At 39.2% G+C, this 72,089-nt stretch overlaps 3 protein-coding genes across 6 annotated transcripts in view; 1 reads left to right on the forward strand and 2 right to left on the reverse strand.

Moving 5' to 3' along the window:
- Positions 1 to 9,874: 9,874 nt before the first annotated feature.
- Positions 9,875 to 32,845, forward strand: rab3gap2 (RAB3 GTPase activating protein subunit 2 (non-catalytic)). Of its 3 annotated transcripts, none has more exons than XM_042500236.1 (35): positions 9,875 to 10,259; positions 12,186 to 12,274; positions 12,458 to 12,575; positions 12,676 to 12,757; positions 13,030 to 13,077; positions 13,195 to 13,270; positions 13,435 to 13,536; positions 15,243 to 15,342; positions 15,848 to 15,946; positions 16,582 to 16,730; positions 17,560 to 17,639; positions 19,298 to 19,390; positions 19,516 to 19,655; positions 20,326 to 20,521; positions 20,737 to 20,880; positions 22,317 to 22,399; positions 22,507 to 22,571; positions 22,678 to 22,768; positions 22,911 to 23,032; positions 23,218 to 23,431; positions 23,693 to 23,790; positions 24,274 to 24,382; positions 24,474 to 24,634; positions 25,924 to 26,098; positions 26,243 to 26,419; positions 26,589 to 26,695; positions 26,978 to 27,044; positions 27,721 to 27,791; positions 28,267 to 28,302; positions 28,969 to 29,097; positions 29,722 to 29,937; positions 30,045 to 30,134; positions 30,244 to 30,468; positions 30,627 to 30,791; positions 32,000 to 32,845. In XM_042500236.1, exons 1-35 carry the CDS (start codon positions 10,151 to 10,153, stop codon positions 32,150 to 32,152), a joined length of 4,179 nt encoding a protein of 1,392 aa, XP_042356170.1. In that variant the 5' UTR covers positions 9,875 to 10,150; the 3' UTR covers positions 32,153 to 32,845. The 3 variants fall into 3 exon arrangements, with proteins under 3 accessions (XP_042356170.1, XP_042356171.1, XP_042356173.1); XM_042500237.1 differs by having other exon boundaries at positions 23,221 to 23,431; XM_042500239.1 differs by having other exon boundaries at positions 28,969 to 29,043; positions 32,000 to 32,844.
- Positions 32,846 to 33,001: 156 nt separating this feature from the next.
- On the reverse strand, positions 33,002 to 52,765 carry iars2 (isoleucyl-tRNA synthetase 2, mitochondrial). 2 transcript variants are annotated; one of them, XM_042500240.1, is made up of 23 exons: positions 52,376 to 52,765; positions 51,828 to 51,950; positions 50,797 to 50,950; positions 50,571 to 50,719; positions 50,424 to 50,473; positions 50,199 to 50,305; positions 49,878 to 49,965; positions 48,545 to 48,660; positions 48,274 to 48,443; positions 47,963 to 48,053; positions 47,686 to 47,837; positions 47,331 to 47,491; positions 46,850 to 46,952; positions 46,515 to 46,608; positions 44,517 to 44,597; positions 43,606 to 43,714; positions 36,255 to 36,357; positions 36,023 to 36,145; positions 35,693 to 35,931; positions 35,435 to 35,580; positions 35,141 to 35,331; positions 34,348 to 34,492; positions 33,002 to 33,795 (listed from the first exon to the last, which is right to left on the reverse strand). In XM_042500240.1, the coding sequence occupies exons 1-23, from the start codon at positions 52,640 to 52,642 to the stop codon at positions 33,650 to 33,652; spliced, it is 3,108 nt and encodes a 1,035-aa protein (XP_042356174.1). In that variant the 5' UTR covers positions 52,643 to 52,765; the 3' UTR covers positions 33,002 to 33,649. The 2 variants fall into 2 exon arrangements, with proteins under 2 accessions (XP_042356174.1, XP_042356175.1); XM_042500241.1 differs by lacking the exon at positions 44,517 to 44,597.
- Positions 52,766 to 69,105: 16,340 nt separating this feature from the next.
- qrsl1 (glutaminyl-tRNA amidotransferase subunit QRSL1) overlaps positions 69,106 to 72,089 on the reverse strand; it is a 7,214-nt gene continuing 4,230 nt past the window's right edge. The window contains exons 8-11 of the mRNA XM_042500347.1: positions 71,364 to 71,556; positions 70,525 to 70,642; positions 70,098 to 70,303; positions 69,106 to 69,623 (exon numbers count right to left, since the gene is read on the reverse strand). Coding sequence (XP_042356281.1) covers positions 69,406 to 69,623; positions 70,098 to 70,303; positions 70,525 to 70,642; positions 71,364 to 71,556 — 735 coding nt within the window. The 3' untranslated portion in view covers positions 69,106 to 69,405. The remainder of the gene's footprint in view (positions 69,624 to 70,097; positions 70,304 to 70,524; positions 70,643 to 71,363; positions 71,557 to 72,089) is intronic.

Consider the following 72,089-nt stretch of genomic DNA (forward strand, 5'->3'; position numbering starts at 1 on the left):
ATTAAAGGGGCAATCTGATGATTTTACACACAAGGTCACATAAAGTCTTGATCATACTGACGTACAGATGCAGATAGCTGCAAACTTGCATGTGGACTGCAGATTGCGCTTATACATACTACAGTTTTACACATGTACAATAGAAAACATGCTCAAGATTCAATACTTTACTGCCATATCAACATGGTTGACTGGATTTTTTCTTGGAGTTCACCTTAAGACAAAGACAGAAAAATATAGTAAAATGACTTGAGCACACAATACATGAAGCAACATAAAAACAGGTACTATCCATACTCCATAAAATACTAAAGGCATAAAACAAATGTGTAAAATGAGATCCAGCATATGAGAGCACCATAAAGAATACAACACCTTTAGGGAACTTGCCAGCACATCAACTGACCCATCAGGTAAAGTCCTGCAAGAGCACTCAAAACATGTGCCCTATTGCACACTTATTTAACCCTTGGAAACCTGAGCAAATCAACTTAATTTCTTTCAAAAACATGGAAAGAAGGCAATGAGAAACTTGACAAAACAATGATCCCAAAATTTGTAACAAGTAAATTTGTAAGACAATTACCTGAAAATTAGCCCTAAAAAAGGAAAGTCAAAAACAAACAAGGAAATGATCTCAAAAAGTGCTAAAAATGTAAAAGTAATAATGATAATAATAATAATAATAATAATCAATGTCTAAGGAATATATATATATATATATATATATATATATATATATATAATGATATAGTATATGATAAATACAGTTTCTGGACATTTCCCTATTTCCTTTTGGATAATTTTCAAATGTTTTTCTCTCTCCTTTTTCATTTCTTTTTCAGTTTATTTTCTTGTCACCTTGTGCCACCTTGTTTTTGAACAGAATTAAACCTTTTTGCTCAGGTTTTAAGGATTTAAATATTATTATGAAGGCATCTGAATCCAGCATAAGAAAAACTCATGTCCATCCAGGTTTCAGAGGGTTGACCTGCTGAGTTTGTTGTCATGCTATTATATTTTAGAATACCCTGGGCTTATTTATGTTTATTGAAGTAAACATAAGCTACCTGAGCTTTAACAGGTGCTGCAGACCATGAAAACAAGGGGTTCAGCATCTGTTAAAGCTCTCTCCTATTACAAATATTTGTTTGTTGTTTTATGCATATTCATACACACAGATTTGCTCCCATTTTACTCAGTATTGAACATGTTATTACTTTAGGTTAGGGGATTTCAGGCAAAAGTGGTTGTACCTTTTATTAACTTTCATATTTCTTTTTTTATCCACATACATATATTTGTTTCTGAAGGTGCTGTCATTGGGGCTGGTCTACATCCTGGAGACAGGCCCACAGAGAGCCCATGTCATCCACTTCAAGAGGCAAGGCAAGAGAGGGAAACAGATCTATAGATAGATACAGCAGATATGTATGGGAGAGAAGAGGAAACTAGTGATCATAGTTGTCTGTTAGTCACCTCAGAACCAAAAACAGAGATTTTTATGGAAAAAAACCCCAAAAACAAATACATTTTAACTGTATTTACACTCCTCTAATTCTAATAATTTCTAATTAAGAAAGGTTGGCAGTTGCCCAAACAGAGACCAAGAAGAACCCTTTTGAACATATTTTACTCACTTTGCAGTTATTGTGTTAAGTTGCTAAAGGCTGATAAAAGCAGAAAAGTGTGAATATAGTTCAGTAAAATCAATGCGTAATAGTTCCCACAGTGTTGCTGTATTCAGCACAGCAGAGGAAGGTTCAGGTAAAGCCAGCTTTGTGCTGAAATAACTTTATAGTGGAGAAATTGGTGAAATGATGAAATCTGTGAAATTTCTGCCCTGTGCTTTTTTCCATTGCATTGTTTTTCCATTGTTTTTGGCTCCACTGAAGTGACAGGAGAGGAAAAGAGAGGGAAATAAAAAAAAAGACAGCACTGTAGATGCTTCCCATTCATCTGGTATTAAGACTTCATGGCAGAGAAACTAAGTAACTCAAACAAAGTTTACTTTACATGATTTCTAACTATAACATATTTTTAAAACAAGCACAATTACCTATCAGGGTATGCAATGTCTAAAAAGATAAAGATTCAGTTCCTGAGAAGATGTGAATTTAATTTTATAGAAGTAATTTTATTGGTTTTACAATATCTCCTTTAAACAGGTTTTTGATTTTTCATCTTGCAAAGTGGTGGTTCAGCTTAAGATCTGCTGGTGATGCTGCTAAATATTCACCTAATCATTGAATCTCGCAAAGATATAAACTTGAAATTGTTTTCCATATAGTTTGGAGTGTGCACTTTGCATCGGTTTTCAGATATTTTGTAGCATATCACACACACTGCAGACTCTTACAAGTTCCTTTCTTTCTGTTTCTTTGCTATATTGCCATAGCAACCTGACACAGGACGTGGGCTGGTTACAGAAGATTCTTTGGGTTGTGACCAGAATTCCTAGAACAAAGTTTAAAAATGAAATTGCATTCATCCTTGATCCTGCTACATCTTGAAGGATGAGTTGATCAAAATCAGCAGCTATATGAAGATTCTATCCCGTTGCTTGAGCATGTTGCTGCTGATGGCATTATTCAATTCCTGCAGTGCATTGTTGTCATTTAGATTTTAATATGTAGTCTTGGATTGTGTTGCACAGTCAGTCCTGTAGTACTGAACTTAGTCAGTACTACTCACAGTAATAGCATTAGAGTAATGTATGTAGTTTTATTACCTGAACATGCCAGATTATTTGCGAAAAGTCACAGATTACATATCATCACTATTTGATCTTGAACCCTTTGAAACCTGGATTGACATTCAGGTGCCTTTCACAAGAGATTAAACGTTTGAACCTTGGGCAAATTGGTGCGACTTCTCACAAAAACATGGGAATATAGCCTCTTTGGTGAGTTTTTATGTATTTGTTTTTCTTTTTTTCAGATATTTTAAAAAAAATAATAATTTCAGGTCATTTTCTTGTACTTTTTACTCCTTTCAAACAAATTGTTGGGTCATTTCTTTTGTCATTGCTCATTGCCTTCTTCAAATATTTTGAAAGAAATCATGACTGCTTTGACAGGCGCTCAGGTTTCAAAGGGTTGCTAAGAGTGACAGGAGATCATCATTATTTGGAGATCATCACAGCTATGAATATGGCGCCAGAATAAAACATAGTACATTTAGATTGCAAGGGAACCATAATAAAAACACATGCACAACAGGTGTAATGTGACACAGGCATACAGTCCTCACTCAGTGTCAACACATTCTTGTGCAAAATCTGCACGGTGCATTAACTTTTTATCATGGTGACACCTGGCATTGCTCATTATGCACACAAAATTCAAGGTCATTCTGTCACCAAGTGAGCTGCACTCCAAAAGGAACAGGAAGCTGACAGGCAAACCTAGTCATAATAACAACCCTGAAGTACAAATAACGAGTAATATCCTGCACAAGCAGAGAATTTCTGCACATTATCTGTGCATGTTAGGGTATCAGTTAATTATTGGAATGCAGGTGAATTTTAATAAGCATGGAGCAAGGCTGTTGACATATCTGCCAAAAAGGCATGAGATTAGCATGTGAAGATCAGTCAGTTGTTATTGGCACAGGCTAAAAATTAACACCAATGCCTAAATGGATTCAGCAGAATAAGCTTTCCTGGTTCCACCCCTAGTGACACATTTACCTCCTTGGACATTAATGTTTACATGCGTTTAGAAAAATATTAAATTGGACAACGACATTGTAATATTTTTATAACTTTCTGAAATAACAATATTGTTTTTGTGTCTTGGTATGATGACATGTGACACACTGATCTACAATGGAAACATCTTTCATTGCATTTTCACCATCAACATTTGATCGGACTGGGTGGCGTTAAAGAACCTTCGCCCTCATAAACGTTAACTGATGATGGTGGTTAGTGAACCAAACTGAAGAGACGGCTCACTGTGAAAATGTGCTGAGCCTGGTGGAAACCAGAATGTCTCCTGTTACTGTGGGATTCCAGGCATGACAGACAGCAGCCCTCGATTATGTCTTTATGTTCCTCACTCTGAAGTGTGATCCAGTATGTATAGATAAACTGCTGTGGATGTTAGGGCCACTGATGTTGAATTATCCCAATGCTAATAGGTATTTTGGGGGCACCTTTGTGCTTTTACAGAGATGACAAGGGAGAGAGATGCAGCAAAGTTCCTCACATCCTTACATCAGTTATGTTGCCCGTTATGATCAGATTAACCTACAGAGAATTATCTGCTTTCAGCTGATTATTCAGCTGTCTGGCCAAAGCTTTATGGTTTTAACTTTCATGTTCAGCCACAGTAGGCAGTTCTTTAAAATCTCTGCAAACCCACTGTACACTCCCTGCTTAGCACCTAACAGCAGACTTACACAGTTAACTTATGAACATAATAGAACATTTAGCAGCAAAAGTGCCAGATATTACCCTCAGGAGTTGGTAGAGACCAAAGACAGAGCTAAAAGAGAGTGAATATTGGACTTACATTTGTTAGGTGGCCACGAACACATCACACACAAATAAATGATAACGTAACTGCTGGATGTGTAATCAAGCATGTGTATCATCTTAAATGGTGATCTTGCGTCAATACTGTGATCAACACTTGCCTCTGCCGCCCCCAAGTGGCTAAAAATGATCAGTTATTGCAGGTTTGAAAATTTTCAAGTTTTGGCCTTCAACCTCGAAGTTTAACACTCAAATGAGCTCCACCTCCACCTGTTTCTATGTGTCGGTTTTGGGGTTTTTTTGTAACCTCTGCAAAAAAAACCTGAGTGGAAGTACCAAAAATGTGAAAAAAGAAATCTTTAAATATCCAAAAAGAAAAAAAAAACTGGCGAGACTGGCGCTCGTTTAATTGAGTCATGTCATTGCGATTACATTATTAGCCTGACTAGAGACTTGGTGCCATATGATGGCTTTTCTCTTTGAACCAACTTCAAATATTTGCATAACATTGTGGAAAATTCTGTCAGTTTTCTGAAAATGTGCTGAAACTTTGTGCTGCGTTTGGATTGAGACCCAATCTATGTTGCTGTGGTTTGATCAGATTAGATTGACAGTAGCCTTGCAACAGAAGCAAGCAATCCACCAACCATTAACAGATTTAGATTTAAATATTGTTAAACCCTAAAGGATTCATTGGAGTTGGTGACATCACCAACAGAGCCCCACCCACTTTAGATTGGTAAGAAGTGCACAGACTAAAACACAAGAAATATTTCAGTTTAAACAGTCTATTACAACTATTTGAACTAAGGCAGCTTAATTCTTTGCTCGTGCACATGACTCATAGAGGCTGATTGAGAAAATATGTCTTTAACCATGTTGGACAGCCAAATATTCTCTTCCTAATATAATATTCCTTTGGATGGTCATAGTAATTTTTTACACATCAAGAAGTAAAGCTGCATTAAGTTGGTCAATTTAAAAAATCACCACACTGTGGACTTTGAAGCACATTTTTTATTATGTTTATTTGGCAAGTATCAGTTCCACCACCAACAGACAGTGCTACACATGCACCATATGCCAGACGTCACAGGGCGAGTGTGGACAAGGCGGCCTGTAGGGCCAATAATCAAAAACACATCACCAATTGTGATTTGGCCTAAGCAAAGTGAAAACTGGCATTTTGTCTCAATCTCTCTTTGTTGAGACAGAACTGAAAGGGATGATTCAGAGCAAGTGTTGTCTGATAGCTAAAAATAAGGGAGCAACAGTATCTGTACTTGTTTCATAGCTGTGAACGCCTGTTGTTCAAATTTTGCAATAAATTCAGGTGAAGCAGGATCAGAGAGTCTTCTGTTTTCAGCTTTATGCCATTTTTCCATGTCAGCAGTGATGTTTTAGGGTTGCTGTGTTTTTTCAAAATGAGATTAAATGAGTACAAGAGATCAAGAGACAGTGGTGCATCTGGGATTTGTATGCCTTCTTTGTTGACTTCTACTTCACTGACAGGATCTCGAAAGTTGTATCAAAACCACTCTAAATGTTGAAAACATCACAATCATCCTGTAAATGAGCCACATGGTTTTTTTTAGAACACCAGGAGGCTTCCGCTTCAGAGGTCAGAGAACAGATTTTATTTGTCATAAACCAGTTCCCATATGACTGTTTGAACCTTTGGAAGCATATTAGTGCAGTTACTGTCTTAACTGTCTTAAAGGTGAAGTATTAAAGATTTAGGGAGATTTAGTGGCACCCAACGGTGAATTGCAGATAACAACTAGCTAAAACTTCCCCCGATTAGTGTTGCCGATGGTCTTTATCATTGGGTCCGTTGGTTTTGAGAGGAACAGGCCTCTGCTGATAATTCGGCTTCTGGAGAAAACCTCCTGAACACCTGCATCTCAAGTTATTGGAGAAAAAAGGTGAGCAAACATAAGCATGTGTTGGACGAGCTGCCTGTAGCAACATGCATAACAGTGTCAGAAATACGTGATTTGTAACATTAAATTGTTTGTTTTTTTTCAGTGTTTTTACCATTATAAATCAACAGGACAGTTTGTTCTTGAGAAGAGGAGACCCCTGTGGAAAATGCGGCTCCCAATAAGTACCTCATAAACATCTGGATCAGAAAAAGGTGAGCATACAATAAGTTATTAGAGAAAAGGGGTTATAACACAACAGCATTTGGTGGATGAGCTGCCCATTTTTGAGATGCCATACAGCATTGGAGAATCACTTATCTGTAACATGAAACTGCTTTATTCTGTGTTTTTAGCAGTTCTAGTCACCTGGCCCACTCATTTTGAGGAGGAAGAGACCCCATTGGATAATGCGGCTCACGATAAAAACCTCTTAAACAACAAAAACTTAAGGACTTCTAGCTGAGAGAAGTTTTTACTTGTTGCAGTCTGCAATTCACCACTAAATAAATCTTACACACTTAGCTTTTAAAGCTGTTCATAAGGTTATATAGAAGTTTGTTTCCATATAAAATACATTTGAAACATCTGGATATGCTTGTTTCCACATAAAAATAAAAATAAATGCTATTATGTAAGATGCATATTATAAAAGTGGATATCAGCAAAAGTGAAACTATATTCATGCAACTTTTCAGTTTCAGAGAAACATAATATGGAGTCAGGGGAAGTTCCCTTTAGACATTTATTGAGTTGCAGTTATGAACATATAATCCCAGCAGCTCTGCTAACTCTCCACTATTTGTATCAAATAATAGGATATATTAACAATGTGTACATGTACATGAAAATGAGCCCTTGGTGCGACGAGCTGCTGAAATTTTACACAGATATGTTGAATGGCGTAACACAGTCAGCCACCATGCGCCAAAGTAAACCCATTATCTTGCCATATTATACTCAAAGCTACTTTGAGTCTATTTAAATCACTCAAACGTCTGATCTCTTCTATAAGTTTGTGACAAGACGCCTAATGTTGCCCTCCCACTGACCTGTAGGATTTCAGACTGTGTGGGTGTGTGTCTCTGCACTTTTCATTTGGGGAGTACGATTATGCAAGGAGCCTTGAAACCAGCCAGCGTACCGGCCTCTGTCTTTCACACTGTGCTACTTCCTTTAGAGTTTGTGTTTCCCAGATGTAGAGTGTACTTGTGAAGAGATCACAGCGAGGCAGCGTTCATGACTGGTATGCAAACACACTCAAGAGTCAGAACATTTACCAACCAGACCACTTCAATTTAGGTCATTATTGTGTCTTACATGTCAATAAAAGAAAATCTTCTTAATTTATTTAATTGTATGTTCACCATATTCATCTCTCGATGCTTAGGTTTTCTGAATCAATCAATGCCATCTCTCATTGTGTGTCAACAACACATCTATCCTGGGACAGAGTGATGCCAGCTCACTTCCTTGTCAACAAAGGAAGAGGGGGAACCAGATGGAGAGTTGTTTCTGTGGACTTTAAAACAGCCCACGCAACAACAGCTCAATAAGCAATGGCACAGGACCTCTCTGACACCCAATTGTTTCCTGAGTTTCTGTGTCCGGCCTTCCGGACCGGAAATTTTTGGGCACCCCCAGAGGTGAGTTTGTATTTGTGTGTTTATGTGTGCATGCGCTGTACCATGAGTTTGTGTGTGTTTTGGTTGTGAGAGCAAGGTGGGATTCTAAGTGAGGATGCAGGAAGTACATTGGAAACATGCCCATTGCTTTTTAAAGAGCGTAAGAAAGGATGGGAAAGAAGGACACTCAGCAGCATGGAACAATGCCACTAACAGATGGTCATGTTGACCACAGGCATAACAGTATGTTCACAGAGGGGAGAAAGTTGTACCCTTGACCTCTGACCCTACAAAACTCCACCAATATGCTACTCTATGCAGAAATCTTTCTTAGGGGTGGCCAGATGGGGGCCAGTGAAAAACTTGTGGTGGCACACCAAATCCAAAAGACATAACTGCATTTTAAGAATTCTGTCATGCTGCTATACTATGTAGGCTTCTTGAAAACTATGTCAATATGGAGAGTTAAGGAATTGCATTCTGAGATGCTTTGGTTTCTTATTTTACAGTTAATATTACTAATTATCTGTTTTGCATAGACTGTTTATAAAGATGGATAATGTGTCCCCACTTACCACCCTATGGTTAAGGGAAGCCAAAATATTCTGGATATGGCCGCTGCCATCTTGCGCTGGTGACATCATTCAGAGCCAGAATCTCCAATTATTTTTGCCAGTAGGAGTCAATCAGGGGGGCAGGCCAGCATTTGTATCAGGGTAGCCATGACCACACCTGGCCCCCTTTGGAGGCAACACTGATTCTATGTGGCTACAGAGTCCAGCAGTCACACACTAATTTGAAACAACCGAATGTTTTGGCCTTAGGAACATTCACAGTGAACCGTGAACCTTTAACTTCATAAAGTAAAGTACGGCAATAAATCACCAGCAGTATGTAGGGCAACACCAAAGTGTAAATGGGCTATGACCTTTTTACTGTGGCCACTTAACAAGTCAGTAAGATCACTTGAAGAAAAACAAAACAAATCTTCCCTCTTGTGTTCGCAACACTTGCATTTCTTTTTTTTCTTTTTCTTCTTTTGTAGTGGAGTATATTGTTCTGTTATTGCTGTGGATAATTGGCCTAAATTGGTAGGCTATTACATTAAGAATCGTACTTACAATATAATAGGAATAAAATATTCAGCTACTGCCTCTATAACTTTGGTGGTAGTTGCCAGTTGTTGTTTTTTTTTTTGCTTGTTTGTTTTTTTTCAGTAGGGTAATTTTTGTGTATTGAGTGCATGAAATCAATCGCTCTGTTGTTTTAAAAAAAAAGTTTGATGTCATCCTACTTTATCATATTTTAATACATGAATGAGCCCATGCAGTATCCCCCAAATACAGAATAGCCCAGAGTAGCTGCATGAATGCAACAGTGTACATCACTGAGTTTGATGTTTAACTTGGCAACACAGATGAAAAAGCCTACTGTATGGCTTTGAAAAACTGCCCAAACTACAATGGAAAAATTTGCTAAATGTTCTAGTACAAGTACAGAAAACTAAAGCTGAGCACTGATGGAAAAGAAATATGAGAGAGCTGGGAAAGAGAAGAGGCCCAAGATCAAGCAAGCCGCGTGAAAAAAGTTCCTTTACTGCCCTCTGGTGAAAACAACATACCAATACACTTTTTTTCAAACGCTGATAATCCAAAATGTAATTTCTATATTTATTGTAAGACAGCGCCGTTATTATAACAAATTGTTGTATTAGTCATTTGTAAACAAAAAAAATTTTAAAAAAAAATGTATAAAATTGCATTTTCCTGTCTGTCATTTTCCCGCTTTTATTTTGAAATTTTGAACTCAGCTGTGACCCGGAAGTACTTCAGTGTTATTATGCTAACGATGTGTCATCAACACAACTGGACCAGGGTGGAAACTGCAAATTTTCGGAAATATAAGACAACCAGACTCGTGCTAGTGTTGCTTTAGGGGCCAGTTTAGGACAAAAAAAGCCGCATTTTCTTTGTGAACAGGCTGTCATAAAGTAAATACGACAGCAAGACTTGCAAACGGACTCGAACTGCTGAGCTACGGTGATCCTCCACAACTGGATTGTTAGCAATCAAGCTAACTGGCTGATTGCCTGGCTGTTCGGGTCCTGACGGGACGGGAGAGAGATGTCCTGCAGCTTGTTGGAGTTTTGTCGGCTCCAAGAGCTCAAAACTGTCCGGGACTACTTGTTCCAGGACCGGAAAACTGAGCCAGTGGAGGAGAAGAATCAAACAGGTAGCGAGGCTAGCATGCAGCATTTAAATGTTGACCCAGGTGACAACAGTCCAGCTAGCTAACTCTGGAACTAGCTAGTCGTAACACTTATGCACAAAATTGTGGCTAAAGGTTGCAAGCGGGAACTATTTATAGGTTACAGTTGAGGGAGATTTAGTGAAGTGAAGGGCTCTAAGTACCTGACTTCTTAATGCATAGCAAGTTCTTTTCGTCCAAGTCTGTTTTTTTAAACGCAGAACAAAATAAACAGACGAAAATGCATCCTACAAATATTCCATTAATAACAATAAGGGACCGTTTTTAAGTTGTGTGAGGGGATAAGGTGGTGCAAAATAAGGGGGCACGTCTAATATTTTTTTAAGTACCGGGGAGGGCCCTATGTTTTTATTAAATATTGATAATAATAATACTAAAAATAATGTTGCATTTTATTTACAGGCTCTTTTCTAAGCACTCAAGGACACCTTACAAGACACTGTTGAAAACAGGCAGCACTGCATCCATAGATCATAAGGTCAAACAATGTTTGATAAACAACAAAAAGTTAATAAAATTACTTGATTTGGTGTTGTTTTGTCTCCAATACCTACATTTGTTGTGACTATTTATAAAAAGAAAGAAAATTATTTATGGTGGATGGAGGGTAATGCATTCCCCTTAGTCACTCAGTGAGGCTCGAGGAAAAAACTTTGGACTTCTGGGCAGAGTCATGAAAAAAAAAACCCTCACACCCGAGCCACCCTCTCCTCTGATAAATAAAGAATAGTCCCAAATGGTTTGACTTTAATAATAAAGGCAAATAATTTGACGTCAAGGCTTTGAATGATGGATAGAGCCTCTGCAGTACCACAGGAGCACTGAAAGGGGAGGAGGAGAAATCTTTCTGCCCTCTGTGCTATGAGTCATCCCACTTGAGACACCTGAACACACCACCGCAGGACGCTCAACAGAGGAGAGCAGATATTCACACAATGTGCACAAAGAAAGGGCACTTATACTTATGCTCCATTTTAAGGCTTATTTTCTTGTTGATGTGTTAATACAGAACGTATCATCAACTTAGTCTTGATGCGCAATGACATCGACCCCCGGACACACACTGACTGCACCAAGGCTTAATGCATTATAAATGTCCGTGGCAACAGGATTTAATCTTGGATACTGCTGCTTGTTTGGTCACTTTGTCTTCCACCCACTCTTTAATGTTATTAGGTTATTTCCCTCTTCCACAATACAAAAGTAACGCAATGCTCAAGTCTTAATACAATATTATTGTGATTTTAAACATTTATCAATATGCATCTATACATCTCATTTCAGTAATTTTTATTGTAGCAAAATGTATCTAGTGGACTGAAAACAAATTGATTTATTATTATTATTCTAGTGGGATACCAACATTTTTTTTTCTATACTGATAGTTTTTCTTTTTTTTTTTAAGATTTCTTTTTTTGTCTTTTTTTGATGGGACAGATGAATACAGACATGAAATGAGGGAGGAGGGATGCTCTAGCAAAGTAGCTACCACCGCCCCAATATTAATACTTAATTTAAAAAAGAGTCCATGCATCCCTGTTTCAGTACAATATAACCATGGAAAAATATTTAGATACTAAGTTGTATCGATTTTGTTCCTCACTCCCATTGTCCTCCTTCATATTGTTTTTTTCTGGTTTTTTAGCTTGACATTAGCATGTCTGTGTTAGGTTAATATTTTTAGTTGTTAGCATTAACACTTCATGAACAACTGCTGTGACTTTAGCCTGTCATTTTATACCCCTATAACCTTTAAATGTGTCACTTTTCTTGGGACTGCTATGTGTTAGTTACCTGAAATGTGAACAACCTGTCAGCAGGTGCTTGGTCTTATTAAAAATCAGCAAGATGTCACAAATTAACTCCTATTAATTTGATTTTCCCTAACAGAAAATGAGCTCTCCTGGGACACCTCTGACTGGGACTCGGCATGGGACAGTGGCGAGAACAATGAGGAGGGAGCTGCGTCTGCCACAACGGTTTGTCCTTTTGTGTTTTGTTCTTGTCATTTCGCTAAATAAATTACACGAAACAAAAGCTGCAAACAACTTTGTTCAGTATGTTAAACTGATCTGAGTTGTTGTCTGGGATCATCACTCACATCATTTGCAGATTCAAAGGAAAGCTCTCTCCTCCCTCTGACTTTCCTCTTTGTCCCGCAGGTGGAAGAGGAGACCACAGGGCAGTGTGCACCCTGGCTGCAGGACTGTGTGGTGTCCCTGTCACCCTGCTCTGACCTGTTGGTAGTGGCCCGAGAGCAGAAGGCTGTCTTTCTCTCAGGTAAGATATTCAAACACTCATGCACATACACACACACCCACTCACATCTAAGTACACAGAGGAGTTAAACATTCCTGTTCATATGCATTGATTCTTGCAGCTAAGTGGCGTACAGATGACAGCGGCAGAGAGGAGATGACCCTGGCTGTGTCTTGGACTGGAACCCTCAGCACTGACGAAGGGTAAGAGTCAAATTAGATTAAATGTAGAAGGAGAGAGAGTGATATAAGATAACAAAACAGAAGAAACTTACAGGCAGAAAAATAAACTTCAGGGTGATAAGGAAACTACACGGGATAAAGAAGGGTCACATTAAAAAAGGTATAGTTGCTTGGCAGTGGGGAAACGAATGAAACATGAGCTAATGTATAAATGCTTCATGTAAGGTTTTTGAGAGAAAGAGAGTTTTACAGTGAACAAAAAATCTGCTTTTTGTATGTTTTCTTCACTACAGAGAGTGTGTCAGCAGCTCTATCTGTATACCACTGGCAAGCCAGAAGAGGTAATAATTCCTTATGCCCAAACCAGAGGAGATGTTTGCGGAAATACAAAATGCCTCTGTGTATGTCTGTAGCTGATATATCAATGTGTGTGTGTGTGTGTGTGTGTGTGTGTGTAGGAGCTCCACAGGGCGGCCCGATTGGACCTGTGTAGTTGTTGGTTTCACTTCTGGCTATGTCCGCTTCTACACCGAGGTACCTCACCAATCTCATCCTCTTTTCATGCACTACAGTGCTTTTGTAGCCTGCATGTTGATTAACATTTTCATATAATCAGCAGAAAAATGAAACCTTTTAACCCAGCCTATAAATAGTCATGAATGCCAGTATTAAATTTTACACCGATTGTTTCTTGCCAGAACGGCGTTCTCCTCCTGGCCCAACTGCTGCATGAGGACCCTGTTCTGAGGCTCAAGTGTCGCACATATGAGATCCCTCGCCATCCTGGAGTCACTGAGCAGGTAATTCACACACTCAACCCTCCTGTCAGAACTGTGTTTGAACGTTATGACTAAATTCAAAGGAATAGTTTCACGTTTTGGAAAACAGGTACCTACCTGCAGTAGGGTTGGGCAAGATCTACCATATTGGCATATAATGATGTCCACAGTGAAACATTGTAATGGATGATGGTATCATTGGATATTGATTTTTTTGTAAACATGAAATATTCTCTAGTAAATGTGCAGGGCAAGACATGGTGAAACAATTTTTAATGACAATACAAGAATCTGTGTAGATGTGTGACAAGCACTTTGGTTAATATTTGGGAGGTGTAGTAGCCTGACTCCTACCTTTTTAACAGTTTTGGAGAGTTTGCTTTATAGGTGTGTGTCAGTCCTCATTTACTAAGGCAGGCGCAAACCAGTTTGATTTGAAAATAATTTTTATGCTGTATGCGCTAAGTTAAACATGCTTTCATGAGGTGGTAAATAGTGTAATTAAATAACCTGTTTTTCCTTTGGTAAATCAGGCACAAGAAGCTATTATAACAACTAAAATTAACCCATTCTTCATATTTGTGCTCTGTTGCTGACAGTCCTTAAAAATACATATTTACCAGATGTTAGATGCAAAATGTTTGCACCATGGTGTCCTCTTTCAGTTTCACTTGCAAATTCTGTGCACTGTTGGTGAATCACAATTGATAATTTGTAATTTAAATAAGTGCAATGCATACCAGCCGGCCGCAAACTGGCATCCTGGTGTTGGTGTCCACAGTAAATTCTGACACTAATACCCACAGCTACTTACTGTACTGACACTGTACCGGTCTGCTCTGGTTGCCTAGCAACAGGCACATAGCCCCCCATGAAATGTGTCATGTCTTTCTTTGTGTTCTTTACTGATTAAATAATTAGTAAACTTTAGAGGTGCTCTTAGGCTGTTAGGTCAATGTTGTTATGTTTGAACAGAATGAATCTAGCTGTTTTCCCTCTGCTCCCTTTCCTTGTTAGAAGGTAAGCTAACCACCAGCTGGTTACAGCCTAATGCTTATCAAACAGACACAACAGTGGTATATTGATTTGATTTGATTGCTTTATTGTTAGAAAATTTTCAAAAATGTGTTTTGTGTCCCAGGATGTGTACCGTTTTACATAAATACATATAAATACAAAACATTGTTAAACAATACTACAGACTCTATATACCACATCAAACATTACCAAAAGTGGATGCAGTGCAACAAATGAGTCATTCCCTCTTACATTTAGTATTTGACGCAGTTACACTGAGGTGCCTGAGAATCCAAATTCTGATTTTGTAGGTTTAAAATCTCAGGAACAAATTAGTTATTTGGCCTGTTCAGTCAAGACTGTGAGATTCAAAATCTTTGTTGTTGAAAGTTGATTTTCTTCAAATAAATTGTGAGAGATATTACCAAAAATATTTCCAACCATAGACAACATTCTTCTTAGCTCATGTGTTTGACCCACAGTCTCTGTGCAGATGCGTAGTAGCATTGTCAGTTCTAATGTAAATCTCTGATTCCTTTAACTGTATGATTAAGTGCGGGTATTAATACTTGAACTATACATTTTTGTGATCACAATAACTTTGATTTAAACTTAAGTTTCACCTGCTAGCTTTGCCTGAGCTTTTGACAGTATCACACCATGTTATCTGACAGCAAATGCGTAATTATTGATTTTATATCCTGCAACAGCATGAAGAGTTAAGTATCCTGTACCCTGCTGCTCTGGTCACCATCGATGGCTTCAGCCTCTTCCAGTCTCTGCGTGCCTGCAGGAACCAGGTGGCAAGAGGTACTTGGGAGCATGTCTGTAATTATGAGTATGGGTTTGCTTTTAACTGGGAGTATTCACAGTATGTGCATATGGTAGTGTGTTTATATTATTGGATGAGTCATGGTGTTCTAGTGTAAAATTTTAGGTATGAAATAAAGTGTTAAAAGTATTTTGCAGTGTGTTAACTAGAGGTATGTTCTTCACTTGCTGGCTGTGTGGATAGTGTTTGCCACAAGGCATTCAGGTACTAAGGAGACATCCACACAACTATCACTGCACCGCTGCCATACGTGCTTCCTTATAACTCAGTCTCTAGAGGGTTAGCAGCCAAGCTTCTGCAGGGTTTCTCTGGGCATCTACAGTAGTAGTGCTGGGTGTGTGTGTGAATGTGCTTTGAGGTCTAAATTAATTATTGTCACTATGAAAGCACAGTGAATGCAAGGCCTGCTTGCTAGCTATAGATGATGAAATCTCTTGCTCATTATGTTGGTATCCAAATGATCAACTTCGCTTTTCCATCCAGCGGCAGCAGCAGGTAGTGAAGTGATCCAGCCTCCTCCCCTGGCCTATAAGAAGTGGGGTCTGCAGGACATGGACACAATTGTGGACCACAGTAGTGTCGGTAAGAGACTATTTTTACTTCCTTTAAGGAGGTTATGTGTCCAGTTGGCTTTGTTCTGATTTTTATTAAACTTGGGTGAAGGGTGAAGCATGGGCAAAGGAAGATCCTGTTGAATTTTGAAATGGATACAAATCATTTTTCACTCTGTTAACATTGCAAGACAGGGCATTTGGCCTTGGTGGAGTTCTGTGCTCTCTAATTGCCCTTCAGTTATAAAGAGTAATTGATTTCTGTTTATACCAGTGGTGTATTGCCTTATAAAGGACTGATTGGCGTTTGTGTCTTACCCATCTTCTGATTAACTTCTGCCTCAAAGGGTTAAAGTGACTAGAGTGGATGCTGAATTTGTATTAAAGCATTTTATGACTCACTGACAAAAATCTCACAATAATTTTACAACTAAAACTTTGGGAAGTGTCAAATAAAATGGCCTTTGCACTATGTGTTCTATTTATGCATTATAATAAATATAAAGTAAAAGCAGTAGACTCATATGCTGTGAAGACTTTTATTTTAAAAAGTCAAATGAATGATTGACAGGAAACAACTGAATTCACTGCTCTGATACTTATCATTTGTCTTTTCCCACATCTCTGTTCATCCCTGTCTACTCTCCATCTCTCTTACTGTTATAGGCATTATGACGCTGTGTGTGTTTGACCAGATGAAGAATGCATCCATCCTGGGGGGGTTTAATGCTTCAGTCAAGGGCAGCCCCCCCGCCATGAGCCAGTATGTCACTGTGGGAGGCGGGCCTTACACAGGCTTCTACTATGCTGTAGAGGTGAGTGAGGGAAAGATGAAACAAGCAGGCTGTTTATTTCCCAATAAGAATTACTGTACACATTAACTGTATAGGTAATAAATATTAACTATCATGTACCTACACAAATGGTGCAAATGACTTACAAGTGTCATTTACTACCAACTCACCTAAACCTCTCAGCTCATGTCGTGGAGTTTCTTGAAAAAAGTCATGTGAAACCTTCTGTTATGGAGTTCATGGACCTTGCAAAATCCTGTTGCTCAGCTTCAGATACTTTTTAGTCATGATTTTTTTTTTCTCAGAAAGAAGTTTCAAGCAAATTTAAGTAATCCACTTTGGGAAAATATTCTGTCAAAATAATTTAAAAGGAGGGGTTTTCCACTCCAAGGCTATGTTTATCAAGATCTGTGGCACTCTGGATATGTCATAGTACTATATTGTAGTAACAAATACAAAACTTGGTTGCACGAAAGTAGTAAATAATAAGGAGATTTTAATTACTGTAAAAAAATTCAGCAACAACTTTTTATGTGAATTCATGTTGCAAAAAAGCAATATTTGAGGCTCGGAATAGACGTACAGAGGATCCCAAAAATGCTCATTTCTAGCCATGAGGGCCTAACTTCAAAAGCCAAAGCATTTGCAGCAGAACTGCGTAGGATTTTGCAAGGTCCTGTGTACTTTTCACATATTTTTATTTTTCAAGAAAATCCATGACATGAAGTGGGAGATCTGGGTGAACTGGTTTAGAATCACCCTCAAGGGATAGTGCAAGACGTTAGAATCAACCAAAGAATGAATTTTCAGAGAGTAAATTGAGTTTTTTGTTGTCTCTTTCTGTCTGTAGGGAAGCTCCCAGCCTCTGCTCTCTCACGTGGCTCTGGCTGTGGCCAGTAAACTCACTTCAGCCCTCTTCAATGCTGCCAGGTGTGTGTGTGTGTGTGTGTGTGTGTGTTTGTGTTCCTTCCATGTGTGTATAAGCAAGATAACATGCATTAACAAAGATTTTCCAAATATAATTTTACTTGTATAGCACACAGAAACACACAGCAATTAGTCAAAGTAATCAGTATACAATGAAACAAGTGAATGAGTAATAAAACCAAAGGAGCATGATGAAACTAACAACCACATTTATTTTTTTTTTTTTTAATGAATTGCTTAAAAGAAAAATAGCGTGGTTCAGAAGGTAAAAAAATAACTTTGTCATACTTGCTGAAACTGTCACTGTATCCTGACAGTAGTACATGAGATGAATAATCTGAGAAAAATCAGGCTCCTCCTAGTGCTCCCAATGGCATTTGCAAAAATTTCACTGCGCCTGAACAAAAAAAAAAACAACCTAATCTTAGCCAGGAGGAGTCTCTCTCTGCTCGTGCTTTCTCCACCTCCAAACAGCTGCTTTTGTTTACTTTAGAGCTCTGGTCCACTGCCCAAACCCCAGTGGGCCCGACCTGAGACAGCAGGGCAATTTCTCACTATTCCATCAGGCTTGAATTGAGTCAGGTTCTTGCCAATTTAACATTTATTTGCTTATATGTTGTTTTTTAAAAAATATTTTGAACTGTCTCATGCTTAAAAGGCACTCTGGCAGGAGTTTTAATGGACTGAATTAAGAGGGAAGAGAGGAAAGGTGAAGGAACAGTGGAGCATGTGGAGAACGGGTAGAAAGAGAGAGTGTGCATGTGTGCATGTGAGATGTGCATGTATTAATATTAAAAAATATTAGTTTTATAGTTCCTAAAATGCAATATAATAAGGGTCTATTTCATCTACAATTTCTGGTTTTTAATGAGGCTTGGGCCCAAATCTGATGCCGTGGGTCAGGCTCGGGTCAGGCTTGGATAGAAACTGTGCGGGTTCATTCAGGGTTGGGCCTGATTGTTTGGGCCCAGTCAATTTACTTTGATCTCAGGCTCAGTTCAACTCTTTCTTTTTGACTTGCTTTTCAATGTCTGTCTTGTTTTGTTAGTTTATCTCTGCCGTGTACGCTGTTGTTGGCATTGCAGCGTGTGCATAAGCAGTGACTCCTCCTGGCTATGATTTGTTGTTTTTTTGTTCAGATATGGTGGATTCTTGCAAATACCGTTAGGGAGCATAAAGAGGAGCCAAAAGAACCTGGTACTTTCACAGATTATCTGTCTCATGTATAACTGTTGGGGAAAAAGGGACGATTCAGTGAATCTGATAAATAGTTGTTTTTTTCCTACTGTAGCTTTAATACCAGTCGCATACGCACTTGAAGACTAAATGCAGCACTGTCAAAAACCCTCTACTGCTGCAACAGCACGAAGCAACTCAATCAATACTTTAAATTCTATCCTGTTCTCTGCTCAATGCATGCATAACATATACAGGGGGGCTGTGTTTGCTTTTATCCTCCCCAGAGTCTCCTTTCACTCTCTACCTAGTGTATCTCAAGTGTATCTTGCCAGGAGCCTCTTCTCCTTTATTACTTTTTCTTTTACTCTTGTCTCCCTGAATCCTTTCTCTTTTCTTTTACATGGAGTTATCTTCTTATTTGTTGTTGCTAGCTTTTTCTGCATCATCATTTCATCACTCTCTCTTGTCGTTTTTTATCTCAGTGGATGGTTAGGTTGGAACAAGAACAAGAATGAAGAGGAGGCTCTTCAGAAACAGAAGCCCAAAGTGGAAGCTGCAACGCCCATGGGGATCAGGTAACTCATGATATTTTAACACTAATGCAGCAATGCCCTGTCGTGGCCTCATCAATAATGGTAATATAAAGCTTGGTAATCTGCTTCTGTCTTCCTTCCTCTTAAATCTGACCTCTTCTGGCCAGATTTGGTCTGCCAGACTCTCGTCGCCATGGGGAGTCCATCTGTCTCTCTCCCTGCAACACGCTGGCTGGAGTGACAGATGACTTTGGTCGAGTCACACTGCTGGACTTGGCCAGGGGCATTGCCATTCGCATGTGGAAAGGTGAGGAGAATAGTAGAAACAATAGACAAAGGACTAAGAAGTGAATATAGAGGATTTGTGAAGGGATTTTTGTAAAGCATAGAATAAAAGGGATTTATTAAGTAACAGGGTTTCTGCGGATCCTTTAAAAGTCTTTAAAGATTTCGAATTCATTAACCTAAAAATAATGCCTTAATTGGCATTGAAATTGCTTAAATGTATCTTTCAAAAATCTTAAAAATGCTTAGACATTGGAGGTGGGATTCATTCTTTTTTTTTCTGACATTGCATTTAAAAAAGCCCCAAATAATTGGATAACATTCAAAAAGACCCAAGCATCATGTTTTATGTCACAATAAATATTTGAAAAAGAAAATAAAACTCTCCGCAAGTAATTAATGTTAGTACATGTTTTTTTCCATCAATGTTAGCTACTGTAAAATTTATCTTAAATTTCATTCTAAGTGGCATATAAAAAGTGTTAAAGCACTTAAATCCTGCTTGCCTTAAGCTGTAAGAACCCTAAAGGAAGTCTCACAAAGCATTGAACCCTTACATGCTGTTTTTGTCAGACATTAAAAGCCTCTATTTCTTACTAAAAATCAGGAATGATGCCAGGTCATCCAGCTTCAAAGTTAAGTTTGTCCCTGTAATGTAAATATGACTAATGATTAATTCAACTGAACTGCAGGTTACAGAGATGCTCAGCTGGGTTGGCTGCAGGTTCCAGAGGAGCGAGGTGATCGGGAGTTCTCTCCCTCCGCCTCCCTCCCCAGACGCCATGCTCTGTTCCTGGTCATCTACGCCCCCCGCAGGGGAATCCTGGAGGTGTGGGCAATGCAGCAAGGGCCTCGAGTTGGAGCCTTCACTGTGGGAAAACACTGCAGGTATGAACAATGCACTCTAAAAATGAAGGTGTTTACTTTTTCGTACAGATAGCATCGAAAGCATCACAAACAAAGCAGCACCTGTAATTTCTTATATATAGCATACCACAAAAGCAGATACTGGACACTGGGACACTCAAAGATAGACAAACTGGGGAAGAGCACATAAAATAAAATACATTAAGAATATTGTCTGGTGTGTTTGTCACTTCCAGGTTGCTTTATGCTGGCTACCGTCTGATGGGGGTGAACAGTGTGACCAGTCAGGGCTGGCAGCTCCACACACAGCAGGTGTGTCTTCTGGACCCCATCACCGGAGCGCTGAGGACAGTGAACATCCCCTTCCACCTGGCCCTCAGGTTGGTAAACACATACATTAACCTAAGAGATACTGTAGATCAACTGTTTGCCATGCAGGCATTTTTAAAGGAAAAGTCCAGCGCTGCTGAAACACACTAATTAGCACGTTATACTGTATCTCAATTGTTTTAAAGGAGGTTTTCAGATTATAAAGCCCCTTTCAAACATGTATTCTATCCCTGATATCTTCAGGAACATGTCTTGCATGGGGTCATGTGCAGGGATCCATATTCAGAGAATTCTGAACCACCAATTTCCCACCTCAATGCCTAATAACATTTCAGAGAAAATGCTGCTGCTGCTGATTTGCAGGAACAAGCATGTAAAAGGTTACGACTATCTTACAGAAGGTGCTTTCATGTGGAGCGAGTGAAACCAATCACAAGACTCCTCTGATGACAAATTTGAATCAGCGACTTGTTTCCAGTCTAGCATTCACGTCAATGCTTTCAAGGGTGAAAATTATCATTTGTCTTGCAAACTTGCTGAATAATTAATCACACTACAGCTCCTCGCCTGCAGTGTTCCAGAAAATAATGGAAGACGTCCTCTAACATGCACATGTATCCAGCCTTGCCCCCCCATCTTTTTCTTCTTCTGTTGGATTACTACCTACAGCTGGACTCAACCTATTCCAGCATTATGGCACAAGATGAACATTTTCTTGATTGGACTGTATGTGTGAATAATGAAAATCACTCATAGCGCCAGAAAGGTTATCTCAGTAATTTACCTGGAAATAAGTGTGAATGAAGTTTCTCAATCAGCAGCAAAACCTAATTCCAACACTCTCAAAATGTCAAACTAATTCTTAACACTTCGTGAAGTGTCTCTTGTAGGATTGCCTGCAAGAGGTGGGGTGGGGATACTTTTTATTTGAAAACTCAGATTTGCTCATGAACTATTTAGTCCCTGTATGTGGGAAGTAGCAGTTCTAGCAGGTACACATTTATATGGTGTACCTCAGCTATGTACACATACTACTTAAGAATTTTATGGCATATGAAATTTCATTATTGCACTTTTGCAGCCACAACCTCAAAAGTCTTTGTTCAGTTTTTCTTTATTAACAAGGTGATTTTATTAAGCCACACATACATTCACATATTACACACAAGAAAATAATTTTATATGCAGTTAGAGTTTCAAAGTGAGTTAGGAAAGGCTGCCAAGCGTCAAAGAATTTCCATATTGACCCCTTTATAGTATTTCGAAACTTCACTAGTTTTGACATAGTACATGATCTCTCTCACCCAGTGTCCAAAAGGGTGGCAGTGGTTCTTTCTATTTTGCATTTTTGAAAATAAAACATCTCTATTTTTGTAAAAAAAAAAAAAAAATTACCATCAAGCATTCTGTAGGCTGTTAAAGACAAACTTTTAATGAGGGCTTCCACCAATCCATCCATCATCTTTCTCTGTCTTCTCCATTTCAGTGACAAGAAGAGTGAGCGAGCCAAAGACATGCACCTGTTAAAAAGACTGACTGCTTTACTGAGGAGCAGAGAGGTGGAGCCTGGTAAGAGACACAAGAGTGAGAGCTGAATGGAGATATAGATGTACGTGTGTCCGATGAGAAGAGTCTGAATCTTTGCTTCCATGTATTCAGTCATCTTTTCTTTTCAGATATTTTGGAGACCGAAGCCAAAGGTGTGCTGCTGGATATCAAACACCCTGCCATTAAGAAGCAGGTATAAACAAAATGCAGTACGGATGTCCTCACACACTAACAGAGACTACACTTCTCTCTGTTGTAACAGTCAAAAGTCTAACTACAGTCTTTACGCTTCCTTTTAGGCTTTGGAGTCTCTGCTGTCAAATAAGAACGCCCCCGTCTCATGTCTCACTAACATCACATGCGCCTTATATGACACTCTGAAGCAGCAAGGTAAAGTATCAGTTTATGAGTAGGAAAAAAAATATTCAGATTTTTTCTGAAGTTCTGTAACTGTAAATTGTTTTGTGCATATCATATGTATGGCATTGTTTTTCTCTTTAATTCTTAACTCTCTTTTATTTCTGTATTTCAGACCCAGAGGAAATAGATGCAGCATTACTCCACCTCTGCTCTTCACAGATGAAGCTGCTTCAGCTCTACATGGACATCCAGCAACTCCACTCTGCTGCAGACACAGAAGCTTGTTTTAAAAATGTGAGAGGGCAAGCATGCATAAACAAACCAAAAGCTTGCTTAAAAAAAAAAAATTAAAACTGTAATGCTACATAAATTAAACTAGGCAACTTTAAGGTTTGCAGCAAAGCTACCAAATAGGGTAATATTTTTGCATGTGGTAATTACACATAACTATATGACAAACACTTGAATTATCTCCTCAGCAGGACTCTCTAGAAGGCATAGAGGATGAGTTGTCCCGTGTCGGTCCGACCTTGCAACGCTACGCCCATTTCACCTCGAAACCCAGTGTTTCCTTTGCACAGGACTCACCTGACTCCCCTTTTCCTGCCCAAGCCTTTCTCTCCCAGATGGAGTGCACCGAAGACGAGGAGTTGAGGGTAATCCGCGGGTCTGAAGCAGAATGGAATCAGCTAGGTATGGCAACATATGTGAACACAGTTACCTCAATAAATAATGTTCAAAAAATTACACAAGCACGCTATGTAAACATTTTGTTCATCATAGTATGACAGTGTCAAATTAATTGGTACTTAAGTATAAAGAGTATACTTATTAAAAGAGTATTTGTCTTAAACTAGACTAAACTACTGCTGCGTTTTTCCATATGTGATATACACAGATGTTAATGACATCACACAGATCCAGACTGAGGATTTTGCTCTTGTTCTTTTACAGGGAACTTTATGTTTTGGGGGTGTCTGTCTGGAAAGAGCCCACTCCATAAAGTGTGTGACACACTGCAGCAAGCTGGCATCAGTCCACAGCAGCTACTGGTAAGATGGAGAAAAAGACTGGTGGAGTGGGTTGTGCTGACTTTTAGCTCAGCTCTGAGATTTTTGCTAGTGGAGACATGACTGAGATAAAGAAGGAAGTAAAACAGCTGGCAAATTGTGACAAATAAGTGGACAAATGTGATGATATGTAGTTTTGTTATTTCATATTAAAAAAGTTCATGGTTTTTGGAACGGATATGTTACCCCATAGCCCTCCAAAACAGCTTCCTCCAGCCTTTTTTTGGTGTCATCTCTTTGGCCTGGCCATGTACCAGAGTCTTTGCACACAGTACGAAACCTGCCCTTATGTATGCCAATATGTGACTTGACATAAGGGTAAGAGCAAATTTGGGTGGTCAAGAGTGTTTGCTGCATCTGGAGTTGACTCTTCTATTTTCTCTCACCAGAAAATTTAGAGAAAATATAAAAGAGAAATTTAAGAGAATGTTGCCACATGAGCCCCCTTGTTTCTCTTTCTTTCAGTCTCTGTTGCTAAGTGTTTGGTTGCAAAGAGAAAAGGAGGTGCTACAGAAACCAGAAGAAACTGTTAGAAATTTACACACACTACTCATGGCTCTCAGCAACATGAAAGGTATGAGCCGACTTCTTTGCGTACGTTCTGTTAACCAATGAAAGTCCATGTAAAAAAAAAAAAATGAATAACCACCTCTTCCTCTCTTTAGGTGCAGTTGAGGAGTCATGGGACACCCAGTCGATCTCTCCCTGGTGGCAGCAAGTTCGCTGTACCTGCATTCAGTCCCACAATGCTGCCGCTGCTCTGCTGGCTGCTTTTGTCGCTCACCGTGCTGCAAAGGCGAGCATCACAAGCCGGGCTGACAGCAAGGTAGGGAGGTATCATAAACACAAATGCACTTATCAGGCAGCGTTATAAAGAATTAAATTATGGCAAGCAAAGAACCATTTAGTCGAAGCGTTGACTTTGAAGCAAAAGGTGTTTTGCATGTTTTTTTTTTTTTTTAGCATGACATTGATACTCTACCACATCTTAACCGACAATTGAAGCTGGTTTCCAGAGCTGGCCCCAAGGCTGACTGCTGGTTTCATGTTTCAAAGACATACAGTAATTATAGTAGTTTAACCCAAAAGAGGAGAATATACTTCAAAGTTATTTAGTACTACAGCACTATAAATTGTAATATTAATTTAATTTTTTTTTTATATAGCACCTTTAAAAAGGTTCACAAAGTCATTGTTACGTTCCCTTTAAGCAAAGGGACAATAACACGACAACCAAGAAAGATGAACCACAGTAGAAGTGGAAATTAAGGTAGTTTATTGGTGACCAAACAAAAGGTTTCTCAACAATGTGAGAGAGGATGGGACCAGGTGGTTGTGCCAAAGAAAAGAACTGAATAGAACAAAACGGGGCCTAACTAAACCACCATCAACAAACAACAAACAACGAAAAACAAAACCTAACTCCCTTCTCTAAAGAACAGCTTTCACGAACAAAAAACGGGGTAGCAACAACCACATAACCTAGTGTGTCTAAACAGATTTCCTACGTGTGTAAAAAAATGTAAAGGGTACCCCCAAGTCCACAACCTCTCATCACATACCTTTCACCAATTGCAAAAACACAGTTCTAGTCACAGGTCACAAAAACACACAGCCAGCTCAGGCACAGAACAAAAAGGGAACAAACGAGAGACTAGCACTCTGTGGGAGATCCATTTTGAAAACCATGCTGACGGATGATTGGCCAGGTCGGAGTGGAGGGGACCAATGAGCGTCCTGCCCCTCTGCACAGGTGGTAATCAACTGGACTGCACGAGTGGAAACACTCAGGTCATTAGCACCTGAAATAACATAAGGGAGGAGGGAGAAAACGGGAGAAAAACACACACTGCACTGTGCCCCTGTCTGGCACGTAACAGTCATATAAAATAATACAAAGAAACAGATCAGAAACAACAACAGAAGCAATAAAACCCCAAATAAAAGAAAATGAAACAAATTAAAAAGGTTAAATAAATAAAAAGACCACATCACTTAAAAGCAAGTCTATAAAAATGGGTTTTTATGTACTTGTACTATTATGTACTATAGCTAGACCTAATAATAACCACTAAAACCACAATCACTGACGGATTTCACGTCTGTGTGTGACAGTTGCAGTCGGAGTGGGAGGCGGTATCCCTGGAGCTGGAGCAGTGGGCGGTGTGTGTTCGCCAGCTCGAGGATGTGCTGGTGCTGCAGACTCTGCTGCTGGTGCCTCCTCCTCAGGGAGCAGCAGGGGGCACTCCTGCACAGTGCTCCATCAAAACGCTGTTGGAGGGAGGCACAGGTACGCTGTGAAAAAAAATATCCTCAGGGATATAAATAAAGACAGATAGACAAGCTTTCATTCATCGTATGTATTCTGGTTGTGGCTACATAAAACAGATTGTCTTGTATTTTTATTGACATCTTCTCACGTGTATGTGTAAAGGTGGCATTGCAGACAGCGTCTCAAAGTGGATGTTCAGGCACAGCTTGGCCCCGGAGCGACTGAAGGAAATTCTCCTAAAGAGAGAAGACAAGGAGGCAGATGAAAAAGAGCAGACGGCCGGAGAGGGAGATAAAGGGCAGGAGGAGAAGAGCCAAGAGGACACAGATAGGACAGCAGGTCAGGACAAGGACTGGACAATATATGATCAAAATGTTGGCCTTTAACATACATGAATGTGGTTATTTATTATATATCAGCTCTCTTATCTCTCTCCAACGTACACACTGGGATCTGTTTATACCCTCAAATCATATCCAAGTCAAACTCTGTCCCCTGTGTTTTCCAGAGCTGTTGGTGGCAGTGTGCCAGCGGTTCCCACACTCCCTTTCACCTGACCTGCTCTTCGCCCACTGCTGCTGGGAGTATGTGGTGCAGTGGAACAAAGACCCCGAGGTGTATATTCACACTTACATACACATATGTTTCTGTGTTTATGATAAATATAGCCTTTTTAACCTATTTTAATCTTAATTCTGTTTTTGCTAATTTTTCTTAGTTTGGGAACAACCCCTCCTCTGTTAGCTTTCAGCTCATTTGGTTTACATTATAACTTCTTGCAGCGACAAGCCAGTTTCACCATATGGGATGGTTTTCATAATTCCCAGGAGTATGGATTATAAAAAACCCATCACTTTTGCTCTTAAATCTGGACTCACACCGGCTTCTCTCCCCTAGGAGGGCCGATACTTGTGGTGGGCTGTGGAACATCTAAAGCTGGTCTCCAGCCCTCATATCCAACTAGGTGAGGGGCTCTTTTTGACATGCTTGCATGTATTCTATTACAATATTATTTATAATTTGCTTAATAATGTTTTTATTAAAATTGGGTTAAAAAGTGTAATTGTCTTCAGGTTTGCCCTAAAATAACAGCTCAAATGTGTCCTCAGACAGAAAGCACTACAGTGGAAACTGTCTATAATGATCATGGTTACAGTGTTCAGGCGCTTAAATGCTGTTAAAATAATTTGGTTATAATAATAAAGTTGTCTGCTCCCGGGGTTCATTTAAGGTTATTTCATACATTATATATGGGGAAAAAAATTGAACTACAGTAAATCTATTTTTTTATTTTACTCAAGGTAAACTTGGCGTTTCTCACGTTATCTTTGTGTCGTCTACTTTAATATCAAGAGACAATCATGGCTGTTAGTGATGGAGAAAGAAAAGTAATGCGCACAGAGGAAGCACCTGTGGTTAAAGCCGCCCTCATCAAGTGGATTCATAATGTCCGGTCACATAAAGCTCCTCATTACTGCTTTTTCATAAGTAAACAAATGTTAATTGAATAGTCCATAAAAAGTTTATAGTTATTACCTGCTTATAGTGATCAATTTAAACCAGATTACTGGAAGTGATGTCAACATCCCCACTTTGTAAATCAGCGCCTTCTAAAAATGACCTCCTCTCTTCCTTTACAGGGATTTCGGCAATGATGTGGAGCACGTTCGTTGTCAAGCGTTTCTCAGCAGCGGCCTTCCTCGTGGAGAAGGTAGAGTCACGAATGCAACAGTAAACAGTGTTTAAAGACAAACCACATATGTTGTGCCTACTTACTGCACCCAAGACAGGACTTTAACAAGAGGATAAAGATTTTAATGGAGCAATGCGTTTCGCTTTCAGCTTCATCAGGCTCATACTGAGCACAGAAAGACAAACAGCACTCTAAGGATTTACATATATAATTGGAAAGCAAAAATACATACTATATATATATATACACTGTTTCAATGGCAAAAATACCATTATACCATATAAAATATGGGAAAAACCTCATAAAGTCCAATTCATTCAAATAGAAAGACAAAGTCAAGTCAACATCACTTCTGCAAGAAAGATAATTACAGCACATCATATCAGAAGTAAGGTAATCTCTGAGTAAACAGTGTGTGTTTGTGGAACAGTATTGTTCAATCTGTAAGGAAGTATAGAGGTTGTGAATAAATAAAAAAAACTTCTTTTTCTAGGTGGGGAAAGCACCCAAAGATCGCTTATGTCGACGGGTGAGTGCGTATTTCAGCACAACTTCTAAAACATCATACTAATACTAATATCATACTTTAACCCTTTGAAAATTGCTTGACATCATTTTTTTTGTGCTGGGTTCAGATGCCTTTCACAAGTGTTTAAATCTTTGTAAATTGATTTGATTTCTTTGGAAAACATGGGGGAAAAAGGCTGTCAACTTGGCTAAAAATGTCCTGCAAATTGCAAGAAATTAGTAGCTTGAGAATTTTTTTTTAAAGTTGATTTAACTCTGTTTATAATTATCATAATTCTACATTAAAGTTATGTTACTGAATTGTTATTGTTATTTAAGCACTTTTCTCAGGGCATTTCTCAGGTTTTTTTGTTTTAACTTTACTTTTCTGGGGCTGATTTTTATTTCCCTGCTCTTTTTTTCTTATATTCATTTTAATTTTTTTGTACTTTTTTCACTAATTTTGTGCTATTTTTGTGGGTCAGTTCCTCCTAAGTTGTTTGTCTTCTTTCCATGTTTTTGAAAAAAAAAATCAACCCTATTCACTCAGTTTTCAAAGGATTAAAATATATAATGCCAGTTTTATCATGATATGTTTTGTCATACCTAATTTATGAATAGATCATTTCAGATGTTAAGTGTTGCAACATAATCTGCATATATTAAGGGTGTATGTTTATGTGTGCAGGATGTGGGGATGGGAGACAAAGCGGTGACGTCTTTCCTGGGCTGCTGTGTGCAGCTGCTGCAGATCCTCATGGAGGTGACTGGAGTATTGGTTAAAAATCAGAGCCCTTTGTCTTTTATTGATTATTATGTAAGTAAAGAGATTCCAGAAAAAAAGCATGGAGGAGCTTAATACTGCCACTACTAACATTTATATTCCATATTCATTTGATTTATTAGCTGGCTAGCTCACTGCTTGCAAGATGCATTTGTGTCTGATATGTATTCTCCACAAAATAACTCTATCGCTCTGATAAAAGTCTAGAATATACGAAGAGGCAAATCTTGTTTTTTTTTTTTCAAAAGGTCACCTGTTAGATATAATGCATCCTTCACTGAAAAGTCTTCTCAGTTTTTCTGCACTGGAGGTATCACATTTTCACATCACAACCGGGTACATTGCATTCCAGCCCGTGATTGGCTTGACTAGTCATGATGTCAAAAATGCTGCTCGTATGTACACGTGAAACTGAGAAACCAGGTGATCACATTCATGCTCTTCAGCAGATGAATGTAAAAAAAAACCCAAAATACACAGTAAAGCAGAGAAAAGCAAAACACATTTTTGAGCGGGGGGGTTTGTGCATGTTTTATTTTTGCACTTCTGCACTTTTTTTAAGCTGCGAGTTGCATTCATAATGCAAATGAAGCATCTAATCTTTACAAGGACACAAACCTCTCTCCTCACCGTCTCCTCTGTTGCCTTTTCACTCAGGCGGACTCCGCAGTGGAGGAGGTTCCCGCTCCGGAGCTGTCTGTGGAGGAGGTGTGGTGCGGGGCGGAGGGCCCTGCATCTCTAGCCGAGCTCGCCCTGGAGCAGAGAGGCGTCCACTACCCCCTGGTGCAACACCACTGCCTGTTAGCCTCCCTGCTACATGCTGCTATGACCTTCAGTCTGAGGGTCAAACCACTCAGCCTGTTTGACAGCAAGGTGCGGAGACGGACCGACGCACAGAAACTGACAAAATTGACAAAAACTAAGCACTGCGGTCTTGATTTATTTGTGCATCAACGTGTTTGTCTGTGTGTGTTGTTCAGGGTAAGAATGCTTTCTTTAGAGATCTGACGACCATCCAGTTGATGCCCAGTGGAGACATGGACCCCAGCCTGGTCTCGCTACGACAAGAGGTCAGAGGCAGATTTGCATCTAGATGTCAATAGAAAATAAAAAGCTCTTGAAACAAATGCTTCGTCATCTTACCCTAATCCCCCTCACTCTTAATACCCATCGTCTCAGTTCCTCCTCCGGGTGCTGACCGCCTGGGTGCAAGCCATAGACGATCCTTCCAGCTCAGCCTCCGACACCAGCGCCGCCCCTCAATCCTCTACTGGCCCCAAGGCTGACTGGTGGCCCTCGCTGTGTCTGGAGCTGGGCTCCCTGCTGCAGGTCAACCCCGACATCCTGAGACGGCACCTCGTCTGCGAGCTCTACAACCAAGGCCTGGACCTGCGGGCTGAAGAGGCAAGGAAGAATGTGGTGTTCTAGTAGCGCTAAAGCTAAAACTGGGATAATAGTACTTTTATCAAACCTTGAGGCAGACCACAGAGCTGCAGTAAGTCATAAAATCCAACATTCTGCTCTGACTTTTCATCTTAAGTGTGTGGCATCTTATCACCCAGGTGATGTTAGAGGTGGAGGATAAGGATGTGCTGGGCTCCCAGCTGCTGGTGCTCACCGGACAGAGGTTGAGTTACTCACTGCTCCACAGCCAGAGCCAGACGCAGGCTGCCATGGAGCTGCTGGCTCGCTTGCCCCCCACCCTCTGCACATGGCTCAAGGCTATGGTAAGACACCAAAACAACGTCCATTTATACACTCAGAGTGTAGATGCTCATTTCAGTAAGTACATGTATGCACCCAGTATTTTTTATTAAGTCTCACCTCATTATTTCCTGAACCACTAATACTCAAATTAGCAACATTACTATTTATTACCTCTGCTGATTGAAAAGCGCAACATTTGTTCTCCCTTAGTAGGATGTTTTCGCACGTTACTACTTTAAGAAATAAACTAGCAAAGGAGAGAATACAGGCTGCAGATTACTGATGATAAAAAATAGACTTGTGCAAAAAACTAGCCAAATGCTATGAGCATACATTAATTTTCAAAAACAAGAGACCCCCGAGGGCGACCCAACACAGTCAGGCCAATGATAAATAGAACCATTCCAAATTATTGCTGCCTTTAATACAGATTTAACCCTAACAGCTACATGATGTACGCTCAGTATGATAGTAACTCCCTCAGAACAAATGCTAAGTCCTGTGACTCCTGAGACATGTTGGCCTAATTTACAAAGAAAAAAGAAATTGATATCATGTAATTATAAGCCATACAGTTTTGCACTGAAAGGCCTCTTTAACAATTTAATGTCCAGTATTCATGGCCTTCAGCGGCAGCTGTCCCCGGGACAGAGGCCTGTTTTCAAGCTGTCCATTCGTCTGTCCCTCTTATTCTTGCTAATGCGATATTTCATGAACGCCTTGAGGGAATTTCTTCAAATTTGGCACAAGCGTCCACTTAGACTCAACGATGAACTGATTACATTTTAACAGTCAAACTTTTAAAGGTCACTGTGACCTTGCATGTGTCTCATTCTCACAGACATCGTATCCCAAAAACAGGTCAAAGGATTTCTTCAAATGTGGCACTTGTGTTCATTTGTACTCAAGAATGAACCGATTAGAATTTAGTGGTTGAAGGTCAAAGGTCACTGTGATCTCACCGTGATTACGTGATGGCATTTTAAATCCAAAAGGGCAAAGGTCCTCTTCTGTTCCTGAGGTCATATCTCAGGAACAGAAGACATTTAGTCAGATACAGAATCTTGAAATCTTGAAACTGTGCTGATTGTAGAGGTCTTCTGTGCTGCCGGATTGAAGATGTGTGTGTGTGTGAAGCATCCATGTTTTCACAGACGTGGATGTAAAATGGAAGTGCAGCTTGTTTGGTGCGCAGAGGTGGTAATTCTTTCTTTTTTTTTCCAACTAGGACCCCAGTGAGCTGCGGTGTCCCCTGGTCCCCCTGCCCCAGACCAGCAGGCTGGTCAGCCGACTGATTGAAATCCTGCCAGAGAACCACGCCCAGTACAGCCTGGCCCTGCACCTGCTGGAGGCTGTGGAGGTACTCACCACTGAGGACTGACCCCGAAAAGGGGGGAAGGGGGTGGAGACATTGTAGGCAAATGGAGAGATGATAAGGAAGTAAGTAAAGGAAAAATAAACAGAAAAACTATTCTAGAGACTGATTGAGGAAGAGAGACCCCCTCATTTTAACAAAACAAGGTCTGTAGCACTTGAGGATTTGAATTTTGGTGTCAGCAAGTGTTTCTCATATACAGAATATGAGAGACGGTCAAAGAGATGAAAACAGCCTTCTTATCCTCTTTAATCAGCGTCATGAAGATTTCGTTTTGTCATTCAGCTCATGTTAATATCGTCCTCACAACTTAATTGTAGAAGACAGTGATATAGAGTGGATATAGGCTTTTAACTTTTTTTTTTTTTAATCCATCATATTTTTGCGCATGTAACATAAATGATATTGAATAATTGTGTTATTAAAGAGTATTGTCTGGGGGATATCTGAAAGATGATTATTCAGGAATGGGGCATGTCTTTTCTTTGTCACTTCACTTTCATTTCATCTGTTGACCTTTGAAACTGGTGTCCTAAACTGTGTGCCATATCAACGTTCTGATTTCTCCTTCCTGTCTCACTTTCCCTCTCATGGACAAAAGATGTATCATAAAGAAAAATGGACCTTATTTTTATTTATATATGCAGACAGTACTGTACTAGCTGTGCCTGTACACCTCCGGTTCTGTAGTCCTCCATTGCAGAATAAAGAGGTTTCTCAAAAGCTTACATGTTGTTAATGTTGAGCTAATGCAGTGTTATTGCTTACTAGTTAAATTCTGCTGATACGCATAGCACGTTCAGAGATTAAACTCCATTTACTGTATTAATAATTCAGAGACAGTTTTTTTTCCATACACCTTTATCTTCATGGGAAAGATTGCAAGAAACAAGATTTATTATACTTTACAAGAACTTCCCACACCAGATATAAATTCTCTTCTGTTGTCACACAGTGACACTCATCGTGAAATTACTTTTCCATATATTTACACGTTTAGAAAAAAAGAAAACATATTCCCTCTGAATGGCTTCCGCTCTCTCTACTGATAATCCAAGTCAAAATGTTGTCAATTCAAAATAATACAACAGTCGTGCTCATGCTGTATCGGATTGTTCAGTGGTACAAGATCAAATGTATACCCAGTTTATTCATGCCACAGCCACGTGATCAAGGGCGACTTTTTGGTTTTAGAGTTCACACCTGCTGTTCTAGGAAAGTGTATAAGTGCATAAAGACGCCTGAAGCACATTTAGTGACAATATTGTTATCTGCTGTTAGGCTGTTCTTTCCCAATGCCAAGCTGCAGGTTCTTCAAACAGGCAGTGGATGAATGAAAGAAAACCGGAGTGAGGCAACAGCTGAATCTGAGTCGGTTCACATCTCTCAGCTGATGGTGACAAGAACTGATCTCTATTCAGCACTCAACAAGAACTTCTCTCAAAGCAGGGAACAGCCAGGGTCATTTTTGCAGGTCGTCATGGAGACAGGGTGTTGGGCCTGTCACTGAGCCTGTGAGACGACGGTCTGACAGCGCGGGCACAGGCAGTCTGCTGACTCTGCAGTGTAGCGGCGGCAACGCGGACACCGGGCAGCAGACGTCGGCACCGCTGCTATACTGTAAGCACTGTCCTCACGGATAACACCACCTGACAGGACACACACAGACACACACACACTGAGCAAATTGGAAGTAATCGCTCATTCACATTTTGGTCACAATGGTATAGACCTTTTTTACCAGCATACATTTTGATTTGTCCAACTAAGTCTGGCTCTATAAATCTATAACATAATGAAAAATATGTTGTATTGCTCTTCATCACTTTATTGTAAACGCAGTATTTTAATGCTACTGTACTGAATTATTACTTTTTTTTTTTTTCCAGTGATCTGATTGGTCTGATCCTCTGAAGTTAACCAACAGGTTGAACATGCAGCACAAGTTACCATGGTGATGCACGCCATTAAAAAGAGAGCCAGCTTCACGATACCAGAGAACCCAAGGTAAGCACAAAGATAGCTGGTGAACCCATGAATCTTGCTTTGTGTAACATGCACCGTTTGTAAATGATAGCACTGACAGCAGCTTTGGTAATGTCATTTCACCTGTCTGACGTCTGCTGTGAGAAATGTCTATCACAAAAAACTACCGTTTCTTAATCTCTGCATCATTGTATCATTATCACGGTGTTGCTCACCCTCCAGGTTGATGAGGAAGTTGCCGTGACTCAGCAGGGCATCTGGAGGCAGGTCGCGAGGTAGCTGACTCGCGAGGTTGACCCGTGCCACCATCATCAGCTCAGCCAGCTGGGAGGAGGTGGAGGTGGGTTCCTCTTGGAGAGACTGAGAGTGTAGTGGAGAAGGAGGTGAGTTTGTATTTAAATAGACTAATATTTTTGTACTTTCTATTTATAGTACATATCAATTTATGTTAATAGCAACAAAAAGTCATAGTATAGTATGTCGTCCAAAATAGCATCAAACACGTTACAATACTATGATAAATTAGGTTGCATCTCTTATGAAGGGATACAGTAAATTATAGTTCATTTGTCAATATAGAACACATTACAGATGTGCCTTACATACATAACTTTCTATATTCATTTTTAGGAGTTACGTTAATAACTACTGTATGCGTAAATTGGTCAGGGAAACTATGCCGTTTTTCAACAAGCTTCGTGTCAATGCACTGAGCGCAGATAAACAGTGTTTGGCTTCTGCCCTTTGCCGCCAGCGCAACAGCTGCTGCTCATTTTCTAGCAGACTTTTCAGTGAATGTGAAGGTAGCTCCAGGCGGCGGTAGCACGCAGGGAAGCCAAACACTGTTGATCTGCTCACACTGCGATGACATAGAGCTGGTTGAAAATCTGCAAAGTTTCATAAAAGGTGCAGCCCTTTGCCTCAGAATTTACATATTTAAAATGTCTTTTGTGGACTCTGAAATTAATTAAACAACCTACAGCATCTGGGCAACGTTGTGTGATTTACCTCCATGAGTTCAAACAGCAAACCAGGTTCAATGGCAATGCTAAGGTCGTACTGAGCTGCATTTTTGCCTGGAATGGAAGACAGGAAGGAGTCCCTGATGGCACACGCCCCCTCCACTGCTTCCTCCAATCCTGGTCTCCGCCACACAGAACTGCTTTTGATCCAGCCGCTCCTAAATAATGTCTCCCCCTCTGCAATTTCAGTTTATGAACACTCGTTAGCAAGCAAATGAAAAATATATACATTTAATCATATTGGGTAACTTCAACGGCCTCACAACTCAAAGACACATACGGTCATGGCCTGGTGCGAGTAGATAGACCTCTTCGGCAAGATGTGGCAGGATGGGAGCTATAGATCTGGTCACTCCATCAAGAATTTCCTCCAAAACGGTCTGACATGATCTTCTACCCAAGGCGTCTTCTGCATCGCAGTACAACCTGATTGAAAGCAGCAGAAATAAAGAAGAAGATGAGTTTTAACACGTCAGGCAAAGTAAAGCCATTTGAAGAATAAGAGCTGTATGAATCTCCTGTTCTGGCAAGACTCTACCTGTCTTTGATGATGCTGAAATAAAAGCTGGAGAGGTCTCTGGTGATGAAGGCTTGGAGGACACGGATGGCCCTGCCGGCATCAAACTCACTGTATGCATCCGTCACCTTGATGCTGTAATCGCGGAGCAGGTGCAACATGTACTGATCAATGTAGTGCATCTCTTTGGGATCTACAGCCTGTACACGTGGGTCGAAGCCCTGCAGGTTGCCAAGCAGGAACTTCAGAGTGTTCCTCAACTGGGAGAGAATCAAGGACAGAGTGAGAGCAATGAGGATCACTCATGGATAATAACCAGTCACTTGGACCATGCCTTTACTGCACTGGTACCTTGTTGATGCTGTCTCTGGCTGAGTTGAGTGCTGTTGGTCCGATCTGAACCTCCGAGAAGACGTTCGACTCTGCCACCCACCAACGCAGCACATCTGCCCCGTAGGCTGGCTTACTGGGATCCTGAAGAAGACAAGACTTTATGATCACATGAAGACAAAATCCAAACTTTATTCAAATCAGGAACACAAATTTGTTGGGTTCTTTTTAACCATCTCTACCGTGACCTTACCTTGCCCCCATTAATGACATCATGAGGATCCACAACGTTGCCCAGTGACTTTGACATCTTCTCTCCTTTCTCACTGATGGCAAAGCCGTGAACTACGAGAGATCTACACACACACACAAACGCAAAACATTAACGTCAAAATCAATCAATAAAATAGGGATATTGATTTTTTTTATCATTTACATTAGTGTGAATTAAAGTTCCAAATTATAAAGGATGGCATAATAAAACATTTCATTAAAATAATTTAAAAATTAAATGCGAGGTATAGTAAAATCTCATAAAAATTTCATTGAACAGTATGCCACATAAATCATTTAATGCAACATTGTATATCATGAAAATGACATGTAGGTCATAAAAAGTTAAAAATAAGAATAGAGTCATAATATTATATCTAAAAAAACATTTAGAATAAATATGTCAGTACAGTATATCATAATTTTGCTTTTATCATCATCATTTATAAAAGTCAGAGTATAGTGTGGCATAAAATAAATAATAAAAAAATTAAATAATATAATAAAAATTCAGCAAAAATATTTGGCATAATAGTATTATACCAGGCTTAAAAGTATTTTAAAAAAACATCACAAAAAGTCATAATGGAGAATGTCAAAGATGTCAGTAAAATAACAGTAAAGCTCATTGCGTAATACATCCAAAATAAAATAAAATAGCCATACCATTAAAAAGAAATACAATACAAAAATAGCAAAGAGAAGCCAGAGTATACTATGTAGTCATGAAAAATGTACTACTGTATGTCATTTAGATGGTATGATAAACTATGATGTTTTTTTTATGAATCATGGACGACAATACTATGCCATTTTTTGTAATTTTTGGACGATATAATATGCTGTGACATATGCCTTTTTTTATCTTTGGATAAAACTATGCTATGACATTTTAATTGTTTTTTTTGGCCAAAGAGTCATGGTATGGCATGTTGAAAAAATTGCCAAAGATCGCATACTATAGTATGGCAAAAATCTCAAATTTTGACATGTCCTTAAAATGGCTGAAAACGACTTATTAAAGCTCAGAGAGATGTGCCATAGCATAACATGTTGAAAACAGGGCCAAAAAAGGCAAACATGTCATAACATAGAATGTTGAAAATTTGACCAAAAATTGCATACTATAGTATGGCAAAAATCTCAAATTTTGACATGTCCTAAAAATGGCTTCAAACCACTTATTATACTTCACATAGACGCACCATAGCATAGTATGTTGAAAGAAGGGCCAAAAAAAGGCCAAAACCTCATAATATAGCATGTTGAAAATTTGGCCAAAAAATGCATACTATAGCATGGCAAAAATCTCAAGTTTTGACATGTCCCAAAATTGCTGATAAGTGCTTATTACAGCTCACAGACACGTGCCATAGCATAACATGTTTAAAGAAGGGCCAAAAAAAGGCCAAAACCTCATAATATAGCATGTTGAAAATTTGGCCAAAAAAATCGCATACTATAGTATGGCAAAAATCTCAAATTTTGACATGTCCTAAAAATGACTGAAAACCACTTAATACAGCTCAGAGAGATGTGCCATAGCATAGCATGTTGAAAGAAGAGCCAAAAAAGGCCAAAAACTCATAATATAGCATGTTGAAAATTTGGCCAAAAATCGCATACTATAGTAGTATGGCAAAACTCTCAAATTTTGACATGTCCTTAAAATGGCTGAAAACCACTTAATACAACTCAGACAGATGATGCCCATACCATAGCATGTTGAAAAAGGGGCCATAAAAGGCCAAAAACTCATAATATAGCATGTTGAAAATTTGGCCAAAAATCGCATACTAGTATGGCAAAAATCTCACATTTTGACATGTCCTAAAAATGGCTGAAAACCACTCATTACAGCTCAGAGAGATGTGCCATATAGCATAGCATGTTGAAAGAAGGGCCAAAAAAGGCCAAAAACTCATAATATAGCACGTTGAAAATTTGGCCAAAAATCGCATACTATAGTATGGCAAAAATCTCACATTTTGACACGTCCCAAAAATGGCTTCAAACCACTTATTATACTTCACATAGACGCACCATAGCATAGCATGTTGAAAGAAGGGCCAAAAAAAGGCCAAAAACTCATAATATAGCATGTTGAAAATTTGGCCAAAAATCGCATACTATAGTATGGCAAAAATCTCAAATTTTGACATGTCCTTAAAATGGCTGAAAACCACTTAATACAGCTCAGACAGATGTGCCATACCATAGCATGTTGAAAAAAGGGGCCATAAAAGGCCAAAAACTCATAATATAGTATGTTGAAAATTTGGCCAAAATCGCATACTATAGTATGGCAAAAATCTCAAATTTTGACACGTACCAAAAATAGCTTCAAACCACTTATTATACTTCACATAGACGCACCATAGCATAGTATGTTGAAAGAAGGGCCAAAAAAAGGCCAAAACCTCATAATATAGCATGTTGAAAATTTGGCCAAAAAAATCGCATACTATAGTATGGCAAAAATCTCAAATTTTGACATGTCCTTAAAAATGGCTGAAAACCACTCATTACAGCTCAGAGAGATGTGCCATAGCATAACATGTTGAAAGAAGGGCCAAAAAAGGCCAAAAACTCATAATATAGCATGTTGAAAATTTGGCCAAAAAAATCGCATACTATAGTATGGCAAAAATCTCAAATTTTGACATGTCCTAAAAATGACTGAAAACCACTTATTATACTTCACATAGACGCACCATAGCATAGCATGTTGAAAGAAGGGCCAAAAAAAGGCCAAAAACTCATAATATAGCATGTTGAAAATTTGGCCAAAAATCGCATACTATAGTATGGCAAAAATCTCAAATTTTGACATGTCCTTAAAATGGCTGAAAACCACTTAATACAGCTCAGACAGATGTGCCATACATAGCATGTTGAAAAAAGGGGCCATAAAAGGCCAAAAACTCATAATATAGCATGTTGAAAATTTGGCCAAAAATCGCATACTATAGTATGGCAAAAATCTCAAATTTTGACACGTACCAAAAAATGGCTTCAAACCACTTATTATACTTCACATAGACGCACCATAGCATAGTATGTTGAAAGAAGGGCCAAAAAAAGGCCAAAACCTCATAATATAGCATGTTGAAAATTTGGCCAAAAATCGCATACTATAGTATGGCAAAAATCTCAAATTTTGACATGTCCTAAAAATGGCTGAAAACCACTCATTACAGCTCAGAGAGAGATGTGCCATCGCATAACATGTTGAAAGAAGGGCCAAAAAAGGCCAAAAACTCATAATATAGCATGTTGAAAATTTGGCCAAAAAAATCGCATACTATAGTATGGCAAAAATCTCAAATTTTGACATGTCCTAAAAATGACTGAAAACCACCACTTATTATACTTCACATAGACGCACCATAGCATAGCATGTTGAAAGAAGGGCCAAAAAAAGGCCAAAACCTCATAATATAGCATGTTGAAAATTTGGCCAAAAATCGCATACTATAGTATGGCAAAACTCTCAAATTTTGACATGTCCTTAAAATGGCTGAAAACCACTTAATACAGCTCAGACAGAGACGATGTGCCATACCATAGCATGTTGAAAAAAGGGCCATAAAAGGCCAAAAACTCATAATATAGCATGTTGAAAATTTGGCCAAAAATCGCATACTATAGTATGGCAAAAATCTCAAATTTTGACACGTACCAAAAAAAATCGCATACTATAGTATGGCAAAAATCTCAAATTTTGACATGTCCTAAAAATGGCTGAAAACCACTTATTACAGCTCAGAGAGATGTGCCATAATATAGCATGTTGAAACAATGGCCAAAAATCGCATACTATAGTATGGCAAACATTTCAAATTTTGACATGTCCTAAAAATGACTGAAAACCACTTATTATACTTCACATAGACGCACCATAGCATAGCATGTTGAAAGAAGGGCCAAAAAAAGGCCAAAACCTCATAATATACCATGTTGAAAATTTGGCCAAAAATCGCATACTATAGTATGGCAAAAATCTCAAATTTTGACATGTCCTAAAAATGGCTGAAAACCACTTATTACAGCTCAGAGAGATGTGCCATAATATAGCATGTTGAAACAATGGCCAAAAATCGCATACTATAGTATGGCAAACATTTCAAATTTTGACATGTTCTAAAAATGGCTGTAAACAACGTATTTACAGCTCAGAGAGATGTGCCATAGCATAGCATGTTGAAAACAGGGCCAAAAAAAGGCCAAAAAGTCATAATAGATCATGTTGAAAATTTGGCCAAAAACCGCATACTACAGCATGGCAAAAATCTCAAATTTGGACATGTCCCAAAAATGGCTGAAAACTGCTCATTGCGACTCACAGAGACGTGACATAGCATAGCATGTTGAAAAAAGGGGCCATAAAAGGCCAAAAAGTCATAATATAGCATGTTGAAAAATTGGCCAAAAATCGCATACTATAGTATGGCAAAAATCTCAAATTTTGACATGTCCTAAAAAATGGCTGAAAACCACTTATTACAGCTCAGAGAGATGTGCCATAGCATAGCATGTTGAAAACAGGGCCAAAAAAGGCCAAAAAGTCATAATATAGCATGATGAAAATCTGGCCAAAAATCTCAAATTTTGACATGTCCTAAAAATTGCTTCAAACTTCTTATTATACCTCACATAGACGCACCATAGCATAGCATGTTGAAAGAAGGGCCAAAAAAAGGCCAAAAACTCATGATATAGCATGTTGAAAATTTGGCCAAAAATCGCATACTATAGCATGGCAAAAGTCTCAAATTTTGACATGTTCCAAAAATGGCTGATAAATGCTTATTACAGCTCACAGACACGTGTCATAGCATATAATGTTGAAAACAGGGCCAAAAAAAGGCCCAAAAGTCATAATACAGCATGTTGAAAAAATTGCCAAAAATCGCATACTATAGTATGGCAAAAATCTCACATTTTGACATGTCCCAAAAATGGCTTCACACTACTTATTACACCTCACATAGACGCACCATAGCATAGCATGTTGAAATGTTGAAAGTCATAATATAGCATGTTGAAAAAATGGCCAAAAATCGCATGCTATAGTATGGCAAAAATCTCAATTTTTGACACTACCCAAAAATGGCTTCAAACCACTTATTGTACCTCACATAGACGCACCATAGCATAGCATGTTGAAAGTAGGGCCAAAAAAGGCCAAAAAGTCATAATTTAGCATGTTGAAAAATTGGCCAAAAATTGCATACTATAGTTTGGCAAAAATTTCAAATTTTGACATGTCCTGAAAAATGGCTGTAAACAACTTTGTACAGCTCAGAGAGATGTGCCATATCATAGCATGTTGAAAACAGAGCCAAAAAAGGCCAAAATTTCAGAATACAACATGTTGAAAATTTGGCCAAAAATCGCATACTATAGCATGGCAAAAATCTCAAATTTTGACACGTCCCAAAAATGGCTTTGAATTACTTATTACACCTCACATAGACGCACCTTGGCATAGGATGGTGAAAAAAAGGCCAAAAAGGCCAAAAAGTCATAATAGATCATATTGAAAATTTGGCCAAAAATCGCATACTATAGTATGGTAAAAATCTCAAATTTTGACATGTCCTAAAAATGGCTGAAAACCACTTATTACAGCTCAGGGCGATGTGCCATAGCATAGTATGTTGAAAACAGGGCGAAAGAAAGGCCCAAAAGTCATAATACAGCACGTTGACAAAATTGCCAAAAATCCCATACTATAGTATGGCAAAAATCTAAAATTTTGACACATCCCAAAAATGGCTTCAAACCACTTATTATACCTCACATAGACACACCATTGCATAGCATGTTGACAAGGGGGGCAAAAAAAGGCCCAAAACTCATAATATAGCATTTTTTTTTGCAAATTTGGACATGTCCTGAAAATGGCTGAAAACCACTTATTGAACCTAACACAGAAGCACCATAGCATAGCATTTTTAAAACTGCAAAAAATGCCTACTATAGTATGGAACAAACCCCACATTTTGAAAAGGCCTAAAAAATGGCTGCAAAACCGCTTATAATAGCTCACACTAATACACCATAGCGCAGCAATTTGAAATCAGGACCAATAAAAGGCAAAAAAGTCACAATGTAGTATGTTGAAAAAATAGCCAAAAATCGCATACTATAGTATGGCAAAAATCTCACATTTTGAAATGTCCGAAAATACTCAAAACTGCTCATTAAAGCTTGTAGATACGTGCCACAGTGGCATCTTGACCAAGGGACCAAAAAAGGCCAAAAAATGTCATAACATAGCATGTCAAAAAAATGGCCAAAAACCGCATAGTATAGTATGGCGAAATATCTCAAATTTTGACATGTCCAAAAAATGTCTAAAACTGCTCATCATAGCTCGTCGAGACGAGCCCAGGTATAGCATGTTGACAAAAGGGCCAAAGACATCATAATATAGCATGTCGAATGAAGGGCCCCAAAAAAGCCAAAAAATCCTAATATAGCACGTTGAAAAAATTGTTGAAAACCGCCTACCACAGTATGGCGAAAAATCAAATTTTGACATGTCCAAAAAATGGACATGTCAAAAGGCAGAAAAGGCAGAAAAGGCTAAAAACGTCATAATATAGCATGTTGAAAAAATGGCCAAAAACAGAAAATCTCATAGAAAATAAAAATGATTTCATGTCATTGTATAGTATAACATTTAAAAAATCATCAAAAATCATACTATATTTTTTTAATCATAAAAAAAACACAGAATATTGTCATGAAAAAAAAATTGAATTTATGAAAATGTCAAAAGATAATATGTCTGAAAATGCCTTTGCATAGTTTGCAATTACATGTTTATCACTAAAATGTGGTTAAATAAAATAGCATGCCTTTAAAATCATATGAAGTTGCTTTATGTTTGATGTAGGATCTAGTACTTTTGGAGCTTGACCAAAAATTAACAATACCTCAGCTTCTGCTGTTTAAATTTTGACCACTTTTTTCATCTATTTCTTATGACACCCCCAACTTTAGAAAATGCAACAACAATTGCAGGAGCAGCCCCTGAAACACCAATGAAGCGTGTGACTATATTCTTCTTTACAAATAAGAACAAGCTTCTTTGCCTTTTTGTCTTCAATTTTACTCACTATCAAGTACACCGGTGACCATTCAGTGGCTCTTTGTAGACTTGCAAGAGCAATGTCTACTAGATGCTTTTTTTCCACTCAAACACCATTTACTCATGTTAGAAAAACAGAATCTATTTCCTATGTATCTGGTATACACATCCAGTCATTTACAGTCATCCAGATATCGCTCACACCACAACAAATGGACAGGGAACTTACTTGTAAGGCGCCTTGTTCCTGACGGCTACGCTGGTGAGCAGCGAGGACTGAAACCAGCCTCCAATCTGGTCCTTCCCTTCCACATATGCATCTGCCCTGGAGTCTGACTCTGGAGGGGGGTATGTTAAAGAAAAAAAGAGCAGTTATTAAGTTACCTTTACACTCACATCCCACCAAAATTTAGGTAAGCAAAACAGTGCATGTGAAGAGTGTCCCAGAAGAGAGAATGTCTATAAAAGACAAGAGAGACCAGCCAGCGTTAGTGGGGATATTCAACAATGTATCCTGCGTTCAGTGACCACATTTAAAGGTGACCATTGCGAAAGGCTCAGTGGCCATGCCAAATAACCCAGAATACCTTGTTTTATCCATTTCAAATTTAAGATGGTCACACATTTCATATAGAGGGCTATCTGACAGACAGGTGTTGCAGCCATGGCATCACAGGCACAAAGAAGTTTCAGCCTCATCCACTTCTATCCTGATGAAAACACATAGCAAAGGAGTGCAGCGTTTGGGCCATTCCTGGAAAAAGAAACTGCCACAGAGAGAAGGAGAGGGGGTTAAAAGGGAGGACCTGAGAGTCATGCTTTCGGACTTCCTCCTAATCTCCCACGCCCATGTTTGGTTTTCATAAATCCTCCTCACAGCACAGTCAAATGCACTTTGAGGAGTATTAAATGTCCATTTTCAGTATTCAGACACTGGAGAGGAGCTGTGTTGTTCAGAAGATGAGAGATGCTCGTTTGACATGTAAAAGATCTCTTCACTAACATTAGTATTAGGGAACATTAACAAGCGCACTGAGACAACAGGAGTAAAAGGAGTGAAAAAACAGAGACAGAGGGGTCCAAAGACACACTGGGACACAGAGGCAGCTGCGTTGGCCAGTAGTTGGATGATTATATAACCTGTGACCAGAGGTTTGCGAAGTGAAGCAGGGAGCCAGCTGAGACGTGACTCAGGCTCCTCAGCGTCTCCCTCCATCTCCTCTGGAAATGACAACACAACCAAACAGCGACATTGAGCAGGTCAAACCTGAGCAAGTCAGATGGTTTTTACTGTGATTCACAAGCAAATGTATGGAAGCCCTGAAAGGCAAGTAAAGAAAAACATACTGGAGATCCATTTTCAAAGTCTGGTCTAAACTGGGTTCAAGAGGAAGTTAAAAAGAGTTTTTGCAGGTGGAATTTTTGTTTTTTTGTCTTTTTTTCGGGAATCATTTTTGTACACAAGGTAAACCTGGAAGACATAAAGACATGAATGCCTTTAGTCCTTTTTATAACCCTCATGTGGCCAAAATAATTAGTAAAACAGCTATCACTGATCCTGACCAAAAAATAAATAAAAATAACCTATTTTTACAGATGGAAAAAAAACCTTTTTTTTCCAGGAACTTAAAAAAATTATCCTGGCAAAACTTTTTTGTTGCCTGTTCTTAAGTCACTTGCCTTGGTCCAGACCTTTGAATCTACCTGCTCTACTGAGCTCCAGTCAGCTGATTCACTGTGACAGGAAAAAACGTTTTTTTCATAAACGTAGAAAACAACCAACCACTACTGCAGGTGGGACTAATGCCGTTGTCAAACAGTGCACCAGAGCCAACCAGGAGTAATAACAAAACTGGCAAGAGGTATAGACGAGACAGACACCGCTATCAAGGCTGTTCTTAATCAACGTATTTTCTCAATATCACTGGACATCATAGTTTGTTTTTACTTCACTCCGACTGACTCTCCGAAGGACTAACACCAGCTTCACAGATGAAAATCTTTTTTTAAGGGACTCAGAAAGAAGATCCTGACAAAACCTTTTTTAACCTGTTTGCAAGTCATAAACACAGACAGGGATCAGACTTAGAAAATGGATCCCAATCATTTTTCCCGTCCGTTTGCCTCTCTGAGCTTCCATACAAATGACATCTTAACATAAATAATTTCAGAATTATGTGTCGTAGTCAGCCAGTAGTGGACTGGCATACCATAACAGATAATTAGATAATTCTGAAATTATTTGCTGCTATTACTTTAAAAAAAAACAACAACACTTGTGTCTAGAAAATTCTAAAAAACAAGTACTCACTTGGGGTTTTTTTAACATCTTAAGGCTACCAGACAGTTTAACTTGTGGAAAGAATTGTTAAATGCAGATGAAAACAAAAAAACACTTTTTCTTCCCACACTGGCACACTTTTGTATGCATGATGTTAAGATTCGTCGCTAAATAAGGTTACGGTGGATCTACAGTATAAATAACTTCACTAATTTTATTGCCTGCTGTTCTGCTAATGTTGAGCTGCAGAAGCCTTGTATGCTGATGACAGTTTTCGGTCACCTGGGAACACCTTGTATGGTGACCCTGGTGTGCTGAGGCCGCACTGCCTTCTAATCCATGTTTGTGGTCAGCAAACTAATGCTTTTACTTACAATAGACTTAGCAAAGCAACTTAATAAGTGGACTGTTTAAGAAGCATGTAAGCAGCTTTCTCTAACATAAAACTAATGAGGAGAGGCGATTAAAGGCATTTTGGATGCTGGCAGTCACTGAAATGAGCTGAAGAATTATCTGCTGCTACTCTAAGAACAACCCTGAGAAGTGTAAGGGAAGGAGGGAGATAAGTATAAAGGTACAACATTATCAGTGTATAATATCAACTTTATATAGACGATAAAAACTGGAAAGGAAAACATATGGTTTTAAACAACTAATCAGCAGGCAAAGCATTTGCAGCAAATGACATCAGTTTTCGGCAAATCACACCTTCTCTAACAGGATCATTAATAATAAAAATGAAGTTAAACTTGTATTTGTGTTAGCGTCCATCAGAATATGAAGTATTTCATATACGCTGATTTCCACAAAATGAACCAAATCTAGATCTACAAAACAGGAAAAAAATTCAGATGTACCTTCAAGTACAGCAGCCCATGAAGCTCCGCTGTCAAACCAGATGTCTAGGACGTCTTCTCCACGAACGTAATCAGTCACTGGACCTGCTTTACTCTAATACAGAAAGACAGAAACACACACACACACACACACACACACACACACACAAAAGGAAACAGCGTGAACAAGAAGTGATTCATTAGTTGGCCAACAGAAAACTGACCACATTATTATTAATCATATTTTTTCGTCCCTAGGGAACCTAAAAACTCTCCTTAATCACTTAATTTCACCTTCACACACACACACACACACACACACACACACACATTGACACAAACAAACATACACTCACCTTCTTGAGGACCTCTTCTGGCAGCAAAGTCTCAACAGGAAGCTCCCACCAACAGTCACTGCCTTTTTCTTTGAAGAGCTTTGCTATATGGGTCACTGTGTGTCTGCAGAGACAAGAGAGAGCATTTAAAGGTAGCTAACAACAACAACAACAAAAACAACAATAATAACTTATAAAAAATGTATAAAAATGTATTAATAAGGTACTTTTCAAATACAAATACAAAGGGAATTGTGTAGTTAAACCAGGAATAAAACATCTCAGGACTGTAATTAAAAAAATAACTATAACAACACAAAAAACATACAAAAATATACATAAACACACACATATACATACAGTACATACAGTATATGTGTGTGTTTTTCAACTTGAAAAATGTAAAAATGTGCATGTAGTATTTGTGTGTATCCAAGCATGTGTGCAAGCCAGTTTGTCTGCATGTGTGTGTGTGTGTGTGTGTGTGTGTGTGTCAGCTTACTTGTTGATGAGAGCCTCTCCAGTCTCTCTGTGGTAGAAGACTGGGATCGGGACGCCCCAGCTCCGCTGTCTGGAGATGCACCAGTATGTCCGTTTGTCCAGCATGGTCAGCAGGCTGGCCCTCGCCGACTCTGGCAAAACACGCACTTTCTGCAGTGCCTCCTAAATAAACACACAAACACACACACACACACAAATCTTAGTCTAACTTTGAGCAAACTATAAATGTGAAGTGAGTCACACACATTACATCACTTCATGTGAACCAGGAATAGATTATATTCTTTCCCAGCAAATAAATAGGAGCTAAAGAAAAACAAAAACTAGTCTAACCACACTATGTCGTCTAGCTTTACCTTGGCTTTGTCTTTAAGCGACGCTGTGTTGATAAACCACTGCTTACTAGGCCTGATGACAACCGGCTGCTTCGTCCTCCAGTCATACGGGTAACTGTGGACACACTGCTCCTCCTTCACCAGAGCCCCGCACTCCTTCAGCATGGAGATCACTAACGAACACAAAGAGGAAAACAAAAGACACAGACATTTAAAAAAACAACACATGCATTCACACATCCACGTGGGCTAAGACTTAGCATTATTGTGTTCCCTTTTTTCACATATTTTGCTGTACCTTTGTCAGTGCCCTCGCTCATCACAGACAGATTCTGCAGCTCGGGGCCGGCCAGTTCAGTGAACTTGCCGTCCTCATCCACCATGCACTCCTTTGGTTGAAGAGAAACATACACACCATTACAGAGAGGCAAAAAGCAGCTTTAACCGCATCACGTCATCCATGTTTGGGTTTTTTTTCATGATACGTGACTGAAGCAGTGATCTGTTATTAAAATTGTTCTTAATATCATTTCTGTTGATCAACAAATTATTAACAACTAAAGAACATTTTCTGTTGCTTGGTTCAAACATTTTTAAAATAGATCATACCACAGACAGTTTAAACTGTGAAGCCACACTGTAATCATCCATGCCATGAGCTGGTGCCGTGTGAACCAATCCTGTCCCTTTTGCCATGGTCACGTGATTGGCTGGCAATAGCCGCACTTCCTTGTCAGGAATTGTCGGATGTTTGCAGATCCCACCTTCGAGCTGGGAGCCTTGGGACAGAAGGACGGGGTATGTTTGTAACTGACAAGACATACCGTGAAGACGTGAAGCTTCCTGCGTGTGTGTGTGTGCGTGTGTGTGTATGTACTACCTGTGAAGGTGCCCACACTCTCCACCTCTGTGCCCAGCAGCGCTGCCACACTGGCTGTGCGCTCAGTGGCCACCAGCAGCAGCTGTGAGTTGTCCTCCCTTTTCAGCACAGAGTACCTGCAAGTGGAAATCAAGAGACTTGCTGAACCCTTCCCTGATGGTGCCAAAAATATTCATATATCACACATGATCTGTATTGTTTATTAAATTCTTACGTTATATAACTGACCTTTGAGAATTAAGGCATTTTACAATGAGGTTTTAGAACACAGCAGCACTTATGAACAGGAGGAGTGATTACAATTCTTTGTCCTTTATTTAGGATCCCCCTTAGTGGTTACCACAGTAACAACTATTCATCCAGGGGTCAACACAGGATGCAAAGCCGAGACAAGACAAGACATTAAATCATCACATCATATTTAATTTGCAACATCAACCACATTAAATGATACAAAAGCAAGAGACAGCAGCAGCTGTCCCACATTCACGGTGTCCCCACATCAGTGGATCACCAAAACAAAACAACAGAGCCCGTAAATGCAGCAATGAGCAAAATGTGCTAAAGTGTTCATATGGACATCTGACTATTGTTTTAAGACAGACTTGAAAAACTGTGTATTTATCCTTTAATGCTAGAAAAACAAAAAAAAAAAAGGTTTTGGAATTGAAATTTTTTAACTCTGAAATATCTCCACTGGCGTCTGCCTCAGGTTTCCAGTACTGGTCAGACTCTATAGACCAATCAATCAAATTGCCAAATGCTTTACGGCACAAAACAAGGAACAGAAGTGCTGCAGGGTTGATGGGATATGTGGTTTCAGGGACCAAGGAAATGGCATATCAGTAATTTTATGAGACTGCTGCCTTGATGTGCTCCCAGAGAAGTAGTCTATAGTGGCAGGGAGCAGGCTGAGGGACTGTGGGTTGAATAGCTAGCTAATTCATGTCTCATTTGTGGCCAGATAATCAGAGAGAGAGAGCGGGGAACAGAGGGGCTGAGTGGATGAGCTGTGTGCAGCTGTACAATAAAATAAGATTAAATAAATCAGTGTATAGGAAACACCGGGCTAAGGTATTAAGCAAGTGCATAAGCCCATAGTGAGAAGGGCTTTGGGCAGAGAGAGGAGAGCTACAGGAGGAGGGTGTATTTTCAAAATTCTACTGTTTTTGTATTTTTTTTTGTATTTTTTTTTTTTTTCATTTCATTTTTTTTTTTTTTTCAGAGAGCTGCCTCCCCCACCACTGATGTGAGCTGAGCCATGACTGCAGAGACTCTGAGATGCTCTAAACTGGCCTGGATATAGATGTAATTTTGCTGTGTTTGTGCTTACTGAGCGTTGGGCATGTAGCAGACGGCCTGGTTGGCAGGAATAGTCCAAGGCTGGGTGGTCCACACCAACACAGAGACACCTTCCAAACCTGCAGAGGGACACAAACCACACACTCATGCACAAATAAGAGAATTCTTCGCAGATCCGCTTTATGTTGTCATTAAGCCTATATGTTCATATAAGGTCAACTATGACTCATCAATTTTATTTTATTATTCCAGAAAGATGAAGACTGGCAAGTTTTTTCTACATCACTAACCAAATGAAAAATATAATTAAAAAAAAAAACTGATTTACCTGTATGTGTGTGCATTGTGTTACCTTGTGAGGCGATCTCAGGTGGCGGGGTGCTCAGGGGGAATGTGGCATAGATGGCTCTGCTCACATGCTCAGGGTTGTACTCCAACTCTGCCTCTGCTAGAGCCGTTCTATAGAGGCACGGAAAAAGGATTGAATCAAAAGATAGCAAAATAAATTATTATATGTTAACTAAAAAATATTGATGCCTCTATGCAGCAACCTCTGCATTATATACTAACTCAGTACCTTGATGAAGGAGACCAGAAAACTGGTTTATAGTCCTGGTAGATGAACCCCTGAAAAACAACAGAGTTCAGTGATGACTGAGCCTTTTCTATCTGCATAGAGACCATGCCAAAAAAAAAGTCTGTCAAACAGTACATCCTTTCCCACCTTGCTGTGCATCTCTTGGAAGACTTTCAGCTGAGCGGCCTCATAGGCCCCATCATACGTGTAGTAGCACTGGTCCCAATCAGCCATCACCCCCCAGCGCTGGAAAGCAGCCCTCTGACGAGCTATGGCCCCCTCTGCATACTCCCGTGCTGGATGGGATGAAAACATTACAGTAGCTGCAAATCTAATAACACTCATGTTAATGCAACTTTTCGTTCGTCCTTACCTTTCTGTCTGATCTGTAGGGGACTAAGGCCGCTGGTCCCCAACTCCCCCAGAGCCTTTAGCTCGATGGGCAGGCCATGGCAGTCCCATCCTGGAATATAGTGGACCTGCCGCCCCCTCAGCATCTCAAAACGGTTACGGATATCTTTTAGGATCTGGACCAAACAGTGAAAAGAATTATTATTTTGGCACCATAAAGATTTTAGAACAGCAACTAAATGTTACTGCAGGTGCTGACTGCAGTCAAGTAATACAAACCCAAATCCTCCACACCAAAGAGGAAAAAGTCCATCCAGACTGTTACCAGCACAGAGTTCAAAGGTCAGCATCTGTGATGGCATTGGTGACTTTCACATCTGTGAAGGCACCATGAGTACTGAAAAGTACATACAGGTTTTGGAGCAACATATGCTGCCATCGAGCATCTTTTTCAGGGAAGTTCCTGTTTATTCCAGCAATGCCAAGCAACATTCTGCACGTTACAACAGTGTGGCTTTGTGGGAAAAGAGTGCAGGTAATGGGCTTGCCTGCCTGCAGTCAGGACTTGACTCGCTTTAAACACATGTGGCTCATCATGAAGCACACAATATGACAATAGAGTCCTCAGACTGCTGAGCCTCTGAAGTCATATATCAAGCAAGAATAGGAAAGAATTTTACTTTCAGAACTTCAGCAACTATTATCCTTAGTTCCTAAATGCTTACTAAGTAATGTAACCCAGTGGCAATCATGCCCATGTTTCAACTATTTGGTAAATGTTGCAGGCATCAATTTCAGAATGAGTGTGCATTGATTTTTAAAAAAAGAACAATAAAAGTTAGCAGTTTAAACATTAAATATCTTGTCTTTGGACTGCATTCAATTGAATATCAAAAAGTATTATAAAGCCATTGCATTCTGTTTATATTTCTGTTATATACAGTGTCACAATCTTTTTGAATAGAGATTGTGAATCAATGATTATTCTTTGTTACAATGCACCATAACAACAGGAAAAACTAAAACATGACAAGTACACTGTTAACTGATCACCTTGTTGAGTGCGTGTCCTACATGAGGGTCTCCATTGGCATACGGGGGTCCATCATGAAGGCAGAACTCCTTCTTGGCCTTCCTGTCTCTTTGCCAGGAGTACAAATCTGCAAATCCACACTCCTGCAAAAGCAGAGAGTATTCATATTTTCCATGTGACAAAAGACAATGCATCATTAATATATCAACCATCAACACATTATGGATGGTTAGATTTTAGTCTATCAAATCTAAGTATGGACACACACAACTAGAGGAAGACAAGTCACTTAGTTATGCGTCACAAAAAACCTAAGTCAGTACTGAAGCTGTGATCTGTCAGACATTATTTTTTGCATCATGCTGAAAAGTGGCCCCTCTGTTTTACGATGAGAGATAAACGGGTGAATAACATCCTATCAACGGATCTACTGCATGGCGAACTGAAGAAAAAAAAACTTACATATATATAAGATTTTATGTCATGTGCTGCAAAAAGTCCAGCTGTCAACGAGCAAGGTTGATAATCAAACTGACATGTCTGAGTGGACCTTCCGCCTTCGCCATACCTGCTGAATCTGAAGCTCTCGGTCCAGAAGCTTCTGTCCGTTCAGTTTCATTGGGAACTCAGTCCGGGGAAGGAGCACCGTGTCTCGGTACAGTCCCGGAGCAGCGCCTGCCTCTGCGGGCTGAGCGCTGCCTTCTCCCGGACTGACACCGTGACAGCGGCTGGTGCTGAAGGAGAGAGCTCGGTGGAGGAGGCCGCCTTGCCGGTGTGACCTCCGGCCCCATCTCGCGAGTGTCTGGCTTACTGCCGAAACCCGGCACAGCAGCATGGAGAGGCTAGGTGATTCTGTGGCCAAACAAAAACACAAACACTGGAACCTGTTGGGTTGTTTCTGAGCTGCTGCAGTCTGCAGTTATGGTGCTGTCATATTACGCCCTTAGTGCAATGATGTGTTTCTTCCGGAAGAAATTACGGGGAGGACAACTACGGCAAAGTAGCTGGGTCAAGAGACATAGGGTCGTTCGCGTTTGTAATAGTAATGTGGATCAGCGGTCACTGGAGAGCGCTATTTATCCATTTTCGAAATAATTTGAATTGTGGTTAAACCATAGACTGTGTATAAAGATCTCTACATACAGTCGATGGGTTAAGTTGCAAAAAGAAATTTTCGTTAAACTTTATTCATTAATCAACCTATTTACTACATGGAGCATGGACGTTCCAGATTTTTTTAACATAAAAGTTGTAGAAAATGTAAGTCATAATATAAAAATAATTCTCTTGCATAACAAATATTTCAGATGTAAGGAAAAGAAAGAAAGTGCATGACCCTCCCTCCACCATAAATTAGTTATGAGATTTTTTAAAATGCCTGCCGAGGTTTGAAAGTTAAACGTTAAAGACAAAATAAATTTAAAAAAAAAAAAAAAAAGAAAAGAAAAGAAAAGAAGATTCCCCAAAAAATCCTTCTCTTGCATGCTGGTTAATGTTAACACTTATTTTTGGTCAATTTTAAACGAGATGCAGATTAAGCTGATTTCGATGAAATTTCACTGTGTTAAACTCGGCTTTTGTTTTGTTTGTCGCACATGATGTTTCTGTGGACTGTTGGAAATTTGAAGGCCCAATGATCATTTCTGTTCACACAGTTTCTGGCTATGATAAACAGTGTCATTTTGTTTTTAAAGAAAACATGCCTTCTAAACTTTTCTTTAAAAATAGGCAATAAAAACAACATACAGCTACTTAAAGATGTATGTCCTTCCCTTACACCAAAATAAAAAAAGTACATCCCTAGTGCTTAGACAATTATTTGACATGCCTCCCCCTTCTTGCACTGCCCCTTCCCCCCTAATAAATGATGAACAGTCCCTTAGCTTAAGTTTTTGCCAATTTCAAACTAAACAGTGGTTAAGTGCACTTTAGAATCTGTATCTAGAAACACAAAAATAGGGTAGTCTTTTAAAACAAATAATATTATGTACATAATGTTTTTTTGCTGAAATGTTTATCAAGTTTATATACTTTTCATCAGTGGAGAAATTGGGATTGATAAAAGAAAAAGTGTAATATATCTATCGTTGTTTGTGCGCAATCTTGTTCAAAATATTTTGGATTTAACAGCAAAGTTACTACATAAAACATTTAAATAGCTGTTGCCTAGTTGAATTGTTTTACTGTGAAAGTTTTAGTGGAAGTGCACGTCACCACATTAGAATGATAAGATTCTATCTGTGTCCTGTGCAGTTTTGAGATATTCAGTTTTTAAGTTTTTTGCATTTCAAATAGCATAATTGATGATGAAAACCTTTTTTGTTTTCTAAGTAAAATGTTTTTTTTAAATGCATGAAATCAAAACAAACACAAACAAATCACATAATCTTAAATGGTCACAGAATAAGAATTTATGAATTACTCAATTTTGAAAAACAAATTCAAACAGAAACTTGTAATTCTAATTGACAAATGATGAATGAATGAATAATAAATCTGAGTTTTTATTGCCCTCCTGTGGTCAAAGTGAGTAACTACAGGCAAAGGGAAAAGAAAATTTCATTTGCAATGGCTTTTACAAGTAGCCTATTGGTATTAATACTGGGATATATAATAATGACAACATTTTTAACAACAATGACAAAAATAATCGTTGCATCCTGCATTCATTAATGTAACATACTATTTATTGTTACAGCCTATTCGATGATTGTGGAGCTAATGTTGTGCTGTTTTAAATTTCTTTAAATTATATTCCTTCACGCGCGCCCAGCTAGACGTCAACATATGCCCGACGGCACGTGAACGCAGCACGACGCAGATCGCAGCAGGTGGGTTTGAGTGACTGATGATGTCACCGGGGTATAAAACACACGGCTGCATCTCCTCTTTCATTCATCCATTCACTGAGCAGAGGACCAGCAACTGTTCACACTCCACAGCAAGATGAGTAAGATGTGTCTAGCTTTCCTCGGAGCTCTCCTGCTGGCTCTCCATCTCATCTCATCACAGGTTAGTTTTGATCATCATTCTGTCTTTTGTTCTAAACTTTAATGGGATATTCCGCTTACTTTCCAAGGTTTAAACTTTTCTCCGCGCTCAAACTAACAAAGTTGTGGACAGAGGACTTTTTTTTCTTCTTCGACTTCCTGACAAGTTCTGCCAAAGGTTGTCTTTTTTTTATTTGTAGAGGATGCTTTAGATGTAAATGAGTGGCCTTATGGTTTAAAGACTAGCATTTTAGGCAACAGGCTCATCGTAGGCATAAAATGTAGTAAGTTTAAAAAAAAAAAAAAAAAAACATCTTGGGATTTATGGGAAATTTACAGAAACTATTTTAAGGTATCTGAATCCTTGGGACCAAAGCCCCAGTGCGTCGTTGTCCAAAAACCTTCAAATGTATTTTTCCTTTTAAAAAATAAAAATGTTTATTTAAATTTTTATTTCATTTTTAAATTGAAAGACTGAAGTTTTGGACTTAAACCCCTTACATTCAACAAATTATATAAAATCGTGATAATTCGAGTAGCATTGCCCCAGACTTTTGGAGTGGCATGGTTTCCATCGCATGTAGTTTTAACCCTTTATTATATAGTGCGGTTTAGCCTATTTTGAGATGCATGTTGAAGTTGTGTTTATTATTATTATTATTATTATTATTTTTAACCTTCGTCTTCTGGTGAATATTTGCATTTTTTGGCATATCGTTTATGCCATTTTCTTTACCGCAGGGGGGTATCCAAAGTAATAACGTCGGCGCGTTCTGCCTTAATGTGGCACCGCTGCTGTCTTCTGTGTTCACATAAAAATCATGAGATGATGTGCTCTTATGTTTCAGGTGGTCCAGGCCCAGGAAGACCCGGCACCGACCACAGATGCCCCCATGAACACGACTAAGTCAAACTACACCACGATGCCAACTGAAGTCACCGCCAGCACGCCATCCAAAGGCGGGTGCGGGAGGACCGACGCCTTCACGCTGCTGCTGCCGCTGGCCGTTGGCGCCTCTCTCCTCCTCGGTTGGTCCTAATGACTGTATACTGATGGCTCTTAACTGCCATGGCGGCTGGACTGGGCACGCAACGTTATTTCAAGAGCAGTTCTTCAAAAGTCCCTTCTCTACGTCACGCTTTGGATTCACGAAATACTTTTTTATTTCTTTTGGAATTTTTTTTTTTTGAAGAAGCGCGCGCTTCCGCAGCCCGGAGTGCGTTCTCCGTTTTACGCACCGACCGGGGACGCGCCCTGCTGCTCTTCCTGTCCTGCTGTTCTCTGCAGGGAATACAAAAAAAACAACAAAAAAAAACTCCCTTTGTCCGGGAAAACGACGGCCTCTGGGTTCAGGCCGTTGTCTTCTGTGGAGGTGGGGGAATAATGTGTGGCAGGTGTAACTCGTATGCCCTCTGAAAAGTGATACTTGATACCAGGCTCCTCAGGCCTAAAGTGATTGTAAAGAAGTTTAGAAAAAGTTTTGTATTAAAGAAATTCTGGAAATGTGTTTAACTGTGGTTTTAGACCTTAAATTTTGTAAGTCCAATAAAACTTTGAACTGTAAGTGACAACACGGACTCATCAGTTTTATTTTTCCCTTTGCTGCAGGTGTAGGGGAGACCGGGGCTGGTTGTCACATTTTGGTCCACATGTTGGAGCTCTTAATGTGCAAAATGTGACATAAACCAGTTACATTTTTACTGTAAGATGTAAAATTTTAAAGTTCACCCCATATTGTTAAATAGCCGGGGTGAAATATAACAAGTTTTAAGATGATAAAAGCTTTTTATTCAACACTTAAATTAGGATTTCTTAACATGGTTTGGTTTGTAGGCTTACTGCACTTGTGCAAGTATGTAATGTTAGTAGGTCATGTGTTTCCCATGTTGGAATACAACTAACCCAGACTCCTGAAGCCACGGGAGCTTAACTTGCTAACAGCTCAAATATTAGCACTAACTACTAGCATGTCAGTTTGGATAAAACTGCTTAAAAAAAAAACTTTCCCTAAACTAAGCATGTATGAGGTAATCAGGTGATTTGTAGCTTCTTCCTGCTTGGAGAAATTTCAATAGCATCCATTCTGTAACTAGGGCTGTAGGCCCTGCCTGTATCAGATTTGGCTGTTATGAATTTTTTCAAGCCTGAAGGTGCTCTGCAGGACATTCAGTGTGAAAGCAGCACTCACATAGCTTAGTGAACAAGCTAATGATTATAATTGATTGGAAATGCACAATGTTTTGCCAAGAGACTAGGCTTGCTGTGAGCTCACTGCTTCCCCTTACATTGTGGTTTTTCTGTGTTCAGCTTTAGAGTAGCTTGAAAGTTGAGAGCACTCCATTGCACAACGTCTGGGGACCAAAATGTCCCCAGAACTACACTACACAGAAAAAAAACTGCTCATCTTGAAGCTGCCTCGGTCAACTGAGGGTCTGTGATGATTCACAGCTGACTTTTAAGGGGCAACCCTTGTTGCAACCACCCCCAGTCTCCCCTAATAGTACAAAGCAAGGTTTTAATAGTTTTTATGGCAAATGGTCAAACCTGAAGATAACTGTGCACTGAGTTAAAATTTTGAGCCTTGAAACAAACAGAATTTAGAGGCTAACATTAGCTCTGCCTACAATGTCGAATATCAGTTGCACCAGGGATTATTCAGATCTGCTTTTAAACTCTAAAGCTCCTAATCTGGTATGAGTTTAAGGTAAATGTGGCAGTGCTGACACACTGGGAGACAATACTGTGGTGGACAATTTTGGAACACAATTTCAAACAATATCTGTGCAGGAATGCTTCTCATCTGTAATTTCTTTACATCCTACACTGTCCAGCATGCTATCATTCAGCTATTGCAACACTTTGCATGTCTAATTGTCAAGACTTTGTGGCGCAAGATATTTCATATTTGATTAAGATAATTAGAGTTGATGCTTACTGGATAGTCTCTTTAAGGAATACTTCACCCACAAAATGACATTTTAGTAAATCAGTCACACAGTGTTATCTAGAATGTGCAGAAAAAAAGATTAACATGCCTTTTTGTAAAATGGTAACATTAATTTGATGGGAGACCACGTTTCATAAAAGTTCAAATTATAAACTCTCACAGCTCGTACAGTATAATCCAATTCTCATTTATTAAGTCGTTTGCTCAGTACTGTAAACGCAAGCTTTTTTTTTTAACCAGAACCTTATTTAAAACTGTATGTAAAGTGAAACTTATCTATGTGCTCTGCAAAGCCAGACTTCAACACTGTGTGTAAAATTTACATTGCCTTCTTTTCTACAGGTAGCTTACAAGTCTACTTGATTTCACTTTATGGGGTACGCCTGTTATGTGGTGTGATTGGATAAAGTTTAAACCTACTTTCATTAATCAGTGCATTTAAAAAGCAAAGTCCCAACAGCAAAAGGTCATCTGATACAGTTAGCTAACAGCTAACTTGCTCCATGCATTGGCAAATCATTTGTAGAGAAATGCATATGGCCTAATAAAGCCCTGCTCTGCTTAAAAGTCTTTTTGGATTTATGACCTTCACTTTGCTGAATTTGGTACTTATAAGGCTGTTTTCACATCCATCCAGTGTGTGGTAAACAGTGTAATTTAACCTTTCGGTGGGAAAAACTCAAATTATAATCAAAGCAGATGAGGTTCATGTCTTAAAACACACCAGTCATTCTCCATTCTGTTGCTGGCACACAAGAGAATTTAGATTTTCAAAGTTCACATCAACCTTGGTCATGTGAACCATTTCTGCCACCAGTGGTGGAATATAAGTACATATGCTCAAGTACTAAGCTTACGTGTGAATTTGAGGTGCTTTGACTTTACTTGAGTATTTTCTTTTCTTTTTTCATCCTTCCACTCTACTACTTTTCAAAGGGACATATCCTACTGTTTACCTCACTACATTTATATGACTGCATAAGTTACTTCACAGGTTAAGATTTTTGCATAAAATGCAGTTTTTCAAGTACAGCTGCAGCAATTAGTTGATCAATCAGTCAATTCACAGGAAATTAATTACCTGATTAATTATCTTTTTGGGAGGATTTTTTCTTTTTAAAAAATGAGTTTTATTGGGGGGGGGGGGGGGTATTATGTTTTATTTAAATAATTTTATTATTATTTATTATTTAAATATTTTGTTATTTTTATTATAAATTTTTTTTTTTTTTGTTTTTTCTTAAATCATGTTTTTGGGTTGCTTTTTTGTCTGTCTGTGTAAATAATTTCAAGTTATTTAGGTGCGTTGTTTTCTTTCCCTTTCCTTTTTTATTAAGATTAAGATTATTAGATTGATAAATTATACTTAATGTTACTTTGACATAAGTAACATTTTAAATGCAGGACTTTTACTTGTAAGAGAGTTCTTCCACTGTATGTTATTAGTACTTTTACTAAAGTAAAGGAACTGCATACTTTATCCACAAATAAGTTACACCAGCAAACATTCTTTTCTCACCACATAAAGGGAGGATGTGAGTACTCGTACTTTAATAATTGACTGAGGGGGGATGAATAATTTAAAGGTGGTGAGCCGGGCCTCCTCCTTCACCTGGTGCAGGGGCTTAGCCTTCAAAGGGCCTCTCTATCTGCGAAAGACTGACTGCTGGAATTCACCTGTTGCAGCCCCCCCCTCCCTCCCTCTCCCCTCCCCCATGTGTACTCACTCTTGATCTGTGTGGGAATTGCATCCCACCATGATCACATGACAATGACTGTATTGTCCAGCTCATCTTATCTGCTCCAAAGCAGGATCAGGACCTTCGCTCCGCGAGTCTCATTCGTCCCCCCTCCTCTCCATCAGCTTTTTTTTTTTTTTTTTTTTTTTGAAGCTGTGGATCTCCATCTGTCCTCTCTCAGTCTCTTTCCTCTCTGTCTCTACTTGATGATTCAAAGCTAAAGGTCTGACGGAGCTCCAGCCACATTCCTGCAGCGCAGCCTTCAAACTTTAATGCCACTGGAGTGCGGTCAGGTGATCGAAAGAGGCGTTCTCCTTTAGTTGACCGCCAGAGTGTGACCACTTAAGGCCCTCCTCCAGCCACTCCACCCATCTCCTCCCGTCCACCTGAAACATAAGCAGAAACCTGAGTTCAGGCTGGGGTGTTTGTTTGCTGCTGGAGGTGGAGGTGGGGAGGGGGGGGGGGGCATGCTGGGGAGCAAGTAAAAAGGAAAGGTGAAGGACACTCAAAACTTTAGTGGCTGAGGTGAACAACCCCTCATCTCTTGTTCTTTTCCAAACAGGAATCTGCATTTCAAAACAGTCAAAACCATTAAGCCTCTGATAAGTGGTTTGACACAAGTAGCCACACTTCTTTTGACTATTACAACCATCTTTTCTGAACGCTTCAAGCTTTAAGAGCAAGTTTTATTCCCTCAACACTGATTCAGCATGCATTCCAAAGTCAGTATGTTTACATGATGTTAGAAAAAGTCAAATTATTGTGTTAGACTGACAAACTAGATCTTTAGAATACACACCCAGGTAATGTGATTGGAATTTCAGCTAACCCATCATATAAGCATTAGATGGATTTTAATTGGACTAGGCGTAGGTAGAATTTTATATCTATTTTAAATTACAAAAGTCACACACCAGTCACCCCTCTCCTCTGAAAAATTAAGTACAGTTCCACAATGCCGGCATGGAAGCTACGCGAGGTACTGCTGTGGATGAGGCTGCAGCAAAACATACCTATGCCACCTAAAACAAAACAAAAAAAAATCAATATCAGTTTAAGCGTACTTTATATTTAAATATTTGCTCCTCTTAACCTTTCACAACAGCTGATGGAGGCAGCGGTAAACCAGCAAATCTGCCATCGTTTGTGTGGCCCTTCCGATCTAATGTGCGTTTGTGTGATGTGCGTTTGTGTGGCCCTTCCGATCTAATGTGCGTTTGTGTGATGTGCGTTTGTGTGGCCCTTCCGATCTAATGTGCGTTTGTGTGTATAATATATTAAGATATAAATAATCTGGAAAAAGCTACCAACCTCTTGTTTAAATGTTCTTCGAGATAAAATGCAACCCATCTTTTTTAGTACCTTTGATATTTTTCCCACTTTACAACCTCAAAGCAACACAACAAAGTTGAAAGAACAATCTCCCAAATTGGAAACTTGGACTTTCTGACATCACATAAATGCAGCATAAGTCAGACACTATCATGTGCTGGAAACACATACACTACACCCTCGCTGTGGCTTTGCAGCATGACAATTACATCACCTGACAATTTCAAGGAGGGTTACTATGCAGCCTCTGTGTTTACACGGCATTTTAAATGACGACTTCAGGAGAAGTGAAACAGTGAGGTCATTAGTGTGATGACATGTTGACCAGTCACTGTTTAAGGGAAATGAAGATATCTTTTTTCAGTGAGATGTTGCTATGATTTGTTACTGAGTGGAATTTGGGGAGTTAAAACAGCTGATGCATCACAAATTCAAACCCCTGAAAGAAGTCATAAGATTATACATTAACCTAGTGAGAGTAAGAGAAAGAGAGAGGTGTCTAATCTCAAAAACTGCTGTGAGTTTAGTGGCTTCAAAGAGACAGGAAGCAACTCTTTTTTGGCTTTCATGTCTTTTCAAGAAACTACATTGGTCCCCATTGACATCGACATATGTACGACCAAACTACACAAAGCATGAAAGGAGGAGAAGCTTCACTGTAGAGGTTGACTGAGATTTGGTTTTTCAGGTCTGATACTGATTATTAGTACTTACTGAGAACAATACGGATATTTTTTTTAACCAATATGCATTTACAGTAAAAATGAAAATCTTTCTGTCAAAATTTAGAGCTTGGAATATAACAAACAGAAACAGAACTGTGTTCAAATGCCTTTAGCAAATGTTTTATCAAAACCTTCAACATCATATACAGCAAGTTCACAGCAACCTTTTATAAAGTCAAGTGAAAATTAAAACTAAATTAATTAACAACAATCGCTCCCTGAGGTTTTACAAAGTAAAAGTTACTCCCATGCTGACACTTTCTGTGCACTTTTTAATAAATCAACTTTATTGGCAATCACTAGAATTAAACACTGATACAGATAATCTGCAAAATGCCAAATATCAGCCCCGATAGTCGGCCAGGCTGATAATCTGTCGACCCCTACTTCACTATGTCAAATTTTACAGCTTTCAAGAAAAACATTGATGCTGACCCTGGGGTCACTCATCAGTCAGGTGGCTGCTGTAGAGATGTGGCGAAGCATAGGAACAGGAACAACATCATTAATGATATTTTCTAGATTCTTATTATCTATGACATTATAAAGATCCCTTCACTGATTACATTTATTGCACTGATTCGAGCCATCATGGCACGCATCGTTGCTTCAGGGAAGTTCAGATGTGCTCTCAAACCACACCCTGTGCAAATGCAGAACTTGAGACTCATTTCAGAGATCATAATCATTTAGCATTTCCCATAGTATGTATGATTTCTGACTGATCTCCCCAAGGTTAGATATAACACTGAGCCTACAACAAGCAGGCATAGCGACCCAGAGAACATTTTATCAGGATGCACGGGGTGCTGTAAGGCTCCTTGTGTAGTGTTTGAGATATGACATGATATGGTTAACCACCAACCCCCTACCACTTTCCCCTCACTCTATTTCCAGTCTTTGTGGGTTGTAGTCAAATGCTGCATGCAGATCAGTCAACATGTCTCCTTTTCCTCTTCCTGTTTTTGACACCTTTGATTGAAACATACTGTAGAGTTAAAACAAATGCCACTGCTTAATGACAGCGTCATCCAACTATCTGGTTATCGTGTTAACCAACAAAAAAAACCACCTTGGATTTTTCATGTTACTCTATTGTATTTCTAACACATTCAGTTCAAAGCCTAGATTATGAAATACAGATTTTGATGTCAGGGTGCATTTGTCACACTTCCCTGTTCTAGTATGCAGTCTGTTGTGAAAGAGCTTTTTGCAGCCTGCTTTCAATGCATGACTATGGGCTCCTCACATTCACCATGCAATAGCTTCAACCTCAGATTATCATGAGATGCTGATCCACATGCCGTGTAAAAGCACCAGGTGCTAGATAAAGTGCAGATGAACCGATATATGAAACCAGCATTGTTACATATTGCATATCTGAAAATGCCATCACACATGCATAAGCATTTGCTACAAAGTGAGATGTAAGGATTGATATCACTCTCATGCCTGCACTGTCAAGGCAAAAAGCTACAGTCTGCAGCTGGTTAGCTTAGCTTAGCACAAAGACTAATAATCATCTGAGAGTGTCTGTCAGCCTTGTGTTGAAGCTGTATCCTACACCACTGGTATTTGCTGGCTTTTTTTGGACCAACTTAACAATCATTCTGATTGGCTTATCAGCTTGGTGCATGAGAAGAAAAATGGAAGTAAGAAAAGCAGACAGATAAATTCACATGAGCAACAGTACCACTGCAAAACATAGTTCTTTCTTTTAGTGTTATATTATAGTATATATTAGCTAAAATTGTTTAATTGGGGCTTGTACATATGTACATTTAAAACTACATTTTTCTGTTTTTATCCATTTTTATTTTCTTATTCCCTTTGTTCTTTTCCTTTTATATTTAATGTTTAATTTCCTGTACATTGAGAGCAAAGCTAACTGAAGTCAAAGGCCTTTTTTATGTAAGCATACTTGGCCAATAAAGATGTTTCTGATTACTTTCACACTGTTCATTGGATAACCAGACATAGCATGCAGCCTACAAGCCTACCCTGCATCTGCAGCAGGAGGAAATGCTGTTTTGTGTGTACACAGCCTGTAAGATACAAAGTATCATTTTCATCTTTTATGCATTCACAGAAATATTGTGTCATAAGAAATACCGTATTTTGCTCACTGTTGAAACTACAACCAAAACCCTTTATAAACTGCAACTAAAACTTTAATTTTTATGTCTGGAAAATATACCAGCAGTTGATGCTCGTAGTCTTTCTGTTTGTTTGACTTTCAGTGAACTCTGAAGTGAATCACTGTGGAATTTGGAGTTCATGCTAGCACCTTAAAACCACAACAACTTAGAAAAGCCACTATCATCTTTGTTGAGTTCAATGATGTGCATCTGAAGAGTGGACTGACTGCAGAACCAGCAGAAAACACCCTTTTATACAAAGCCCCAAATGAAAATCTGTGACACTGACAAAAACTGACCAAGCTACATTTGCTGGACTTGACTTTGTCCCTCAAAACTCATTATGAAAAACTGTTTGAAATGCGACATGGTTCAAGAGCAACAGAGTTTCAACGTTGTCTGTTTGTTAAGAATTTGCATGCAGTGAAAGCCTGTAAATTCAGGTAAACTGGGCATATACATTTCTGTTTTGAATTCCCCTACATACATAAGCGATTTCAGTCAAATCAGCGATTCAGATCTTTACAATATCGCTGGGAGCCATTGTCAAACATGGCCTTAGCAGCAGCATATTCAAAATGTATGCAGCTCAATTGCTGTAATCTAATACCATTTGTCTATAAAGGTGAGTGAGGGCAGTGGCTTGTTGCATAAACCAGTTTTGTAAAGTTATGCTACTGATATTACTTGTCTTTTGTTAGAAGCATAAAGAAAGTCTCTATCCAGATATCCTTCCTCGCAAAGAACTGGATGCTACTCAAGCATGCACTGGCCACTGGTATGGACAGGTCACTAGTCCATCACAGAGCTTACACAAATAGACACACACGATGATGTTTGACATTGAGCTATATCCAAGAAGCTAATCTGTGGAGGGTACAGCGAGGTGAAGGAACCCCCGCATTTGGGAGATCCTTTCACCTGGCAGAGCCCAGCTGTGTCACTAATCCTATGATTTAAAGAACAGCTACGCACACACACTCACACACACACACACACACACACACACACACACACACACACACACACACACACACACACACACACACACACATATGCAGATTGTTGCTTGTTTTTCCACAGTACCTCCAAGAAAAACAAGACTTGTTCTTTGAAATTCATATTCACCCTCTCAAAACAGTAAAAACATATTAAGATAAACTTTGCAACAGAGATGGCCTTTGTCTTTGTGTGTGTGTGTGTGTGTGTGTCATATCTAACACTTCCTTTTGCACTAAGCACAGTGTGAGGATTTTACAGTATATTCATACTCTGAGCTGTGATATTCTTCACAATCAGTAGACATTTTATTAGATTAGAGGCATTTATAGGGACGCTCTTATGACGTTGTGCCAGAAAGATGTCTGTGGAAGACACATGGCTTATGTGAGTGTGTGTGAGAAGCCTGTTCTTTGCTAAGATTTCATTAGCACGTCCTTCTCTGTCAACCGTGAGCGATGGCGACATTTGGGTAGTGAACATGAAGCACGGGATCAAATGAGAGGTTCTGGAAAGAGCCGTGCAGGTGGGAGGGACAGAGCAAGGATGAAAGAGGGGAGAGGGAGATACCACGCAAATCCGCACATCCGGAGAGGAGAATGTCAAAGGAAACAAGAAGCCAGCATGGGCTCTCTGTGTTCTCCTGTGTGAATTATTAAAACAAGGGTAGCTTAATATGTGTGACTTCATGCTCTACAGTATATTTCAGTGACCACATCCGTTTTCACAAATTTGTTTACTGAAAACCCATGTTGACATTTTTTTTCTTCTATGTTGTGTTTATCTAGAATGACTTCGAGCAGTGGCATGTATTGCTTTGTCACAGAGGAGCAGGAGCTACATCTACTGCAGCTGTGGCCAGGAGATAGGCCTAGAGCAGGTCCATCCACTGATCGGAAGATCGGCGGTACAATCTCCAGCTCCTTCAGTCCACATGTAAAAGTATCCATGGGCAAGATATTGGCTGGGTTTACGTTAATCCTTAAATTGCTCAAATTGAAACTGCAAATATAAAATACTCCTAAAGGAAACACATTAGTTTCACAAAAAATGTTTTTTGCGCTCGCATGAGGTGGTAAGGCAATCCAAAGAGGCCATATTTTGCAAAACTGCAATGGAAACACTTTGTTTTAGCTTTTATAGGTCACATGATGCTATGACTATGTACTTGTCAAAAGGAACTGGCTCCCTCAGGCATGGTACAGCAGGCGCTGCAAGAAGTGTTACTGCATTGCATAACTCTTCAAAAGTTGAGCGGATCATTCAGAAGTTTTGAATCACCAATTCCTCTTTGAAATCCTGTCCTATCACCTCCCAGAAATCAGTGCCATATAAGGGGCTCGCCTTTCCATTATCGCTCATGTAACACGCCTATGCCGCCTTCGATTGGGAATAATAACAGCTAGTGCGGTGGCTACAATAGAAATAAACCTGCTAATGTTTTGAACATCCACCACCATGCTTCTTGGAATGTTATCTCATGAGGAGAAGTTGTACAAAATCGCAAGAGAAGTCGCATAACATCACTCAATGTAAACACAGTCCTTTCGCAATTGTGTTTTATCAACACTTTGAAACTATCACTTAGGTTTTGTGCAAATCTGTAATGGAAACCCACCTACTGAATCAAAAATACTTGACACTGCTGTGTGAGTGCATGTGAATGCTAAACTAAGTAGCGGTTATGGTTGCCTCGATCACCAGTGTGAGAATGGGTGATTGTGACAAGTAATATGGAAGTGCTTCCATTGGTCAAAAGACAAGAAAGATGCAACACAAGTGCAAAACCGTTCAATTTAAGATTCCATATTCCAATTCACTGGGCAGAAGCTTTAAATGAGCTGTATGCAACTTTCAGGGTATATCTAGGATTCAGAGTCTGAGCCTGGATTGTCTGCACAAGGCTCTCAGAATGCAGGTGGCTGAGCCAGTAGGTAGCAGCTAATGGTGCTAACATCACACAGAGTGCTAACAATGGCAACAGTGCTAACAGAGTTAACAGTGGTAACATGGGGGGGATTCACATGCCAGCCCAGCTATCACAACAAGAACAGAGAAGTTCAAATGTTAACACACACAAATAGCAATAATAGTCTGCTGCTTTTGAATAACCCTTTAAGACTAAAAGCAGGTGGAAAGAGCTGGCTCTGAAGTCCAAATATGTAAGCAAGTGAAGTTCCAAAAATGTCAAACCAGTCCTAAATGAAGCTCTTATTTACTAACGCACCTACAGAAAGCCACATGCTCTAACTAGCCTCTTAATCCTAATCTGGCCTTAATGTGGCCATGACTGGTTAGAGTCAAAAATAGATGCTTTGTGTTGTTCTCAGACTGAGATGTCCTCTTTTCAACTGATGAATGGGTTTAATACTAAATTTAGCAAGTATGTTAGCTGCATGCTAATTGTAGCAACAGTGAGCTGGGATTTGGGGATTCCTGGGCACTATAATAAAATTAGGGAATGTTGGACCTGATCTTAAATAAAACCATGCTACAAATAGCCTTTCTCCTTGTTGTAAGGTCATTGTAGTCTGGAAACTTTTGAGAAAGTGAAAAAAAACTGCCAGTGCAGTAAATATATTTCACCTTACAAAGTATTTTTTTTAAATAATACAATCATTTATTACTAATTCTTTCTTGATTAAGATTAATTTGTAGGACAAAATCTAAAACTAAACATTTCTTTTGCTATGCACATTTTTCACTAAGAATGATGTGCTTCATTTAAGTGATGTGATATTAGGTAAGAAAATTAAAATGTCAAAACTGTTCTACAGAATACAGAAGGAAGTAAGACTGTTGCATTGTTTGCTTGACATTTTGGAAAACTATATTGAAACACTTATCAGTTCAATAAATAAAAATACACAGGCCTATAGGTAGAGTAGAAGCCTATTAAAGTATAAACTTATATAGTTGAAGAAAATAGAGGAAGACACACATGCCTGGTCACAGCAGAAAACAGGGAGATGCAATTTCAGTTTTTTTTCAGCAGAGGTTACGTGACAAGCATGCAAACCTCTAAACTGAAAAATGAAGCATCATTTGTCAACCCATCAAAGGTCCAGCAATCATGAAAACACTATTTTAGTTGTATGCCTTTTGCACAGAAGATTTTGATACACAAGATCCTTATTTGTAAAAAAAAAAAAATCGTTCCATGTTGTGCACTTTTTGAAAAGTCTTAATCATGAATGTAACAAAGACAGCCAGATTTCCACTTGCAGAGAAATGGTGCAGGATTATGTGGAGCTGGAGTCAATTGAGACTCTGTAAGCACTCAGTGGAGCGCCTCAGTTCAGGACAGTTTCCAGTGCTGTAATTGGCTGCATGGACTGATTTCACTTGAGCTGATTCCAGCACTTAAATGTGGACAGTCTAAGTATTTCAGGGAAAGTGTCTGCTTGAGCCAAAATGGTGGTTTGGTCATGCAAAGTTGTTACCCAACTCTTCTGCAAAATTTCTTTCTCCACTTTCACACTTGATTCAGAAGATGCATTTGATATTAAACAAATTTAAAAAATGTTTGCGGAGATATTTGGAGATCTTCTCAATTTAGCATGCTAAGATTTTCAAACTAACACTTAACACCTGATGGGAATGTAAATACTTTAGCAGGCATTTGGTCCTAAAACAAATTAAAATCAAAATAAAAAATGTGAACCCCATGGAAGTGCAGGAGGAAAAATCAAATGTCTAAAATAGCAATCCAGCTAATAATTTAGGAAATATTTCATTCTGAATCAAAGTGGTGGACAGACTGACTGTCATCCATAGAACCACGCATATTTTTTTTAAAAGTTGATTAATGGACAGGAAATTATTTTGGCAGAACATTATGATGTCACAGTGGAACTGACCTTTTAAGATATAAAATGACATCACTTTATCATTTTATCCTATTAATCATTTGTGTGAACATTTGTCATACTTAGCATAGGAATTCTTGAGTTTTGGCCAAGAACATGTTTTGTAGTGTTACAGTGACCTTTGACCACCAAATTCAATTAAATTCATTTTTTAGTCCAACTAGACGTTTGTGCCAAATCTGGGGAAACTCCCTCAAGGCATTTTTGAGATGCTGCATTCATGAGAATGAGACAGATGGGTTCACGGTGACCTTGACCTTCTACCATCAAAATCTTATCAGTTCACCTGTGACTCAAAGTGGGTGTTTGTGCCAAATTTGAAGAAATTCCCTCAAAGTATTCCTGAGATAACACATTAATAAGAGTGACATGAATGCAAGGTCACAGTGACCTTGACCTTTGAACACCAAAATCTAATCTCTTTGTCCTTTAGTCCAAATGAACGCTTGGGCCAAATATGAAGATATTCAAGGTGTTCTTGAAATATCACATTCATGAGAATGAGTTGGACAGACAACCAAGAAATGATATATTAATGAATATCACTCTATCCATAAATTACCCAACGTGCTTATATTTAATGGCACTACCTCCAAGCAAGAAATACAGCAGCTGGTAAACACAATATCTCTGCACCTATAATGTGGTGCACATAGTAAAACAGTGAGTTTATCCTTATGTTTCATTCCATCAAGGAAATTAATTAATTAATTAAGCTTTAGCACTGTCTGATGGCCAAAACTCCGAATAAGATATCTATTAAAGGCTTCTTACAAGTCGAGTATGTCCATCATAGTTACACCTTTAGTCTGTTATGTGTCTTTGTCAACAGTCAGTCTCTTGTGTCCACAGTTGTCCTCACACAGCTGAAGTCTGCTCTCTTTTGGTCATTCCTGTGTCATTCCTGCTCTGGCTGGAGTCTCCATAGTCACTGATGGAGGGAAACCCGACCTTCTGCTCGATCCATTGAGCAACACTGAGCAACTTCTTGTCTTGGAGGGCGGGGCCTATGAGCTGTAAACCAATGGGAAGGCCCTGTCTTGATAAAGCAGTTGGCACGGAAACAGCAGGGAGACCTAAGGGTGAAGATAGATAGCGTTGAAGGTAAATTGAGGGAAAGGCAATGATAAGGATCTCAAGGTTAGTTAAAGGTTAGTTGAGAGAGTGATAAAAGTCTAACTGAAGGTAAACACACTCCTTTACGACTCTGAGGGACACTTAAATCTAAGCTAAAAAAAAGATGTATTGACAAGGGAATTACTTTTTTTTTGCCATCAGAGAAGAACAAAGAAAAAAGAGAAGTGAAATACTCATTTCCTCCTTTTAATTTCACTGTGACATGTCTGCTCTGATGTGCCTTTGTTACAGGATGAAAAAAAAGAAGCATTAACTAAAGAAAGGTAGTTTTGAATGAACTTTTTTTTGAGTGTGTGGGTGTATACATTTTGTGTGTATCCATGCGTGCAGAATATATAAGTTCCTGAATCCTCCCACACTTCCTATGAGCAATTCTGCCTAAAGGTCTCTTTTTTTTTTCCTCCTTTCTGTACCTGCCATGTTGGCAGGCTGGGTGAAGACATCTTCCTGCACGCTGCGTGTACGGTTGTCTTCCTGTGTGAAGTCGGAGTAACGGGCTGCATCAGTCAGAGTGGTGGGCGTGAGCAGCACATCAACACCTGAGCTGAACACACGTTTGAAATCGTCTGCAATCAGCCGGCGGACTTTCTGAGCCTTTACGAAGTAGTGCTGGTAGTTCCTGAGGGGGAGGATGCCCACAGTTAATTCGTGCTGTTTAGGAAATATTAAAGCTCCACTTTTAATCTCTGATATATTTCATGAAAGACAACTTGAAAAATAACCACATGACAAAACGGTCAAGCAAAAGAAAAAACAATAAAGTGGCACACTGTGCGCTCTACACCGGTGCATGGTTCATGAATCACAGGGATGCAAACAGGTCCAAGCTTGTTGTCTTACTGCTTGAGCAGAAAGTAGTTCCCAGGCATTATTCTCCCTCTCACTACATCGTTGAAGCCCTCGTGCCGGCTTGTGGCATACATGGCCTCCGTCGAGCTGTCCACCTTGCTACGATGGCCTGACAGAAGAGGGATGAAAATGAATAGCATTTCTGTTTAATAATCCAACAGATTTTTGGTGAAATCTTGTGTGTGATTTGGCACCTAATGTTAAATGCTCCACACTGCACTGAAATGGGGTTTTTTTTCAGCTAAAAACATCAGGAGCTCATCAGGAAACACCATGCATCTGGTTGCTATGATATGGAATATCCAAGCATCAGAGAATTTTACCTATTTATTTAGATATTTTAGTCTGTTTAACTGTTTCACTATTTAATATACCATTTTATTATTTTCAACATATTTATTTATCATTTTACTTTATGATGTTATCCTATTTACCTCTTACCTACTGTTTGAGTATTTCACTAATGTATTTAATTAATTATTTATTTATCATTATTATTACTTTTTTTTAACTGAAATGCAGTGATAACAGAACAAGTGAAGGCGAGTGCAGGGACATACAAACAGACAAAAGAAATTATAAAAAGTGACAAAAATACAGAAAATTAAAGTACAGACAGAGTAGAACATAAAGAAAACAAGTAAACAAAAACAAAGGGAATTAAAAGGGGATAAAACAAGCGTTCAGTTTGATAGGTATGCAGGACAAGAGGCGAAAGAAAGACATCTAGCAGAAACTGTATACAGATATGTGTATGTGTGTGTGTGTGTGTGTGTGTGTCAACGTTTTGGTGGACTCAACCTCTTTGTATATTTTTTACAGGCTCATACCGTATTCTAGGCCGTCAAAACGGGCCATGTTAGACGCCACCTCGGCGCAGCACAGGACGTAGTAGCACACAATGGAGTGCTGGGTGTGGGGGAGGGATACTTGCTTCACCTGCGCCCCCGCCCTCTCAAACATGTCCGCAACACGACTCCACTGCGCTAGAGTCTCCTCAGACAGCCCCGGGGCGTGGTACTCCTGACATACATTAAGAGACAGGAAAGATAAGCTGCTTTAGGGAATGTATGCATTTGTGTTCACAGATATTATGTGAAAAGTTTTACATCAGGACCATCTTTATATACACAGAATGGATCCATAGTTTTCATTAAAAATCAACAGACAAATAACAAAAAAGCTTTTTGTCACAATCGAAGACAAAGACAACACATAGTATAATATAGATATGCCTTGAAGAACATAAAGAGAAGGGAATTTATTTAAATTTGGCACAAACATCCACCTGACTGCATGATGAACTAATTGGATTTTGATGGTCAAAGGTCAAAAGGTCAAGGTTACTGTGACCTCGTCTGTCTTATTCATGTAAATGTGATATCTTAAGAACACCTTGATGGAATTTCTTTCAATTTGGCACAAACGTGTACTTGGACTCAATGGCGAACTGATTAGATTTTGGTGGTCAAAGATCACGGTGATGCATCTGATCACTCTTGTGAAGGCGATATCTCAAATACACATTGAGGGCAATTCTTAAAATTCAGCAAAAA

Source organism: Plectropomus leopardus, chromosome 14 (genome assembly GCF_008729295.1).
Source record: "Plectropomus leopardus isolate mb chromosome 14, YSFRI_Pleo_2.0, whole genome shotgun sequence".
Lineage (NCBI taxonomy): Eukaryota > Metazoa > Chordata > Actinopteri > Perciformes > Serranidae > Plectropomus > Plectropomus leopardus.

Coding starts and splice junctions, on each gene's coding strand:
- rab3gap2 (XM_042500236.1), top strand. CDS start 10,151: ATGTCCTGCAGCTTGTTGGAGTTTTGTCGGCTCCAAGAGCTCAAAACT. Junction 12,758..13,029: donor ACCCTCAGCACTGACGAAGG/GTAAGAGTCAAA, acceptor TCTTCACTACAG/AGAGTGTGTCAGCAGCTCTA. Junction 22,769..22,910: donor TGACACTCTGAAGCAGCAAG/GTAAAGTATCAG, acceptor TCTGTATTTCAG/ACCCAGAGGAAATAGATGCA.
- iars2 (XM_042500240.1), bottom strand. CDS start 52,642: ATGCTGCTGTGCCGGGTTTCGGCAGTAAGCCAGACACTCGCGAGATGG. Junction 50,474..50,570: donor TCCAAGAGATGCACAGCAAG/GTGGGAAAGGAT, acceptor GTTGTTTTTCAG/GGGTTCATCTACCAGGACTA. Junction 35,332..35,434: donor ACTCGCACCAGGCCATGACC/GTATGTGTCTTT, acceptor CTGAAATTGCAG/AGGGGGAGACATTATTTAGG.